Source organism: Platalea leucorodia, assembly GCF_965183815.1.
Source record: "Platalea leucorodia genome assembly, chromosome: 5".
Lineage (NCBI taxonomy): Eukaryota > Metazoa > Chordata > Aves > Pelecaniformes > Threskiornithidae > Platalea > Platalea leucorodia.
Window position 1 is genome coordinate 66,029,085 of NC_138827.1, and position 72,089 is coordinate 66,101,173.

General features: G+C 38.2%; 2 protein-coding genes across 2 annotated transcripts; one reads left to right on the forward strand and one right to left on the reverse strand.

Moving 5' to 3' along the window:
* Positions 1–262: 262 nt before the first annotated feature.
* On the forward strand, positions 263–33,309 carry FAM171B (family with sequence similarity 171 member B; the record flags this gene model as incomplete). Its single annotated transcript, XM_082311531.1, has 8 exons — positions 263–443; positions 23,339–23,572; positions 24,298–24,390; positions 24,688–24,846; positions 26,686–26,853; positions 30,641–30,757; positions 31,578–31,701; positions 31,977–33,309. 8 exons carry the CDS (start codon positions 263–265, stop codon positions 33,307–33,309), a joined length of 2,409 nt encoding a protein of 802 aa, XP_082167657.1.
* Positions 33,310–42,573: 9,264 nt separating this feature from the next.
* On the reverse strand, positions 42,574–48,867 carry ZSWIM2 (zinc finger SWIM-type containing 2; the record flags this gene model as incomplete). Its single annotated transcript, XM_082311441.1, is given in 9 exon segments — positions 42,574–42,630; positions 44,766–44,795; positions 44,797–44,916; positions 45,792–45,813; positions 45,815–45,874; positions 46,208–46,353; positions 46,357–46,459; positions 46,754–46,854; positions 48,862–48,867. Coding segments are annotated over 9 exon segments (645 nt in total).
* Between the last annotated feature and the right edge of the window lie 23,222 nt (positions 48,868–72,089).

The window sequence follows — 72,089 nt, forward strand, 5'->3', positions numbered from 1 at the left end:
AGCGCGGGCCGCCTCGCGCCGCCGCCCCCGGCCCAGCCCGCGCCTCACCGAGACCGTGGCCCCGCCCGGCGCTCGGGCCCCGCCCCCGTCACGTGCCGGGGGCGGGCGGGCGCACGGCTGCCGGGCCGGCCGCTGCCGCGCGTAGGGGCGGCCGCTCGCCGCCGCCGGCGCAGTCCCGCCGCCGCCGCCGGAGCCGCTGGTCCCGGCCTCCCGCCCGCGTCCTCGCCCGCAATATGCCTCCGCTGCCCTCGGGCTGCTCGCCATGCCGGGGACCTGCGGGCGCCTCTCCTCCCTGCTCCTGGGGCTGGCGGCCGCGATGCTCCTGCTGCTGCTGCTGATGGGGCGGCCGCCTCCCGTCGACGCCGCAGCCGCCGCCACCCGCCCGCAGCAGCAGCGGGCGGCGCTACCGGGGGGCGCCCCCCCCGCCGCGCCGGCGGCCTCAGGTACCGATCCCCCCCGCTCCCGCTCCCGCCGCCGGGCAGATACCCCTGTTTCCCGCTTGTCCTGTGGAGATCTCTCCTCCCCGGGGCCGCGCCGTCGGGGCCCCCCTCAGCCCCGCCGCGTCCCTCCCTCTCCTCCCGGGGCGGGGGGGTCGGCGTCCTCCTCCTCGGCGGCTCCCCGCCGGGCTGCTGAGAGGCGCGTCGGCTCGGCCCGGTGCCGCCTTGCCGCTGCCAGCCTGCGGGAGCAGGGGCCGCGGGAGGGCCGGGCGGCATGCCCCGCGCGGGGAAATGAGCCGCAGCGCTCTTAACGAAGCAGGTAGCGGAGCCGCGGCGGCTGCTACGCGGCGAGCGGGATCCATCTTTAATATCGCAAGATCTGTATGCAGCTGCTGTGGCGTGTCACTGGCGGGGTGAAAAATGCAGCCCGGTAATCGTGCAGCCTGCTTCTGCCCTAGCTGGAGATGCTCCCTCGAGTGCCAGGCAGATGGTCTCGGGGGAAGCACGCCTCTATGAATTCCTGTTTGCTAGCCGGAGTCACCCAAGCAAGATCCGTGTATATATAACGTATAAAAAAAATCTATATAACATGCATATATTTAATTCTATAGATATATTTATATCAATATAAAAATAAATAAAACCCAGCTGATGTACGTGCAAGTGACTTAAGCCTATCAAATGAGTGATGGGGCTGGTGAGCTCATTAGTTCTTGCATCTCCTCTGCAGAATGAGGAAATACATCGTTCGTCCAGCAGCCGAGAGTATGAAAATAACGTGCTTATTTCAGTATTAGGCCTTGGTGTTACGGTCAAATGAGTGAGGTTACCTCTTCTGGCAACTGGGGCAAGTGATAAGGTGTTTGTTCTATCATCTAGTTTAAAAAAAAACCGTGTATATTTTGAAGTCTTAGTGGCTTAAATTAGGACAAAACCAGTGTTTTTCTTGACATAATGCCTTTCACCAAAGAATTTCAAAATGGTTTCAAACATTAATTATTTAAGACCTTTTAGCACCAAGGCTCTGTTTGGGCATATCACCAGAGCATATGTTTAATTTTTAACATATACGCATGTTACTATTTCCAGTTGACTTCAAGAAGGTATAAGATGTTCTTAGTTTCAGGCATATGGTTAATATTTTGCTGAATTGAAGCCAATTTGCAAAGCTGCCAAAGCCTGTATGTTAATTAGGAAATACAAGCAAAGATCTTCAATTATGATCTTTACTTGTAACTTCTTAAAGATGTAGAACAAGAAACTAGATTTGGTAGAATACGAACACACTCTTAAAATCTCCTGATACACTCTTAAAATGCCTTGATTTGCTTTTTGGTTTCTGTCTTGTGTGGGTTTGGTTTTTTTGGTGTTTTGTTTGTTTTGTTTTTTCTTTTCCAAGTGTTTAAACTATAGGACTCTAAAGAAGGGTATTTGATGAACAGCTTGGTTCTTGTTTTTCCTTTTGAACCGATGATTTCATTAATTTGTTTTTTATCATGCTTTTAGAGGAATATACCATTAATCACCAGCAAACCCCACTTAAAAGGCATTGGCAGCATTTCTAACTTGTGTAGTGAACATTTTGCTCATTAAAAATTGAGTGGCAAAAAAAAAAAAGGGACAGTTTTTCTAATTCAATGATCCTCTTTGGTTTCAGGTATTGATTTCTTTTCAAGAAGCTCTATTACCTTATCGCCTTCAGCCCTGGCCAAAATCTGTGTTGGTACCAAACAATTTGATGCTGATGCTAATGGTTTGCTGTTGCAGACCCACATGCCTATGCTGTTGCTTTCTTTTATTTGCTTATTATGCTTCATAGGTTTTGAGGTATGAGAGTCCTGAAAGTGTCTTATAGTACACAGCTTTCATTATTAATCCCAGTTTATGAATGCTAAAAATTAGCATTTGAGCTGATCCTCAGCATTTGTTATGCTTAAATACAGTTAAAGCTTTGTTTCACTTGTTGGCTGGCTTTCTAAATGATCTGGATTAATTTTTTCTTTCATAAAAAATTGAAAAAAGCCAATAGTGATTAATCTTTTAAAAAGACAAGCTAGTCACTGCTACGAAACTTTCATTATACTGAAGAAGCTGCTAAGCACCTTTGGTTTTTGTTTGGTATTTCCTTTCATTAAAGCATGTAAGTAATTTTTGCCATATTGACATTTTTGAAATTTTAAAAAGGAAGAGCCTGACTCCAGATATATATTTATCAGATACTAAGTCTTTTTCCGTGAAATTATCTTTTGATGGCTTACAGCGGAAAGGTAGGCAGAATAAATCGCTGTTGCCTTTCCAGCAGAAGACTAGCAGCAGAGTAATCCCTGAGGGGAGTGCTCTGAAGAGGCCACTCCTGCAGCAGCTGCAGGTCCTGTGCTGGGAACTGCCAGGCAGGCCGTGGCTTCTGGAAGTAAGGAGGAGTCTGGCTCAATTTGGATTTATGCTGTGTGTTTGTGACCCCAGTGTTGCTAGAGCAAAGGAGCCTTACCCTTCTAAAATAGTGAAGGTGCAGAGCTAAGGTTGGAGTTGGCAACCTTTTCGCATTTGATGTTCCTGTATCGATGTCCCTGTTCTGTCGAAGCTAATTATACAGTTTTACAGATCAATTCCCTCCTGGATTAACAGACTTCTGCCAGTGTAATTATTATGCTGTCTGAGAAGAGATGCTAAAGTCAGCACAGCTGTGTACAAAGGTTTAGGGTGCAGACTCTACTGCCGACATGTAAATGTAGCAGTGAGAAAGTAGTTGCACATCATGACTGAATAGGTTTTTTTTGTTCATCCTTTCTTTTTTCTCCCTTAAAGCCAACAAAAAACTTACCAGTGCCAAAAGAAATAAGTAAATTTTAAAGATAAGGCAGAGAAGACACGCACAAGAGGGACTCAGTTCATGGAGTTACTCTGACTCACGTTATCTAATGGATAACGTGATTCTGCCAAATTTTAGAAAAAAAATATCCAGGGAGAGAGAGAGACAGGCCTCTCTGGTTAGGGTGGTGATTGATGAAGTGGAGAACCTGTCTTGGTTCCTTGTTACTCATAGTGAGTTTTTCAATTTTCTGCGTGGCAGTTTAGAAATCTGGACTCTGGCGTGCAGAAGCAATTGAAGAGAAGTCGCTGGGAGCTTCGAATAGTCAGCATTGAGGTCAGCGGGCTTGACTACAGAATTCAGTAAATTATAGTCCTGGCTTTGATCCAGGCAAATCTGTTTTTGTTTTCCTTGTTCCCTTTTGTTTATCTTTATTGAGATGCATTCTTTACAGGAAGTACAGGTTGTGTTCTTTAATGTTCACAATGCTTGGGATATTCTGGATGTGGTGCGTTGTTATTCTCTTTATAATGCAGATATTGGGCAAGAAACAGAGCAGAGACCACTAACTGAATAAGTGATACTTAACTGCATCAGTTCCATGGCAGATCTGACATATACTGAATGAACAAGATTCTTCGGGGGAAAAAAACAGCAGTTGTGTAAATAGAAGCTGTCACATTATGTATAGACAGCGCATGGGATGACATACACCATCTTAATGTTGGCATTTTTTTTCCACGTTGAGATCTTAAATTAGACTTGAAGTATGTTTTAAAATAGGTGTTATTTCTTCAAGTTTCTGTCATATAACTGCATGTTCTATGCCGTGGGTACTCTCCATACCTTTTGTAATCCCAGCATAAACAAGAAAAGACTTGCCATTGTATTTATTATAAGCCATTCCCAGTCTGCCTCACATTGCAGAATTTGGGGAAAAAGAAATTTCTTTTGCCTTTTTTTTTTTTTTTTTTTTTTTTTTAGGCAGGTGGCTTTGCGTACAATGGGAAGATTAGCTTGATTTTTGTAGGGTGAAATTAAAAAGCGGTAGCAGCTAATAGAGCATCCTGAACAAAGAAGAGAGAACTGGAATTGCTGTGCATATTTATGCAGTTAGTTCTCTTTGTTGAAACTGATGAGAGAAATACGTGATTGTTGTCAAACCCAGAAGAAAATAAGAGATTACTTCTGTACCTGTTGGAGACAAATACGCTGTCTGGATGCTGCCTGTGGAATTTGATTCTGTGCCCGTTTCTCAATACTGTCTGCTTGCACGTGATGATGAGTTGCTATCTAATGCGAAGCAGTGTTCTAGACAAGAGATACCTAGTTAAGATTTTTCTAAACTCTTTTGTATGTTGTCTTATTCTTCCTGACCATTCAAGGAGGAGATAACTTTCTCATGCTTCCTTTTTATTTGAGATACTGGAACAGAAATATTTCTCTGACACATCCTTGTGTGACTTACTGCTTTTCTAATCTTTGTTTTCAATGTTTCTAGTAGTGAAATATTTTTCCTAATGACTTGTATCTTGATGTGTAGATGGTACTTAGGTATTTAGAGGAGCATTTGGTTTTGATAGCTTGTTCTGTTAATCTGGGTTTGAATTTGAGCGATAATACATAATGATGCACTTTAAAAAAAAAAAAAAAAAAAAAAGCACTGCGTGACTGGCTTGTTTGTCGCTTGATGAAACAACCTTTATGGTTTACTGTCTCTATAGTCACTGGATAGGGGATTAGTATGGCAGCAGTAAATCCAGTTCTGTTTTGGAGCTCTGTCACAGTCAGATACAGACCCCAAGGAAATGAGTGAGGAGTTAAAAGCTGTGTAGGAGATCCTGTAGCATTCCTATAAAGAAGGAAATTCAGTAATTTTCATGACTGTGTGGTCACGTAGGATACAGTTCAAGATGTCAGGGCTGTCTAACTAGGGACTTCTGATCAGCACTGGGGTTAATTGTTTTACACAACCAGCAATACAACCTTCTTATGCAGTAGGTATTGGAATGTAATCAGTGTCAGGGAAAAGGTTTATTTTTCAGTTGTCAGATCTTGCGGGTTAAATTGTAGTAATTGTTTTCTATTTGGACATGGTTTGCAGTCTTTAAAATAAGACTTTTGATTTGTTTTAGATAGATGTAAACATTTGTTGGGAATCTATGTGTTACTTATATAAAGAACCTTAATGAAACTTTGGAAAGCTGACTTTCAATCTAGTGAAAAATGATTCTTTCATTATGAAATACAACTCCAAAAGTATTACATGCACACCCCAGCAAAATGGTTTAACACAAGCAACTAACTCCACCTCTGGAAATAAGCTCAGAAAACATCCGTTGATTTGCTGTTCAGTTTTCTCAGCATTCTCAGCCTCTGGGATTTGCAATAATGGTTTCTCAGCTAGGCGAGAAAGTAGAGAAAGAATCTAAGACTTAGACTTGTCCTGATTTATTGGAGCTGATGTTCTTAAGTGACTTAGCTTTCTGTGCTGATCTAAGGCTTAGTAGTGCAACAGAATATCAGGAAGGGCATTAGGACACCGAGAGGTGATAAAGCATCTGCAGTTTGAGACAGAAATGAATAATGAAAAAGAAATAGTCACAGATGATAATTTCATTTATATGTCCATGTGTTCCATGATTTAGGTCACTCAGTTGCTAATACAAGGGAAAAGAGGAGTTTGGGCTTTTCCATGGTAGAGCACAAATGAAAAGATAAGTACTTTTTTATTTTTCAGGAAGAGAATTGATATGAAAAAAAAGGTACTGAGGACTTCTGAAGAGGTAGGCAGCTCTCCTAAGTTGAAAGCTTGCTTTTGTTAAAGCTTGTAATATGTTATACAGCATCATGCTCTATACTTCAGAAAACTTGATTTCCAGAAACTTGCGTTGATAGTAGCTTTCTTTATAAAGAACAGAGAGAGACAAGGCCACAAATGTGTTTTAGCATTCACAGAAACGGGACCGACAGTTAGGCAGTGAGGAGAAGTGGCAGGAAGCAAGACTAATCAATGAGGGCAGGAGCTACCTATTGCAAGGTGGTAGTTTCTGCAGTTCTTATTTGTTTTGTTAAAGTTTCATTACTTCTTGTCACTCTGTTGGCAGACGATACATCATCAAAGGCCAATTGATATGTAAAAACATTCACAGAATTGCTATCAGGCTGAGAAAAAGGCACTTGCAGGATTTGGAATGCAACTGCTATCTGGGTCACTGGGGATCCGTAGCATGCTTTCTCTGTGAACTAGCTCAGTAGATGAAGTCTTTGACAGAGGCAAAGATCTGAGAGGAAAGCTTATTCAAAAAAAACTTAATTTTTGAGGTGTCAAACTTAGAAACATAGCACAGGTTACTTTGTTGTTTTGAAAGTTGCATATTTTTATATTCGCTACATCCTTCTGTAATGAATTTGAGGCACAATGTAACAGAGCAGATGAGTCCTCTGTAATACTCCTGATACTGTACTTAGTTACTAATTCATAGATCTAGCAATCTGGTGTGCTGTAGGAGCACCCAGATCCCGTGAACAAGAATTTCCATTGCACCGTAGGGGTTAGTGTACTCTTGAATAATGCTTCTGTGTTCAGTAGGATGAAACTACCAGGTATAGCTCCTCCTGCCTAATCCTAGCTTGCCAGAGGTGTCCCAGCACACCTCATCTGTGCTCCTAAACTGTCATCTTCCCCGCATGTCTACAAGAAGCTATATTCAGCAGGCTGCAAAGCAGCTATTGCATTTCTTGCTTTGCTCTTCTGGCACTAGTTGTAGAGAAAACATGAGGTTTGAAAGCAATTTTCATGCTAGCACATGCTTGAGGGAAGGGTGTGAGTGTGCACAGCTTTACAATCAGCAATATGAAAGTGTATTTGCTGAAACAACCTGTGCTAGGGAACTTAAGGTTAGAAAGCTCAAGAGAATGAATTAATCTTTAGGAGTGCCCTCTGTCCCTAAGCCAGGTGTTCAGTAGGGGAGATTTCACTCAAGCTGTACCTCATCTTTTCAGTTGGAATTGGCACTCCAGATCCATCCAGCAGAAGAGCTGGGTCCCTGGGAAAGGGCAGTCCTTCCAAACCACATCTGAGGCTGCAGCACAGATAGAGCGTATGCTCATGCAGCTGCCACATCCCCCTTTCACATCTACAGAAGAGACAGTCTGTACAGAGGGTCACCTTTGGCGAATGGATTGCCCTGTCATTTTGTGAGGGACGCAGATCAGGGAGGGGTGATGCTTAGACCTTCCATATGAGAGAGCACATGTATACTGTAGTGTGAGCAGGCTCCTGTGACTAGGAGATAAACATCAACAAGCATAGTCCAGTGTGTGTGGAGGACACTCCAAAAGCACCAGTTACCTTAAACGTGGCTCCTCAGGCAGAACCCAGGACTAACGTGTGGCACCAGCAGTCCTGTCAAGTAAAAAACTGTATTGTATGCTATGAATTTCACAAGCAGTTGTCAGCTGCCTGTAGATAACGTGAAGAAAATCTCCTTCTCCCATCTCAGCTGGACCAGCTGCTGTAACTTTCCAAATGATTCTGCTTGCCCTCTGAATGTAAGCATATTATGCATTCTTGTAAACAAAATATTGACAGGTCTGCAGTTTACAGTACAAGCATGGCACGACCCTGCTGATGTGTGTTCTTGTCTGATTGTAGCTCCTGGGAGCCATCCTATGTGGCCTGCTGGGATTGACAGGGCTAGGGAGTGATGCTCTTTCCTGTCTGTGCATGCATAAGCCCCTTAAGGCTCACCAAGTGCAGGCCTGAATCCTGTCAAGTTCCCGTGCTATCCTTATTCTTTCCCCCTCAATTTCTTGTCCTTCTTTCTCTTCCCTGAGGCTGTGATTATGCTTCATCATGTGAGCTCAAAGAGAGTCTCCACTGACTGAAAGACATAAATCAGACTTCAGGGCGCAATTGTTACCCTTTACAATGTGGAAATGAGACAGTTGAAGGAGATGGATTACAGGGTCAGATCCTCCTGCTGGACTTTCCACATGACCCTTCTCGCTTCAGCATTCTGCATCTACTGTTGATAGCACCAGGTACCTAAGACAGTGCAGTCCTACCAGTGGAAGAGGCAAGAGGTGGCCTCTCATTGAGAATTGCATGGAAATAAATTTTGGCTCTTGGTGGGTTAGAGAGCATAAAAAATCTTGGCCCTCGACCTTCTGATTTTCTTTGTCCCAGTTTGAAAAACTTGGGGTTTTTTGGTGTGGGTTATACCTGAACTACTGGCAGCTGTAGCAGGTTAACCTGCAAATGGTGGCCAAATAGCTGTGCTGGGGAGTGGTTTTTTTGTGTTGAATATGATGCAGTGGTTATAGGTGTGAGTGCGAGGCACATATTGAGCCATGTGCATTAGGAGGTCATGAAGCAGCAAAATACAGAGAATCTCAGAACCACTTCAACATGTCCCTGGCATACTCTCATTGAAATGCATTATTGACATGACCACTGTACCCCAAAAGCGCTCTAAGGTCTGTAGAGTGTCGTTCGATTAATGAGTACTTTAGTGTATACAACTGAGTGTTTGCTTGAGTGCTTTTACTAAACACAGTGTAGTTACAGCCAGATAAATTGGAGCACTGACCCATTATCATGCAGTTTATTCTGGAGGAAAGAGTTGAATTTAGTGAGGTTTTTCTTGTGTGCGTGTGTGTGGGTTGGTTTTTTTTTTGGTGTTTTGTTTTTTTTTTTTTTTTTTTTTTTAGTCTCTACATGGTCATTAATAGTTCATCTGCCTCTTCTGAAATGTTTTCTTCTGGTCGACATACTTTTATTTCTTTATTTCTCATCAATCTTTTACCTGTATTCAACGACTGAGCTTTCCCACTGGAGTGTGCACGTAGCTTTCAGGTTTCATGTTGTAGGTTATTTTAGTTGCAGGTCCGAGCAACTCTTTAATTAGTCAAACTGATTTTACTTTCAGAATCATCAGTGTTCCTGTTTTCATTGACTGCAAGTGTTATTGAGTAAGGCCATGCAAGATAAAGTATATCTTTTCATCCCATTTCCTTAATAAAGCAGAGAATTTGCATCAGGTGTGAGCCCTAAATTATCATAGGATGCTGTATTCCTACTAAAACATCCAGCCAGATTTGCTAAATGTACTAAAATTAGCAGCTGAAATAAACCGCAATCAAGTGAAGATGATGATTGTTCTTTGTGAGTTTTTCTTTCAGTGTTTTCTGTGATTTGAAAGTAACTATGAGGATCTGGAATTGTGGAGGTATTCAGGCTGGAGGGGATATCAGGAGCACTCTAGTCCAACCTGCTTAAAGCAGGGTTGACACTGAATTCAGACCTGGGAGCTCTTTCCTAGCGGGCCATGAAAGGCTCCACAAAGGGAGAACCTCTCTGGACAACCTATTCCAATTATTGTTTATCCTCAGAGAGAAAAAAAATTTCCTCATGTCCACTCAGATCCTTCCCTGCAATTTGTGACTGTTGCCTTTCGTTATCCTGCCATGCATCTTGACAGAGAACTTGGCCCTGTCTTCTGGGTAAGCTCATGGGTGTTGGAAGGGTGTTGTTTAGGTCCCCCAAAGCCTTTCCTTTGCAAGGTTAAACAAGGCTCATTTCTTTCTGTGGGTCCAAAACTGAAGGCAGTTTCCATGTACAGTCTAGCAAGTGCTAAGTGAGAGGGATTCATTACTTCTCTTGCTCTGTTTGCTATGCTTCTCTTGATGCAATGTGGTGTGCTGTTAGCCTTCATCACTTCCAGGTTGCGCTCCTGACACGTTTAGCTTATTGCTCACCAGGGCTCCCTGATGTTTTCGGCAGAGCTACTGCTTTGCCAGTCAATCACTTGCAGGTACTGCTGGAAGGGGTCAGATGCATCATTTTGTATTTGTCCCTGTTGAATTTCCTGAGGTTCTTGTTGGCCCATATCTCTGTCTAGGTCCCTTGGAGGATATTGACTGCATCCTCAGCTTGTTGCCACCTACAGACTTTGAGGGTGCATTTTGTCCCCTCCTCAAATCACTGACTTGGACTTGTACATGACTATGGGTTGTGTCAGCTGCTAATGTTTCTCTTGAAATTTCTGCATTTCATTTTGGGTAGACTATTTTCCTGTAATGCATGTAAATTAGAAGAAAATGGAGTTATATTGTCTGCTGCAAATTTGGGACTGTTTTATAAATATGATGTATCCAGTTGGCTCAGTATGTTGAAATAGATACTAGTGTGTAGCATGGACTTTTGGTTATGAAATTTGTCAAGAGACCAAATTTATTTATTATTAATTATTTATTATTAATGACTTTATATGGGCAAGGCTCCCAAATGAAACTGATTGATTGGAACATTCTCATATAAGTTTTTTTTCTATGAGGCAGCAAATTTGGTTGGTAATTTGTCTGCGCTAATGTGAGCTAAACTAGAAAAAAGGTCAATGGTGTCAAGATATTTGAAAATACAGGCCGTTCTGCTGGAATGAATACGGAGGTGCTTGCCCCCTCCAACTATTATAGACACTAATGGAATTATAAAAAGTTTTTCCAGGTCATTGTGGAAAATATTCTTCCTGTGTTCTGAAGCCTTTCATTAAGTGACTGAACAGGAGAAATGAGTAGTTTTATGTTGGGTAAATGCAGGACATCAGTAGAGCATGTGTTTGGAACAATAAAAGCTGTTAATAACATGAATTATGCCTTGTGATAAATATCACGGGAGCTTATTTCATTGTTTGTGAGAGCAAGGGAGAAGACTTACTCTCACTGGGCTGAAGGAGAGATTTTCTTTGGATTATGGACTACTGATGTTGAGAAAATCCTTTAATTAAGCTGACTGGAACAGAGACCCAGCAAAACATTTGTGAGATTTGAGAGAGTTTTGGTGCAGTGTCGGGCAAAAGAATTTGTCACGGCTGTTTGCCTCTTAATTAGTTGTCAGGTTCCTTTTCCTTTCCCCCCTTTTCTTCCCCCACCCCCCCTAAGCACAGTATAGAAAACCTGTCCCTTTACAATTCTGTCTCCCGGATTCTTCAACGTTTCATGGGACAGATTGTCTCAGAAATACTGAAGTGGATTTGTTTCCCCCCAGTCCATTTGGCACAGTACCAGAGGTGCTGAATGAATCTGAGTATTTTGGGGGAAAAAACAGTGTTTACTGTCCCATTTTTAGTCTTGGTGTCAATAAAAATATTTCCATCATCCTAGAAAGGTTTCCATGGTGCGCAGTTGTTTTCCAATTACTCCCTACAGGAATTTGGCCACTTGCTGCGAAGGGAAAACTTGTCTGGCTGTGTTGGTGGTGTTTGTGTTGGAGACACAGTTGGTGGGCAGCACGTTCATCTCTAACAACTGTCCATTATGGGTCCTGGAGCGCTTTATCCTGTGCTGAGCTGTAGAGAGGCAATAACAATTCCAGGTGCCAATGGCTGAACCATTAATATATTCAGTATTGCCATTTACCTCGATGGCATCCATGTATGCAGAAGAGTTACATTATTGTGTCGGGAGTCTTGATTCAATTGGTTTGCTTTACCCTGTGATCTGATTTGACAGATCCTTCTCTTTTTTAAACTCTTTTTATGGCTTCTGTGGACTTTTACTTAATTCAAATTAGTAGGAATCTGCAATCATTTTAATGTGCAATCATTTTTCTAAAAACTAATGTCATATCTATTGTTGTTCTGTGATTTTTTGATTGATTACTGTATGAAACTCAACTGTAATAAAAAAATTACGTATGAAAGAGATAGTAGCTTGTTGGGTGCTCTTGTTTTGTTGCTGCAATATGGATTTCCGAACTAGTGCATTTAAAAATTCCTGTCCTGCATGTACAGGACTACGGTTCGGAAATGTTGGCCTGCAAACTTTCAATTGTATTTTCTCCGTATATGTCTTTACGTACTGGCCTTCTTCCAAGGGGTTAGAGGATCTTTTCCTAAGTGAAAGATAAACATTGCTGGAACATTGCAAATATCTTTCTTTAAGCAGTAATATGAGATTTTACAGCTTTTGGGGAAGAAAAGTAATTTCAGCAAAGAATAGTGACCAGCATGTTATTGAATAATGTCACTGAATGTGTCAGTATTTCCTTTGTGATTAGCGAGTAACATGCACTTTCACTTGAATTACTAGTTTGTAGGTTATATTATGCCACTATGACTTTATACAGTCATATCTGTCTTGAGTTTAAAACCTTCAGGGCATTAAATGTCATGTTTGAAGAGGGTACTGCTTTGTTTTCCTGTAATTTTTTTTTTTTTTCTCCCCACTGTGCCAAATTAAGGCAATGCTTGAACTTGCACAGATTTTTTTCAGCTAATTCTGCTCACTAGCCACCACTATTACATGAGACAAATCCTGTACCTAACCCATGGGGTTAAAAAAAGATGATTCATGCTACAGGGTTACTGGAATATTCTTCCTCTGTCCAAATATATTGACTGTTAAAGGGTAGGTTTGATAAATCATTAGCAATTCTCTATAAGAAATGGTCTCATTTGGTCAAGGAGATGATGCTGAATGATTTATTTTTTTCTGTTTACATAATGAAGGTTTGATTGTAAAGTTCATGAGTGGGAAATGCATGGTTTTTGCTTATCACCTAATAGGCACTTGCCCATTTTTCTTGAGGGTATATAATGTGAGTATTTAAGATAGCATATTTAAAATAAAGTACTATGCAGATTTTGATGTTTCCCTTCTGTACTTTTTTCCCAGTATTCTATAACAAAGTGTCAATTTTTAGCATTCATTTTTTCATTCCCTCAACTCTGATGCAAGGCAGAATGATACAGGCAGTCATTTAAAAAAAATGAAAGAGCAGCATTACGGGTTTAGTATTAGCCAGTGAGTAAACTGAGATGAAAAGAATAATCTTACAATGGCCTCTGAAATGCCTGCGCAAAGGTGTTCTATTTTGTAGGCTTCAGGAGCTATATTACTAGTATTTACTTGCTCATTTAAATCTCGTTCACTTGCAAATTTATCTTTATTTCATATTTAAATTTTATTTAAGATTTTTGGTCTTGTCATATTGATCATTTATCTCACTTATCTAAGATTACAGAAGATGATATTTTAAATAAATGAATCCTAAATAAGTGAAGCTCTGCAGACGGCAGCATTTCGTCTTGTCTGCTGCATATTTCCCTTGCCCCAGGAAGGTGAATTTCTCAGCTTCCATCTTCCATGGTAACCAGAGTTCTGAGAACCAGGCTGGCTGATGCAACAAAATAGCAGCAAATAAAAATGCAAAGTTGCTATGGTAATTGTAATTGTCATAGCTTCACTAGCAGGTGTTGATTTTGAATTTTATTGAAATTCTTATTATTTACGCCAATATACCAGTACAGCAAGACATGTGAAATATAATTCTGTAATGAAAATTCTGGTTTATTGTATCCTGTGAGTTCTCATGTTCTGTCTTGGGTGGTGAAGCATTCTGATTTTAATATGTAAGTTGAATGAAGAAGGCATCTAATGGTGAAAAAACATTATGCAACTACTTACCAAATGAGTACCTTACAGCAGTACATGATATGCACTTAAAAATATTCCAGTGGATTTTTTAATGACATATGTATACCATGCAGTGTTAAAGGAATATAGGAAAAAAAATCCCATCTAAATTTCATAGCTGCTTTCATGTCTAAATTTCATAGCTCTTGCTTAGGTAGCCCATAAAAATATTTAAAGGGGAATGCTTGTTTTCTTTCTATTTTATATATCTTACTAGGTGCACTTGAAAGTGTTTGGGGGTATGTTCCCACTGGATAGGTGAGTTGTTAGCAGCTGTATGGATTAGCCTGATGACATTCTTGCATAGTTCTTACAAGCATGATCATTCCAGGAAGGTGTTTATTGATTATGCAGTAGTAATCATGAAGGATACAGCCTATAATGATCTGTTTTATTTCATTGATTTTGCAGGACCTTAATTTCATCAATAGTTGGTTCGTGTCAACATTTGTGGAATGAATATCATCCTTACTCAGTTTCTTTGTGCATTTTTCTTTGTGCATTTTTCTTTGTGCATTTTTCTTTGTGCATTTTTCTTTGTGCATTTTTCTTTGTGCATTTTTCTATCACCTTTTCTGAGATCTTGGTTGGAAGGGTAACTGCTTACAATGGTATTACTTAGCTGCTGGTTGTAGAAGAGGCTTGTTTTGTTTGTTGTTGTTATTTATTTATTTAAATAACTCATTAAATCAATCCACGCTTATATACAACAGATCTTAAAATTGAAAAAGCTGAAATGTTAATTTACGCATGCAATAGTACAGATTTCAAATGCTAAGGCTGTCCAGATCATAAAATAATCCAAATCCAATAAAATAATTACAAGCACTGAAAGTTTTCCTACTTGTGAAGCGTGGTGATTTTTTTTTTTTTTTTAAATATAAACTGAAGGTAGTGCTGCAGTCTGTATCTGTACAAGTGTGTCATGGAAGTAGGCAGCTGGAATGTTAAGTAATATTTATATGAAAAATACTAGGCTTTTCTAAACTCTTTGACTTCTCTGAAGAATTAGCTCACGCTAGGCAAGTACATCCTCTATCAAAATGTGGTAGCTGAAGTTTGCCGGTGCTGAATGTTGGCCATATTTAATCCTGATTAAATTTAACCTTTCTTTTAAGTTGCTTCTGAATTTGGAGGAACCGATTCCAAAAGCTGTGGGGACATCAGTTTATTGATTTATTGACCTAGTGACTGTTGAGTACTTTGGAAATTATTTCAGTGCCTAAGTACTAATGAGGCATAAATTTAAACTAATATCTGAGGGCAAGATTTCTATTAAGAATGTTTTGTAATTTTCTTTACCTCCCTCTTTAAAAAACAAACAAACCTCCCTTTCCTCTGGTTTGCTTAAGATTTGTGTTTATATGTGCACACAGGTACATACAAAGTATAAAACCCTGAAATATGTTGGTATAAAAGGAAAATAATTATTCTGTTTAAGTGAAAAAAAATTGTTGTAAGTAAATAAATTCAATTAACAACATTTTTTGTTTTTTGTAAAAGCATCAGTAAAAATTCAGTGTTAATTCTATGTAAAGAAATGGTGCTAAGTCTATAAATATTTTTGCTGGGAAAAAAACCCTAGAATGTACGACTGAGAAAAACAGTCTATTTCTAAAGTAGTGTGGTGGGTTTTTTTTTTGTTGTTTGTTTGTTTTTTATTTACTTCTAAAAGGGATTGTGGTAGCAAAGAAAAGGGAAAGAGGCCTTGGTCTTATCTGTAAAATAGATAACACTTTTTCCAGTATTTCAGTAGATGGTCAGCTTCTCCATACTGCCTAATATGGTTTTATTATAACATGAAACTGGGTTTTGGGTCTGTTTTGAACTAAATGAATAAGTAGTCTTTGACCTGCTAATTTACTTAGAACCTTGAAGTGTGCTCTGGATCATGTGCTAATTTGCCACAGGCAATCCCCTGTAGTTTTTCAGTCTGCTAAGTTTGAAGTCTCAATTTAAAGTGCACATTGTGATGGGTTTGATTCAATTCATTTAATTTTATGTAATGCATTTATCACTCTCTCTTTAGTTTATGAAGCTTGCAAAAAACCTCATCTTTAGAAAAGTATTCATCTTTCTCCATGATCAGCAATCTTACGGGCTGAAGTATTGCAGGGAGTCGTCATCACAGAGATTGCTCCGGGATGGGCTGAATGCTGGGAGGAAGGAGACTGAGCAGAGCTCCGCCAAGAAAAGAGGACAGTATGAAAGGCATGGAGAAATAGGAACTCGAAAGATAGTTTTCAGAAAGCAATGAATGAGCAGAAAGCAATGGGAGCAAGGATGAGATGTTTTTATTTGAGATTACAGTAGATTGTACAGTAGATTTACATCTTTCCTATATTGCTGTTTTGTTCAGCTCTTAAAAGCAAACGTATCCAGTTGTTTCAAGAGATGCAGAGCAGTCTTGATCTGAAACTGAGGAATCAGGATAGTGTGTGAAATGTTTTCTGAAGTACTATTTTTGTTTTTTCCCAGTAAGGTGGGAAGAAGGACCACCTGAAGGCTGTAGTATGTGCTGGAATAATGCATGTATCGACATGAATGAGCTTCTAGTAAATAATTTCAATTTTTTTCTTACCAGTGTACAGATGTGTAAGGATTCTGGCACTGTGGTCTGCATGTGCCTATCGCAGCATATGCTGTTGAAGTAAGGAAGTGTTTCTCTGTATCTGAAATAATGCTTTATTTGCAGCAAATGTAAAAGAAACTGTTTGAAAAGCTCTCAGAGTTAGAATATAACTTTTTTTTTTCCAAAGGAAACGCTCACTAGAGTAGCCTGATGGGTGACAAATCCCCCACTTAGGTAACAGTGTGTTCAAATTTTTTCTAATTTCTAATACGTTACGGTTTCTCTTGAATATGAAGCAAGTGCTTGCTGGAGACATCTATATTTGACTAGATTGGGCTAAACTGTCTCATGTACAATGACTGTAACAGCCTTTCTCTGTGTAAAAGGCACTGCTTGTCCCCCTCAGGACCTAGCCTTAGCTCCTTCGTAATTGGGATTCTGTTGATGGCTTCTGTGGAAATTGGTTGACCAGAAATAGGGCAATGGGAATACTGTGGTGTCCTACTTTCCCAGACCCTGTTTTGCTGCTTTGTCGCTGGAAGTCGGTAATGTAATCTGCGCCACTGCAGAAATTTTTGCCAATTTTGCATTAAGATATTTTAAGGGAGTGCTAAGCTACAGAACTGTACTGTATAGATTATATGGTGGTATTACATCCACAGGATTGGCTGTTCATATACAAATGGACCAAATGTTGATTAGCTCTGGGCTCCAATTTATTTAATATTTAAATTTTTACAATAGCTTTGCATTGCCTAAAAGCAGTTCTCTGTAAGTCTCTGTAGTTAAACACTATTGAACAGCACTCCTGACATACAGCAGTAAAACGTCAATATGTTCTTTTTCCAAAGTGCATTTCAAGGAGCAGCCCATACTTGCTTTAAGATGAGAGTAATCATGCTGCCATTTTGCTTACAGATCAACCTAAAGGAGGGCAAGTTTTAGCTATCGCCGTAACCCAGGTCTTTCCTTATGCACCCATGTTCTTTACCAGTCACTTCATGGTTATAGTTCCATGGCTGCTTGCTAACTAGATGAAAGATTTAACTCCCAGGGTGATTCTGGAGAGGGGTGGTACAATTTTTAACCCCATGCTAAGTGCAAGAATGAAACTGTGTCAGCTAGTTGTCAGCTTTCAAGTGTTTCCTCTTTTCAGCCAGGTAGAATGACTACATTTGTTATCCCGTGTGTGTGTTGTTCTTATCTAAATCTAATGCTCTCTTTTTCCAGAGAAATTGATTTTTACACTTGGTTAGGTATTTGTTTGCTGGACTTCCTCAGATCTTTTGTGAACTGTGTGAGGCTCTTTGCTTCTGAGTTCAGTTCTAATGCGTTGAAAATACGTGTAGATTGTACTTGTAGCTAATTAATAAAGACAAAGTTAAAATTGCACAGGGAAAAACATTTGCAGTATGTTTTGTATTTCAATAGTATTCCTGTGTCATTTTAGGGAGGAAGAATAATTTTTTGCATTTATTTTATGCTGTTATTTTAAATCGGAGGAGCAGCATATAAATATCTTTATAAAGAATCACATAATTTTGAAATGAGATATTCTGAACCAATTTGGAATATATAGAATTATTTGTGTAGAGTTAGAAATGTCTTTATACATGTACATGCCCATCTGCACATAGGGTCTATAAATGACTGTGGAGTAAGACAGCAAAAAAGAACACTGATAGCTAGCAAATGAAGACTACGTTAGGGTGCAGGGGTTATTAATGAGATTTGCAGGTTATTTGATAGCTACGAGAAGCATAATTGTAAACTGGTCAGAGAGCTTATCCTCGTATCTGACAATACCTGTCAGAATATAGCCATAAAATAGTTACTAGAGTTTAGGGGTCACCTATTATGTCATTTTAATGCACTATGCAAGGCAGAAAAATCTGTACTGTGTCAATGCATTGTACTTTAATAAAGAACAAAAGGTAACCGCAGACTGATGGTGCGCTGTGGTGAGGAGGGCTTACTTCAGCATTAGATCAGTCCCATGTCAGTTAATTGCTGCCACAACTCACCTTCACGTACATGGATTTTTAATGAGCTTTAAAGGTATAATAGGCTTTTACTTTTTATAGATATGCTTTTGTAGTTTGTCACTGACATTACTGTAGTTTTAAGGAAATTTTAAGATGTAATGATTGGTTTTTGTGGGCAGGAGGATTGCTTTTATATAACCTTTTTTACTGAAGCCACATGGATGTTGACTGTGTAGATTATATATTTCATCGATTACCCCCCCCCCCAATGGTGATATCCATTGCAAATACTGCATACGTAGCAAAACGTGATATTCTTAGAACATGTGATTTCTTCTTTACAGATCAGTGCACCTTTCATATCCCTAATTATATTAAGCCAAAAGATATGGTGTTCTATGAATGTAAAAGATGGAAAAATGATTGTTCAGTCAGCTAAGACCAAGCAAATTGCACAGCACACATTTTATCTGTCTGGTTAGCTGAGAGCGTGGTACTACAGTGCAGGCAGTTTCCATAAAACACATGTAAGCATGTGCCTTTTCTGGCATGGGTTTAAACATCTCTAGACAAGGATGAGAAAAATCTCCTTCGAAGGCAGGAACTAATGAAGAATTTAATTGTAGTTACTGTTCCCTCCACTCCATAAGATAATTGCTTAATTGGGTAGTTGTCTGTGTTTGAGAAGAGTGACTGCCTCATTTGAGGTGTAGAACCTCTTTTGCTATAGGACCTTGGTGATAAATGGGAAAAGGGACTTACGACTGGGTTGCAGAGTGTGTAGGAAAACTTCCCAGGCAGTGCCCTGTGTGTGTGTTCACTGCTGTATCTCACAGTTAATGACACGTGTGGTTTGGAATATATTGGTGCCTGTAAGGTCTCAGGCCTTGACGATGTTAATTAAATCTCAGATAAATATGGTAACCAGATGACCTGCTTATCTGCAGGTAAAGAATTAAGAACAAATTACATAGGGGTATTATAAAGAGAGTTTTTTTGCGCTGTTATGTTTTGTACCCAGCTTGCAATTCGAAGCAGTTCTTTGGCTTAATTCTGTGATATTATTTCTGAGTTAGGACAGTGATGTGAAGCTGAATTCCAGGCATTAGATGTTGTTGCTCGAAGAAATGAGGTGTCATTTTACTGGCTGTGACATTTCTGAAGTAGCTAAATGTGGTAGAAGGCCTTGTTTCCCTTTGTCTAAATAACTGCTGCATTTGCTATATTTATCAGCAAACATTTAAATGTTGTAGAAGCTGGCATTTCCAGTGGACTTGCCAAGAGACAAATCTCCCTTCCTCTGAGGCGGCACAAATCAAATTAGCTAAGACTGAGTTCTTTCTTCTAATTGTGGGAGTTCTGTCAAATCTGTTCAATATTAGAGATACAGTTGACCCACTTGTGTTTGGCAAGTGTTAGTGACCAGAAAAAACCCAGAAGTTTCATCTATTGTTTAATTTATCAGCTTTGGTTTTGTTAGACAGTTAACCAACAGTTTGTTTTGGCATCTGAAATGTTTTTCAGTACATTTTATTGTGATTAAAAAATCGTACCACAGTCTCCATCATATTTGAGACTTAAAAGTACCCTTAAGGACTTGTGCATTAAGATCTTTATAAAAAGAAAAAAAAAAAAAAAGGCAGGATTTCCTTTGCAAATTAGATGTCATGAGTGTTAATATGACATTGTTGATAACTCAGTGCCATTAAATATGTCTGATAAATTTACACATTAAATGCATGTGAGGGAGTTGGTTTGAGGAGGGAGTTGGTCAAGGGATATCAAGTTCAGAAAGATACAGATCATTTGTACATGTTGGACCGCCACTGCGCACACCGTCTGAGCTCTTAAGACCTTATGATTGTTTTGCTTTTAACGGGGCTGTTAAAGCTGGCCTACTGTAGGATGCTCTGGTACACTCCGTTTTATACAAAACAATAGTGAAACGTGGCTGTGGGCAAGGAAAATTGTTGTTACTGTTGGATTCTGTCTTTTTAACTGGGATTTTTTTACATGTTGTCATTTCACTAGCATTTGGATTCAGAGGCATAATATTGTGTGCTCCTGTCTTCTGCACTGTTACTGTTGAGAAATGGAAAGATTTTTTTTTTTTTTTTTAAATGTCTTTCGAAGATCATTGCATGCAAACTTCACGTGACTTGTTAGCCGCGTATACTCTGGTTGATATCAGAAAATCTAAATTGTTTGCTCGTATATATTACTTGCAGGGAGGGAACAACTCGTAGCTGAGTGGCATACTTTCTCTTGTCAGGAAGGCTCTTGTGTTAGCACAAAAGATATGGCCAAAAGCAATGAGAGCTCGGGATTGAGTCGTCTTTAATCTTTGTCTTAATATTAGCGGGTGTGAAGTGAGCATTTTTCACTTGAGTAACTGCGACTTACATATGACAGTAATAAGCAAGTAATGACTCTTCCAGAGCTTGCATTGTATAAGACTCTGTTTTCACATGGGAGACCTTTGACCACCACCAGGATTTCAGCCTGCATTTACAACTGCACTTCTGCATCTTCTCAACATGATTTCAGGCACGGTATCGGTTTTGAAAAATGCTGTGGCAATTTCTGAACCCATAGGAGAAAATAGTAATGGAAGTTGAGCGTGGCTAAAAGCAGCCAATGGTATTTGTCAGTTCACTATGAGAAAGAGTGAAAGTAGTATAGCTTTCTGCATTTTTGCAGTCTACTTTTTTTTTTCCCAACCAAAAGCTTCTGAAAAAGCGGGTTTTAATATGGCCGTAACTGAAGGAGATGGGAGGAAGAAATATTTTTCCACAAAATAAATAACCTTTGAATTTACTAACAGCTGGAGGAGGAATGTAGCGATTCTCCCACCCCTGTGTTTTCATTAGGCTTTTTATCAGCAGGAAAAGGAAAAATACATATTAAAAGTGTGAAAAGATTGAAAGAAAGTGTCTTTCTGAGTACATTCCAGGTTTTCCTTTTTTATGACTTATTTCAGCTGTTAATACTAGGCTCTTTTTCTCCTGACTTGATTCCAGCTGTTAAAATACTAGTTTATACCAGGCATTTCTGCTATTGGTTCCTAATGGCATGAGCTTGAATTTTGTACTACTGAATTTCTTTTTTTTTTTTTTTTTTTTTTTTTTTTTAAAATACCATTTCACAAGATGCTCCTGGCTTCCAGGTGATTACAGGATCAGAATATTATACACAGTCTATTTTCCCTATTTAGTAGCCTTTTAAATAGTCATTGGCCAAGAGCAAATGGCCTGTCTTCCAAGTTTTGGAAACCGCTGGAATCATGCTAGTACTATATACTATATATACACATATAGTACTATATACATATAGTACATACATACAGTACTATATACATACTATATATGTGTAACTGGATCAGTGCTTGAAAGATCTGTTTAGTAGCCATAATTTGCTTACATGACATAAATTTTTTTTTAATCATTACATGATTTAAAAACCCTCTAGCAACAGCAGTTTAAAAGCCATTTTATTCTTGAAATATCATGCATAAGGAAAAAAAGACAGATGACATTGTTCTAAGATTATTGTGCATTTTCTGTTTAATTCAGTAAAATATGTTTGAGTACCACTGGGATCTTTTATCTTTTTTTGAAAGTATATATTAACTTGCACAAGGGGATGTAGAGTTTTCTATAACACTGTAGAGAATCAAACTGGCACGGCTGGTAAGTTTTTGCTGTGTATGCGATAAATTGTAATAAATTGAAGCCAATGTAGCTTTTGTTGTGTGCAGGTTATTTTTTGCTTGAATATATGGTATGTTCCATGCATACAATAGATCTAAATAAATATTTAGAGAGGCCTAACTTGGATGTCTTCACTACATACTGTTTTTTTTGATGGATGGTGCTTGGCTTCTAAAGGCCTTTTCATTTAAATCAAGGTCAACAGTAGTAATCTCTTGGGGCAATGTCAATCTCAATTATAGAGGAGATAACATAATGAAATTGAACTACAATTTTATGTAGATAAATTTTAAACAAACTTAGCATATTTACAATTAATGTATTTGAAAATATTTGAGTATAAAGTAGTGCAGTGGTGTTGGGTAGTAGTATGTCTGTAACCAAAATACTGGAAAATTGATGTTATTTGAAATATTTTTAACAGTGGTCCATAGATATTTTAATTTATGATAATAACTTAATTTCACACTGGAAATAACATGGAATTCTGTCCATTTTCGTGTACCTGCTGTCTATGAAAAGACTCCCTAATAGTCTATTTGCAATCAAGGTGGGAGAGAAATTGAATGTAATTCAGAGCATCTTGAGGCTGTTCAGGCAGACTTGCTATTTTCAACATAGTGCTCAGTCGCTGTAATTATGATCTCTGCGAGACACTAGGTATTGTAAAGGAATGTCAGCCTGTCTAAGTAGCAGGAGGCAAATACTATTTAGAAGTTGCAATACAGAAAGGTGAAAACTAGATCAGAAGTGTAAACGTGGTGGGAGATGACAGATTAAAACAGTCAAAGTGTCTGGATGCATTTGGTTACTTTATAATGATTTGACACATGTAAAAATAAATGTGTTATCCCACAGTCTGTAGACATCATATTCTCTGTTTTTAGAAACTCAAGGTGCATCTTTAAATGTGTGACCCAAGCCAAGGGTTACACTTGGATAACAAGACTATCTATATTATCAATGTGATATTGCAGAGCACTTGCAAGGCACATTGAATCTCATGTTGTCACAGATGCATTGTTCAAGCTTAAATGAAAAGGGGAAGAACTGCTTTGTAACTTTTTTTTTTTTTTTAACTGGTTAGGTATTATATTTGCTGAGTTTGGTAAATGCTTTTTGGCATCTTTGTGCCCCATCTCAAGGTTTTTTGCTTCCTCCTTCTCTGTGGTAGATAATTGTATGATTACCCCTCCTTTTGGACAGAGCTTACCCTCTGTTGAGAGAGATCCACCATACAGTGAATGAATAGCTACGGCATAAACTCTAGGACTTCTTTACAAACAAGTTATGGTCTTTAGTTATGATGTATATTATGACCTCCTGTTTTTCCTTTCTGTTAATAGGATCTGTTTTTACACTGAAAGTTCAAGTAAATGACATCATCAGTCATCAGTACCTGCGACAAGCAGTTGTAGAAGTGTTTGTTAACTACACAAAGACAAATTCTACTCTTACTGGAAACAACGGAGCAGTATTAATAAAAGTTCCCTACAAATTAGGATTAAGCTTAACTATCGTATCGTACAAGGATGGCTACATGTTAACACCTTTGCCTTGGAAGACTGGGAGAATGCCAAGTACGTAAGCATCTTACAGTCCTATTATTAAACTGTATCTGTCGGTAATTAAATTTCTCTCTTCCTCAGCAGGCTGGGTAGTTACTGTCAACTGAAAATGACTGCATGAAGTCAGTCAAGGGAGGTGCTGCCTGTCAATGCAGATGTAAGGGTGAATGATCTGTTAGACTTGTCAAAATTCTTATTATTGTAAAACAGAAAATAGCCCTTTTTAACTCTAAGTAGGTTATATTGTGATACTGTGAGTGTATTCTGAGAAATTGTTTACCTAGACTTAGCAAAGGGCTAGTAATGTGTTTTGACAAAAATCATGTTGTCTTTAGTGATTCCTGGGGTGCCGATGCTTTGAGTCCTGTGTAACAGGTATAACCTGTTGTTATAGCTTCCTTTCAGCAGTGTTTCCTCACAAGTTCTCCTATTTAACTATTGCATGCTCTTAAAAAAGTTACATGATTTTTTTTTTTTTTTTGAAAAAGAGATGGTGGACTCTTTAGAATTCTAGCCACTTGTTTATCTGTAGAAGGGATAAGACAGTAGCAAACATACAATAGAGGTCTTCCTGCCTAACCACTAAAATTCCTGCTCTGGACAACAGGAGTAATTTGTTTATCCAGTCTTCATATGCTCTCTTTTTTTAACTGCTCTATTCACTATTGTTCAGAATTGGAGATCTTACAGGATTGTTTTTGGTTGCACAGTGTAACAGATATTATCACTTTCCACAGTATACTCGTCTGTGACGCTTTCATTATTCCCACAAAGTCAAGCTAATATATGGCTGTTTGAAGATACTGTCTTAATTACTGGAAAACTGTCTGGTAAGTTCAGTGTATGCAGACCATAATCTAAACACTTTGTGATAACCATCTGTACACATATAAAAAAATAATTAAGCATGTTCATATTCTCATAAAATACCTATCTACTCAAAGCCAGATTTTCAGTTAATTGTGTAGCTGTATGTGTGGCTGTGACAAGTGCTAAACTAGAAATACACAAACCGTGGAGAAAATGGGTGAAAACAGGTTGTTATGCTGAATGGATTTCTGAGCAGTAATAAAAAACACTGTTTGTGTGTTTTACCATTGCTAAGACAAAATATTACTCTTTTACAGATGCCAAATCTCAACCAAGTGTTCAGTTTCCAAAATTTTTAATAAAGCTTCCAACAAATCACCATATTACAAATGTTACAGCCTATCTGACAGTGCCAGAGCAATTTTTGAAAGTGGACAGCTTCCTCTATACAACAGGAATTCTTCTAAATAAATCAGGTATGTAAATAGGTTGTTTAAGAATTTTTTTAAAAGAAGAAATCTTCAAATTATAATGCATATAAGTGCACAGTGTTTCAGAAAAACATACGCTTAAATTAAAAGGGCCTGAGCCTGCTTCCATTGTATTAAATGACAAAGCTTTGTTCTATATAAACACATCGGGTAAGTAACTGATGTCACTCCTTATCTTGTTCCATCTAGTATGAGAACATAACATATCTTACTACACTGAAATACTCCTTCAGAGTCTGCTTTTTACATACGTGTGTGTGTGTGTGTGTGTGTGTATGTATATGTTCAGTATTTCATGAGACTGTGGAACTGGTTTAGTAAACACCTTAAAAATATGGTTATGGCCAGAGTGTAAACTAGGTGAACCTAAAGAAATCAGTGAAACTGCATCAGTTGACTTCAGCTGTAGGGTTTTCTGCATTTTCACTAGAATGATTGGCTTTAGAAGCTTTACACCTAGCAAAAAGATTGTATGGAATCTCTAGTTTGGCTCACAGACAGTTAATCTGCGTAAGCCTGTTTGAAACCAAGTAGTCACTATGTATACAGAGCACAATTGTAATAATGTTTTCTGTGCATCTGTTTCACTGGAGAAGCAGTAAGTGGTTTCATGAGTCATTATAAATCTGCTCGTATGCAGTTGGATCTTTTAGTATTTGTCATTCAATCAGATTTTTTTTTTTTATTTGCATAAATACAGTGATCTCTGGTAGATTGTACTGTATGCAGTTCCATCTTTCTTTTGTTCTTTTCTTTCTATTCCCAGTGGACCTGAAGCCATGAGGCTCTTAAATTCATTGCAGCGCATGAGGAGGCCACTACATGGCTTACTTGAACTTGTCGTGCTTTCTTCTTTAATTTTCATTGAATTAAAATCATCATATATATTGTTATCTTGACTTACATATTTTAAAACCTTTCTTATCTATATTTCACCCCTTTAAATGTAAAGCATAAGAGAATAAGCAGTGTTTCTCCCCTTCAAGTTTTCCTTTCAATCTGTCTGGCATATGTTTTAAATTATTCATATACTCCTAGAGGAACAGGCTTCCTTTTAGGGCAGGTGGAAGCTAATTGATATCTGATGCACCAGGAGTTTTCTCACAACCAGCTTCTAACAGCTTGCATAGATTTAACTTTATTCTGGTACTTATTAATTCTGTTTCAGCTTTTTTCACCATCCTGTCATATCTTGCATTCTGAAGTATTTGCAAATTAATGTAGGGAAAAGAAAGGAAATAAATAAACTTTCAGGCTGCATTGTAAAGCATTGTATCTGTGACTTTTCCTTTGAGTGCTTTGACAAGCCTCATGATTAACTATTCAGTTAATTATAACTGCCAAATTAGAAAGTTAATCCTTACAGGAAAGTTTAAGAGAACTGTTCAACTAAGGAGAAATGCAGCAGTCATATACTTGCATATGTCTTCAGTTTGATTCAATGTTATGTATATTGCAATTATACAAAAATTCTTATTATCTATATTTCACATAGTAATCAAATTTTCTGAGGGGAAAAAAGCCAAGTTTTGTCTAATTATTGGTTCTACAGTCAGCATTGAACCTATATGTTAAAAGTCTGTTTCTCTTTTACGGATTTGGTATTAAAATGACTGGTTTTTATTTTAATCACAAGATTTTAAAAGTCCAGAAGAGAAGAAATGTTGATTTTTATTTACCAAGTTGGTGACAGCTGACTGTGTAGCTGGATGTGAATGAAGGCTCGCCTTTAGTTATAATGAGGATAGATTCTTAATTCTAAATATTTTTTTAAAAAATACACTATGAATGGAGAATTACAGACAAGATATTTCTCATATTCAGGTTTCAAAAGCATGGAATTAGCTCCTCTTGCTGCAATATGCATAAACGTTCTTTTGACTGGGAAAGAACTGAAAGTAAATGGTCCCATTCAGATTACGCTTCCTCTTCCCACGAGTACTGTAAAATCGGGAGATGCTATACCTGCATGGACATTCGATATGAAAACTGGTAAGTGGGCTAAGTTATTTGTTATTCTACCTTTTAGCACATGTATATAGTTTTGAGCACGTGACATTGTATGTCATGGAACAGTGATGGCACTAATACATGAGGTGGTGGTAAATAGTCACAGATTTTATTAGGGGTTCTGTATTGTTTTTTGATTGACTAGCTTGAATTGTTCAAAGGAATTTCCCTGCTTTCGTTAGTTCAGAAAGCTTTGGTAAAATTCATTAGCCTTTCTGTTGAACAAATTTTTAATGTAATGGATTTTTATTTTTATGGGAGGCTAAGTATTCAGGGAACATACATTTTAGGTGTTGTTAAATTATAAGCCTGGTAATGTTATGAATGCCTTCTTAAAAGAAAACAAATCAGAATTGAAGATTTGGATGTTTTGTTTCCTAGAGTATAGATCTAAAGATCCTTTGACATTAAAACTGGAATAGATATTACTTCAGTTAACAAAAGCAATTCAGAAAGTGAAATGAACGGGAAATAAGAGTTATCAAAGGGAACAACATAGTTCTTACCGTATGCATGGGAAGAGGAGGCTGGGGATTAGACATTCTAAACCTTTTGTCATCCCTTCATGTCTAATTTTAGTCAAGAGTGAGTAATGAGCTACATACACTTATCCCATTTAGATGTCCTGTATTGGGTGTGTGTGCATTAGTGTACTGATTGTCTTACGTTGTACCTTATACTTTCCATCACGCTTTGTCTTGAAATATGCAAGTGAGTGAAAAGGTAACTGTCTTACTCCTTATTAAGGCAAAAAGCTGTTATTCAACTGTTGGAAGTACAGGAGAGGACACCAACTCTAACAAAGTGTTGTTTACATGTTCAAGAAAGAAACTGATCATCTTAATGAAGAACAACCAAAGAACATTAATTTGAATTAAGAACATGCTAATGAAAAATTGGCTAGGTTGTCTCTTGGGGAAAGAGTGATTAGAATAAGTTTTGGCATAGAAGATTAAGTCTGTCTGTATACCTGGAAGACTTCAGAGGGGTAACCGGTGATAAGAGAGAGCATTCTTCATCAAAGAAAGGGTTTTAGTCTGACATGGTAAAACAGCACAAGGGGTTTTAATTTCTTGCTGCCACAGCCACTTTTGCCAGCTTCTGTGCTCATCTGTACCTATCCTGAGCTGTTTTAACTCACTAAACAGAAAACTAGGTCAACAATGTTATTAAAACAAAAAGTTGACAGAGCTAGAGCATCTCGGCGCAGGGTCAGGTTAGAGTATAAACCAGTGTAAGGTGTGTATGTGGGTGCTGAGGGGCTTACTCAGCATGCCTACTGAGGCATGTTGGCCTTGGGGATAGAGCAAGAGCAGGAGCATGGCATGCTGACCCAATAAAAGCAATTAAAACAGTTGGTTTTGTCGTCGCAGATGGGGTGTACTCTGATAGAGGTTCCGTAAAGGTCAATTGTTTGTGATGGGTGCTCACTGAGGTGTAGTGTTCGCATGGAGCCTTCACTGCTGCTTGCTGAGGAGAGGACAAGGAGGTCTGTGGACAAGGAGAGAGACTCTTTGGGCATAACTCTAACTTCCACCTTTTCTTCCACTTCCTCAGCTCTTCTCTACAGTGAAAATTTGCAACTGTATTCACTGTTCTGGATGTCTGTTCTTAAATATGTTTCTTTTATTTTTACCTTTGATCTGACCTGTGCAAAACAACTTTTTTTCTAAGGTAACTGAGTAATAGCAGGGCATTCCTTAGTCTGGGTTCTGGTGACTGAGGACAGCTGAACACCTCAGCTCTCCAGCAAGCATTTGAGAGTGTCCATAAGTAGCAGTGGGCTCCCATCTGAGCTGAATGGAGAGCTACCACTGCACTGAATAATGAGGCTCTGGCATCCCAGATGTTGCATGCAGAATGTTCCCGGCAAGATGTTGACACACACTTTTAAACTGAAGTCATAATGGTAATCAGAGCTTCCAAGTCGGAACTGATAGTGGTAAGGGAACAGGTCTGTGTTTGATGTTGTGTAGGCTGATCCACATGCACCAGAAGAAAGGACAGAAACTGCTTTCACATGGCTGCTTGTGCAGTGTTCCCTGGGGTTACTCCAAGCGTAATAGTACTGACACCGTTCCTGGAAAATGAGCTTTTGTAATTATATTCCAGCTGCTGTAAATGTGGAATTTGTTGATGTATATTGAATGTGGCTTCCTTCTTACTAAATATTTTGCCTCATTAGTACCAAAAGCACTTCGTGGATTTTAATAGAATTAAAAAAAAAAAAAAAAGCTTGCATTGCAACATTAACTTGAGAATGATATCCTTCTGTTTGGCAGTAAATCATAGAGAATATGTGCTTACTCATAAATCAGATTTTAATGTTTTTCTTAATACTTACTATTTTCTATCGAGTATATTGGGGGTGGAGATAAAATTTACTGAAGAGGACAGCAAAGATTTTATAGCTTCTTATAGATTTGTTCAGTCAAGATAGAGCTTCTGGAGACCTGAATTTTTTTTGCCTTTTATATGTGGTGTTTTGTGTTGTGTTTTATCTGCCTGCAAGTAGCCCACCCTCTACACTTGTAAAACAATAGTTTTGCAGTATAGTGACATCTTGCCTTAGGGTTGACAGGACAAAGAATTTGAGGATCTGTTGTTGTTGCCTCCATATGAGATTTAAGGATGGAAGACTCTTCCGGCTGGTCTTGCTCCTCAGTCTGGACAAGAAGTTTTCCAGGCAACTGAGAAACCACCTCTTTCAGGGCTCTAGGTGGCTGCTGCTGCTATTCCCCTCTGCCACCCATCACAAGTACCAGGAGAAGGCTGCAAGTTTTACTGCCGAATGATATTTTGTTTGTGTGTGTCTGTGCGTGTGTGCGTATGTGGCATGTGTCAGTTCTCATCTTTACCTCCTGTCTGGTAGATATTTCCTTTTGCTTTGCTGGAAGAAGGGTCCTGGAGGAAAATTGAAATTATAGGGCTTATATGAATTATACTTTTTGCATGCTTTGGTTATTAAAAAAGCTGGTGGTTCTCTCTCCTCAGTATTTGCAGTTTGAAAATGTAAGGTTGTTTGTATGAGGTTGTTTTCTGTCCTTAGAATTTCACAGATGGCCCACAATAAACGTGTTCAAGTGCGTTAAGTATAATTATGTCTCTTCTACTGCATGCTTTATTAATTGTAGAAGCTGGCATACCATAATACCTGTTCTTTGCATTGCCAAACAGATGGTGTGGAATCTGTGTCCTAACAATAGACCTTCCTTGGGCTAACTGAACTGTTACTGCCTTGGGGCAGGGAGAAGGCGAGAAACATTAAAGACAAACCTTGTTTATCCTATTATGGCTTATTAGATTAAAATGCTTTCCCACTAAGTGCTACTAGCTAATGTTAAACTTGTATTCATATACTTAAATTACATGCTCCTTGATTTTTTTTTTTTAGTCTTGGCCTTCATGCATGCTTAAGCTCATATAACAGGATTTTTCACATTATTTGTGTGCATATTTATGGAAGACGTTTGTTAATAGAAAATGAATTACATTAATTCCAGTAAGTAGTGTTGATGCTTTGTTTCAAAGTAAATGTCTACACAGGGATATTTGCAATGAAATTGTCAAGAGAGAAAGTTTGCATGTTTAGCTAAAGCTGTGTAATAAATAGTGCATAGGTCAGAAGCTTCAGTTTTTTCTTGTGACCTTGTGTATTTTTTGGTAGTAGCTTAATTGCTAATGGTTGAGGTATAGAAGAATCCTGCATGGCATGTGCGATATTTTGTGTGGGTTTTTTTGTGGTGTTTTTTTTTTTTTTTTCTCTCAGGTGCTTGGGTAAGCCGTGGGCTAGGAATGGTAAAGGAAGCAGATGGTCAGTTAGTATGGACGTATACTGCTCAACACTTAGGCTACTGGATAGCAGCTCCACTGCCTGGAACAAGAGGTACTGCAACAACAGGAAAAGAAATTACTGAGTAACCGAAGTAAGAATGTATCATAAGGCTGTCAGTTTGATCGCTTTATTTAACAACAGGAAGGAAAAAACAAGATGCAGTTTCAACAGTTGGATAACGTTTGTTTGAATCCTGATAGCGTGCCTTTGTGCATATAACCATTTCCTAGAACTTCAAATGCTATAGGGGGAAAAGTCCAGACTGCATTTGAGCTTATATGTTTATACTAACGCCATCTTTTGGAAGAAGCTGGCAAGGGAACTGTGACTATGGAGATGTAAAAATCGGCTGGACTGTATCCCTTACTGTTGAGGGCCATGCATGACAGGAGGAAATACAACAAGAAAATTAGTCTTGGGTAAAACGGTCCCAGTGGATTCTGTTTTATATAGATCTATTGCATGTTTTGCAAATTCATATGAAGGGATTCTTATGGGAGAAATATAATGTCAAAATCTAAAAACAGATAGCACTTTCTGACAGAAGCACTAAATAGAAAATGTAGACCATGTTTCTAAGTCAGTTTGGACAACTAATACAAATGTAATTTGACTGGAATTGAGTAGATGTCATGGTAAGGCTTTAGTACTTGAGATGAACCTTTGAAGGTCCATTGTATTGTAATCACTGTTTGTATATTTTCTAGTTTGTTGAAATAGCAAGGTGAAAAGGGAAGGATGAACATAGTGCTATAGGACCACAAAATCACTGGAAAAGTACAGTTTAATTTATTAGTTACAACTCTGCATATCAAGAGGAATTATTTGTTTTTGAGAACTAATTCTTGTCTGGTTTTGTTTGACAATCTAGAATCCATTATTAGTGCGGTTTCCAAGGACATAACAGCCTATCACACAGTGTTCCTTACAGCCATACTGGGAGGTACTGTTGTCATTATCATTGGATTTTTTGCTGTTCTTCTTTGTTACTGCAGGTAAGCAAAAAGAGAGGTTCTAATAAGCTCAGCATGAATGGAATTTAAGGTTGATAAAATAGTATTCTGAAGTTGAGACTTGTTTCCTTAGCTGAACTATAATGTGTAGCCTAATATTTCTTTAAAAATTACAGTTATTACAGAACTTCATTTTAAGTTTGTGACGTCACATTACACTGTAACTTCTTAACCAAAATCTCATCTTCAGCTCTGGTAGTCAACAGTCTAGTATTTCCTAGTATGCTCTACAGTCACCTTGCATCTCTTTTGCATAGGGATAAATGTGGTCGGACACAAAAGAAGGAAAAAAATACAACTAAGCTGGAGGTCATAAAAAAAGACCAGACAACATCAACAACTCACATAAATCACATCAATGCTGTTAAAGGGTCTTTAAAGATGGAGGATAAGTCACAATTATATACACCGAAGATTTCTTCATACAGCCCTCAAAGGAGGATGTCCATAGACACGGAAGATGGAAAATCACGAGACAATTTTAAAATCTACACAGAGGATGCTTCTTATCAGTCATCCTGTCAGACTGGTCAGTCAAGAAATTCAGCCCATTCATTGGAGCCTAGCGCTGGAGTCAGGAACTTACAACAGCCAAAGCATGGTAACAGTACTATTTCCCAGGCTCCTAGGGATGTTCAAGACCAAAACAGATACCTTTCACTGAAAGAGGAGATGTATGGGCTTTCCCATATCCCAGAACATCTGATGCATATTTACAATCAACCTATTGCTATTCTTCAAACCTCTGACCTTTTCCACTCCCCAGAACAATTGCATCCTGCTAAATCAGCAACTTTGCCAAGAAAAGGGCAGTTAGTATATAGTCCCATGATGGAACCCATGAATCGCGACAGTTATATGCAGACATTACCGAAAATGCCAGTGCACTCTCATCCACAGCCTTCTGCCTGCAGGGATGAAAACAGTACATTAGATAGTGAAGAGGGCATACCTTCTCAAACGTCAAACTGGGGCCGGTACACTAATAGCTTACTGGAATCTGTCTCTGTTCCTGGGACATTGAATGAAGCAGTTGTAATGACTCCATTTTCATCTGAACTTCAAGGTATTTCAGAACAAACATTATTGGAACTCTCTAAGGGAAAACCGTCTCCGCACCCTCGAGCATGGTTTGTGTCCCTGGATGGAAAGCCGATCGCTCAAGTGAGGCATTCTTTCATAGATCTGAAAAAGGGCAGAAAAACAGAGAGTAATGATACCAGCCTGGACTCTGGTGTGGACATGAATGAGCATCATCCTAGCAGGAAACTGGAGAGAGAGAAAACTTTCATAAAAAATATGCCACATTCTAAGATCCTTTACTTGGAAGATCTGGATCTGAGTAGCAGTGAAAGTGGGACCACTGTTTGTACTCCGGAGGACCAGGCTGTGAGGCACATTCTGGATGGAGGGAATGGGCCAGTCATAGAACAAGATGAAGAAGGTCTAAAACGAAAAACTGTATCAGGAAGTCATGAATCTGGTATCCCTTCTGCTAAAAAAAGGGATAGACCGTCTATCATGAAAAGAGATAGCAAAACCAATATCTGGAAGAAAAGAGAGGAGAGGCCGCTTATTCCTATAAATTAAAACACAATGTGCTTTGTGTTGTTGCTCTCCCTGCTGGTTACTGACCTCTTGGCTGCTTCTGTAATTCTGCAGTGTTGGGTTTACAAGGGAAATGTTGTTTTCTAGTATCAAGAAAAGTTACATTTTTTTAAATATACAGATTGAGTTACTAAACTTCAACTGGGCAATTGATATTCAATGTGAATTGAAAACAGGGAAATGCTACTATTAAAACTTTCCGGTTCCTAATTTTGCTGGCAGTATAGGGAAGGCCCACATTTTAATTAGCCTGTCATTCTTGGACGCACCTCTGGGAATGCATGGTGAGAAATGTAGGCACGTTTTAATTTTTTTGTACTTGTTGCTAATGCGTTGGTAGACTAGTTAAAGCCATCCCTCAGCCTTGTTCCTAATCAATGTGACCATCTGTACAGTATTTTATATGTGAACTTTTCTAGGGATCTGTTACTACTTCTTTGTATAATGTAAAATGTTTCATCAGTTAGTCCCACGACACCAGCAGATGAGCTCTGTTGCATTCATCAGCGGAGCTCTATAGCATTACTGCCCTCCCTGTGTGCCCACCTATGTGCAAAAGGTTGCCATTCCATATAGCAGCGGCAGAAGGGGGAAGTGTACAAGCTCTGTGGCCGCTGCAGTTCACGGTCCCTGCTGTCTTAAAATGTTGCCCATCTGCTTTGTTTTTAATCTGCTTTGTTATGAACTGTGGACGTTGAAGATTGGCATCTGCTATGAAGTGTCCACATCCAGCAGAAAAGGACTGGTTCCAGTAGCATCGGAAGCTGCTGCTACTACTGATCCCAGTGTCTTGTTTTGGCATCGTCGTCAGTTAAAATCTCTTCTGCATGCTGTTGGGCTGGTTGAGCTTGACAACAGTCTTGAATCCCTGCGGATTTGTAAGTTAGAGTTTGGCCCATAATGAAAAAGTATGCAAGTTTAGACAAATTATGCCTTTGAAATAGTTTCCTTTAGCAGGAGAGTTCGGCACTGTTGCTTTTTATTTTATGTTTAAAAAAATGGAAGATCATCGGAGGTTTATGTGCCTACATTTTGCCAGCCTGAGCTACTTTTGTCTAGGTTGTGCATCGCAGAGGGGTTAAACAGGCTTTAAAAGTTGGGGTTTTTTATGAGCATGAGAGCAGATCGCAAAATTTGGTCTATAATGCAATATAAATACTACTTATGACTCATCTTAGAGTTAAATTTACCAAAAGTCATGAATGCATGAAATGTAACTAAGATATGTATAGAGGAAGGAAAAGGCCATCAGAATATTCTTTATTTTTAATGTTCATCTTGTCAAAGTGATCGTTTCAACTTTGGCTAACAGAAAAGTAGATGCATCCCTTAATGTGCTTCATATAGTATATAGAATGTCTTTCTGTGGCTTTGAAGCTGTTTCCCTGGTAAAATAAGTTCCAGCATTTTGGCTTTGGCAGTTTGATTATAAATCATCCTAAAAAAGCTTTATAAATATTTCCCTTAGAGCTTGGTTAAGGTTTTATACCAAGACTCAAACATACAATGCCTATATCCGAACTGTGGGGTGAGGCGCACTAGCTGTCTGCCCTGTAATACACTCAAGAGTTGGGAAATATCCTATGCAGCTGGGCTTCTGGGAATATTTACTCAGGAAACATTACTGTGAAATGTCTGTTATGTTGGGATTGTCAGTTGTCTGGTCCTGTTTCTAGAAGAATATGCAAGGTAACCAGAATGGTACTAGCAATACATCAATCCAGCTTCCGGTGTGCAGTTGCTTCATGAACAAAATATGATGTTCCTGTTGAGTTCACAAGTATGAAAGTGCAAAATAAGTTTGAGATAGGTGTGCAAATAAGTCTATAATTATGATTGGCCAAAACAATCTGGTTTAATTATATGATTCATCTACTTCAGAGCTGAAGATGGATTGTCATATTAGCATGCCTTTGGTACTCTTTTTAGGTAACTGTAATTCAGTTTTCCTATACTGAATACATTTTCACAGTACTTTTTTTTTTTTTTCCTATATGCAAGTTCCACTGGATTTTGTGTATGACTAAATTCCTACCCCAAATACTGTTATTTTCATCCTTTGCATTGTTATATACGTTAGTAGGAATCAATTTATATATTTTGAGTGTAGATGCACGTTCCTTCTGACAGCTGCTTTGACTTTTGAGGTTTAATATTGCCCTGCTCTTAGAGTTGCATCAGTTCTGATGGCTTCCTTTTCAAAAAGAGAATATTCTATATTCTGTTGGACATAACAGAAAATCCCTGACAAGCTAATGGTTTTGAGGTGTTAATATTAAATTGGTAAGTCTCTACTTGAAATTTTGTTCACCTACAGTAACTTAAATGTATTGCAGATTTTTTTCAATGCATTTTTTCATTGTATATACCAAAAAGACCTAATTCCTCAAACTTACTTGTATCATTAAAAAATACAGACTACTGTAAGTGGCTTTATTCATGTGAGTTCAAAGGAACAAAGTTTTGCACTCCAGAGTTCTTGTTCTGCGTCTGAGTAGTATCTGGTCGCCAAAGAAAAAGGATTAGAAATGTTGAAAAGATCAGTTATAACTTTGGGACTTCAAAGTAGGTGCCAAAAGATATACTGATGTAGTGCAGATTCTTGTCTGCTCTGCTAGGGGATCAAGAGCAAGGAGCAGAGTTCAGTTCTCTAGCATCATTCTGAAGGAGCTTTTGGCTGTCTGGATTAGTCACAATTTTACCCTGCACGTATGGTAGTGCAAAATGGCCCCTTTAAAGGCTATGCATCAGTGATCCACTTCAGCTTTTAGCCAACAAAGCAACTCAGAGTGGAACAGATCTTCTTGCAAGAGTTTCTTGCTGCTAGGCTTCTCGGTAGTAGGAAGAAAGATGAATAAAGTTTTCTGAAAAATAGGCATCTCATCATATATAGGATTGGTGTATCTACTAGATAGTAGCTCCTCCCTTGCCAAATCAGGGTGTGGGCATTTCTTTTAGTGGAATATTTAAATTCTGTTCTGAAGAGCGCACACTCCAGTTCTGGGAATACCATTTCCAGGGCTGTCTTTAGTTGTTGCTTCTACCCATGCCAGTCAAGCAACAGCTATCTTTGCTTGCTTTGTAGATCCCGTACGCCAACTTTTCTGTGTGTAACTTGCTAGCATTTATCGCATGATGTCTTATGCTGCTGGTAACACCTGAAAAGGCTTTTCTAAAGTTGAGTTTTATATTAAAAATAAATACATAACTTGTTTTCTGTGTCAGAATATGAGAAAACTATTCTGTAGAGAGAAATTATTGCTGCAGTTGTATCTGCAAAGATAAATGCTACATGAAAACAGGTGATGCCCCTAAGCACACAATGACAGGGAATTCTTCCTTGGCCCTATCATGAGCACTAAATCTTGGATTTTAAAAACTATGTAACTCTAAAATAATTAGAATTATACTTCATATTTATATTCGGTATTTACAGAATATATTATCTGAGTCTTCATGTTCCAGCTGTAGTTGGAATTTATGCACTGGAAACCTGTATTACCTATTAGCAACTGGAATTCTTTTTGGGTTTAGATCATTAAAAAAGAGTTTGACTATGCTGAGTTCTAAAAATTTTAATTCCAGAGATAACCATACTTGTTGTGTAACGTATGTGGAAAAGACAAAATGTTATCATGAAATTCGTCTTTGTGGTCAAACTAATGCTTTTCTATATTTATATATATGATTTCAACATATGAATTTATAGGAATCACTGAACTTATTTTTGAAGATTTTTTTCTGTTGGCTAAGTATTGCAGCACTAACAGTGCTAAAATGCTAGTACTAAAATTAGGTCTGTACAAAAAGTGGCAAGGATTCATGGCACACTGCTCTTGGAAAGGCCAGGGAAACATTCAGAGGTTTTGACTTCTTTGAATCTGGAGGCTGATTACCTTGAGAATAAGAAGTGGGCCATGCCTGAAGCACCTTTAAAGTAAGCCCCCTCTAAGGAGAGGGGCATGACTGGGAAAATTGGAAAGGATATAGCTTCTTTCTGATGCTTGTTTCCAAACTGATATGTATTTGTGCTTCGGTGGAATCGATTCTTTTTGAAGAACACAAATGTTTGCAAGAATTATGTCTGTTCTTCACAAGACGCTCCTTGAGCTGTCAGCTTTTGCAAAAAAAACACATACACGTATGTACAGTTTTAAGTGAAAGGTGTTAGGTAGATATCGAACATTCAAGACCAAATTTTGTCATATTTAAGGTGAAAGGCGGTTTATAAACTTCAGGACGGTATCCCTGCCATGGCCGCAATACATGATGTTGATATTCTTCTTGCAGAAGGGTATGCCAGTTCCAGGTCTTACCTGGTTTTGATATGGTGGTTAATGGAGTTAGCCAAGGCTCGTTTCTGCAGATTAATTCATGTTGCTTAGGTCAGTACTTCGATATATCATAAATTAAGGGAAGTGATCAGGATAAATAGTATGCAGCTGTATGCACATTAATCTGGATATGTTACCCGGAATAAGCTAATTGACAGTAATTTTCAGATTGTTACCAAATGCCACTTATTACAGAAATTTAAAAAAAAAAAAAAAAAGGGAGAATCACTTAAAAATTGCATTTGATTAACAGGACAAATCTTTATAGTACTGTCAGAAAACAAAAGGACTCTGGTATTGTACAAACCTGAAAGCAAAACTGATTTGATGATTAGGGACTTTATTTACCAATGTAGAGCTAGAGATGATGCACAAAAAAAAATCCAGGATGTAGGAATGTTTAGTTGTCTGCTTTGTTTTTATGCAGTGATTTGTACCAAAGAGGATGAAATGAATGGGCACCAGTCTAAACTCTTCTCATTAGTTAAAAAGTGAAACAGGTTAACAATATTACTGGAATATTTATTATTACTAAATAACTAATATATAACAATATATTAATATACTTAATAATATATTAGTTATTACTAAATAACACTGTGCAAATTAAAAGGCAGTACACTACATCCGTTGTCTAGTACTGCATGTTAGGAAAATCTGAAGATAAATTAGCCTGCTGAAGTGCCTTTCTCTTTCATCAGACTTATTTTATCAGTGGGACACCTGACTATCTGCAAAGCACATTATAGGTTCTTTTCTGTTAGCCAAAAAAACCTCAGTTCATACTTACAATTATGTAGCTTTTATAATATTTTAAAAGGCAGATCTAGTGTTTTTTATGTTGGAATACTGACTCCTGCATGTTGATGATGATGGTAATTGTTGTAAACCCTGTTCTTTTGTATTTTATGTTTGAAAAGAAATTTAAAAAAATATATCTTTAGCAATCTGAACAGTAGTATCTTTTAAAAATGCACATATGGGATCTGATTCAACTTCATAAATGAAGATCCAGTGTCTTGAAGTCACTGGATTTACAGGTATGAAACTGACTGGGATTTTAACTTCAAAAATGAAATTAATATATGTTTATATATAAAAACTATTATAATGATAAAAATCCTTTTTTCAGCTGCTAACCTTCCTTGCCAGTAGGAGCAGAAAGTGTATGGAGATAGGTACTTAATTCTTATTTTCTAGAACCCATTTTTATCTCAATTTGGAGCCTAACCTGCATTGTTTATATAACCCGAGCTTCTGCTTTTTAAATTATTTTTTTTAATTCAGTGGAATTATGCAAAACACAGTGCTATGCCTACAGAGTTAAAAATGAGACTTCTTTTATAGTAGTTTGCACTAATTTGTGCCACACTTCTAACAGTAGGCAGCTACATTTGTGTTAAAGAATTTATATGAAAAGTGGTTTAAATGACTTTAACCTGAGCTTCATTTTCTTTTAAAAGCAGTATTCAGTGTGTTCTGATTACCAAAATAAATGGCTTCAGGTTTTTTTTGTTTTTTAAGACTGGCAGGGGAAAACTGTGTTGTTATTTTTAGTGTTAGCACTCTCAGCTTGAAAATTAGTTTACCAAACGATTTTTTTTTTTTCGGTCAGTTTAAGACTTATTGAACATTCCTATATTGCCCCTCCTCAAAATGTACTGGTACTTTATTTCCCAGTTTACTGATTCAATTCCTTTGAAGCACTTGTTGCACTTCAGTCCATGTTAGAACAGTAATATTTTTACAACATCTTGTTATTGTGTAGAAAGGCACTTTTTAGTGCTCATTAGAGCATGGAGTTCATAAAAAGCCCGGCTCAGAGATGCTGAAACATAGGTGAACTGATGGCACTGACTGTGCTCACCAGCTTGCACGTTGGAGCCTTATATTCAACAACCACTTCATTACCTTGGCAATCACTTTCAAAAACACTCTAGTATGGATATTGTTCATGTAAAACATTCTTGATATTCAGCATCCTGGTTTTAAGTATTTCTACCTTTTTATATTTTGTCAGAGGTGTCTTTTCATCTCTATATTTACTACAGTATCAATGTATCTGTGGCTGAAAATGTAACTAAGATTTGTAAAATGTTATAGCTTATGCAATATAATAAAAGTTTTAAAATGTTATCAGTGCCTTAACTTTTATTTGAATGTCTTTTAAGCCTTACATTGTTTAGGAACATACCTCTCTCACTTAAGAGTTTTTTTCTAAATATCACTAAAAATGTGTATTTCTGTCATCACCGTAATTCCAATGACAGAAGAATGTTATTGTCCTTAAGTAACCAATTCTAATTCAGTCACATTCTCTGTTCCATTTCTACTGAAGACAGACACCTATATCCACATTAAATCTGGTTCCTGTTTCTTGGTTAGTGCAGGTAAGGCTATTCCTCGTGTAAATTTATTTTGTTGCAATTGGAAAGGGGTACCCAGAGAAGACTATTATTTCAGGTTTTGTTCTTATGCCTAATCTCACTTTCTCCATTCTTTTATTTAGAGACTTTCTGTGGCTGCAAGAACAAATAAAAGATTATTTCTGTATGTCTGCACAGTGTATAAGACACAGGCATCGATTCCAGCTACGAATAAACTCAAAGTACTTAAATCCAGGTAGAAGAACAAGATAATATTGTGATAGACCTTAAGCTAAACTTCAGGGTATAATTTCCTATTCTTAATTATATCTAACAGTAGTATTTCTCAAGCCTTTTTAATTTCTAAGTTTCACAAAAGCCACATTTCAGTATTTTCACCATTGTTCAGAAACCCTGCGGGACTGCAGGCAGGCACATGGCAAAGGTTTTCCTACCATGGGGGGCACTTGAATGTGTTGTATGATCACTCCTTTAATGCTCTGAGAAGCTACAGTCTTTTAGTAAACTACTGGTTTTCTTCTTACTCTCACATAATAACTTTTTTATTTTCAACCTTCCTGAGAATTTTTTTTTTAGCTATTGCAAATCTATCAGATACTTCAAAATAGAGTGAACTTTCTCTCTACAGGAAGCTAAAGAAATCTGAGGAATTTTATTTCTAATTCAACAAGAGAACGGTATTTTCTGTCATATTTCACTTCCTTGTAAAAATTAGATATCTGGGTCATCAGCTGATCTGTAAATGCAAATAATTATATCAAAATTGACTGAAGTTCAACTTGTTCTGTGTTGTCGTAGAAAACACAAAATCGAAACTATACAGATTACTCATTTAAATAAGAGTTAAAGTATATGTGAGTAGATTATATTGTTTTGTTTGTTCTAAATAAGTTGCTAGACATGCTATTTCTATTAAAACATATGGAAAGATAATTGGAAAAAGTCAAGTTGCAAATCTGGCTAAGCTTCCACAAAATGTTCCCATTTTTCTTGGATTCTCAGAATAAAACTTCAAAAATAGCAGGTTCTTATTGCACGTCTGTCTTCTGTTTAACCAACAGCTCAGGCTCTCATTCAGTCAGGCTTTATATTTACATTTATTGCATGTATTCGGGTTTAAATCTTCATTACACTTACTGGGAATCTAGACCTTAAAGAAAACTAGAATTACTAAAATTTAAATTTATTTATTATATTACCATTTGGGAAATAATTGTTAGACTCAGGAATTCTTTGGCTTAGCCATCTGTACATGATTGAAAATGGCTAAGTGGGTGGTTCCTGTATACTATTTGGAGGCTTAGCTCCTCTTTTGAGCATTAACTATCAGGAAACCATAGCAGATCTTACAGAACTTACCTGATACTATAAATAGGTTCTTTTCCATCTTGCTTTTACTATTGCGCATTTGAAAATAGCACATTTGATATCGTTTCTTTCAGCAATAATGTTAAAATGAGTCTGGCTTCATTACATCTCTGAATAAGAACTGTTACTTAACTGGTCTTTCAAGAATATAAAAGCTTTCTGCATTTTACGTTTAGTTGAGTAATTTACTTGATTAAAGGTTAAAAACTTGCAAATAAGAAATAGTGACAATTCTACAAGTCTATGGCTATTTTCTGAAATACATCTACACCAGCCAAACCAGTTCCTCTGTTTATTTGAGAAGATTTAATAGAAACGTTGCTCACAGCATTGAGTTAATTTTTGTAGTACCTACAGTTCATACCATCTGATTATTCACTTATTAATTTGTTTCTTGGTCTCTAAGAAATCCTGTGTATGGAGTATAAAAATAAGGATATAGCTATCTTGTCTAAAACAAGACAATCATAAGCTGCTATGCAGTGGAATTCCTTCCAATAATAAATCTATTTTTGTTGTTTTAAAGTTCAGATGATTATGTTTAGGTGCTGGTCTTGTTAGGAGCCTCTGTTGATGGCTGGCGTTTCCCACATCCTCATTGTCCTTTTCTGAGGAATGGTTTGCTGTGCACGATGGATCTCCAAATTCAACCCTCTGAGATATCTTAGAATTGTGGAATTATTACAGCAATCTTTTTTAAAAGTAACTATTTGTTTATATTGCCCCAGTCAAGCTGATGCTGGCTTCTCAAAACATTATGAATGTCATCCTTTCTAATGGTAGTGGACTTCCCAGAAAATGCTGTTTCAGAAGAGCTTAGAGAGTCATCCTTGCTATGCCTGGAAAAATCACTTAGATTTCTACTGCTGTTCTGATCAGATTTTCCTAAATGGAGGTTGCTAAAAAAAAAAAAAAAAAAATCTTAAATCCTTTTGGGACTTTGGCACATCTTTGTTAATTTTCTGAAGCTACTTTGAGAACTTTCTGATGCATGTTCAGATGATATTTGCTTGACATATAATCCATTTCCAGATACAGAAATTACTGGTTCCACTTGCTTTGCAAGTTTGCTAACATTTGCATGAGAACCTGTTGGGTAGTTTCCATGTTTGGCTCACGTATCCTTCCAAGTTAGAGAATTGTATGCAACATATTCATCAATAGGACGTGTTTCTTTGCTGCAGTAGCCAACTGTCAATACATTGCCTATGAAACTTAAAAGATTGAAAAGTCAGCTGTTGCATAATATTTCTTAGCTAATTATGGACTAATCAATTGTTCTTGCATATAACTAATTCAAAGAAGCCTCTTCTCCAATGTTACGAGTGCAAACCCACAGGAACTTCACTGATCGCTAGGGGGCTATGTTGTTTATGCATAGGATGAATAGAGTTAAGTTTTGGGCATTGTCAAGCTAAAGAAAGTTAGTTAAAATTTTACTGACTGCTGTAAACTGGGTATTTAAATCTCACTTTTAAAGGTGCTGCAAATATCAAGTTACTTAACTGTAACAGATAATGTAATTACATATATATTCGCTACTGTAAGGAATCAGTGATGATTCTGTTAGCCTTCCCTTTCAGTTTAATTCCCCTTTTGATTCAGTTCCATATCAGTTCTGGACTTAAAGGGCAGTAACTACTGAGATTGTAACCAGGATCCTACAAGTGAGCAAGGAGTTTGAATTTATATTACTGCTGTCATGTCATCAGTGAAGAAACACTGCTGGTCAGGTAAGCTAGTTTGAGTTAAATAAATCTGAAAAGGGCTATCTTTTGTGAACTTGCGTAAAGGTGCTGGTACAAACTAGTAAACGTGAATGTCACAGGTTGGCTGGGTAATACGTATTTCCAAATCATGAAACTTGCTGCAGGATTGCAAAAGGCTCCCCAACTTTCAAGTAAACTTGGCTCCTTTTTGCAAAAAGTATACTGAGACAGATCAAAACTCCACTGCTAAGTGTTTGAAATTATAAACTGCTCAGAGGATGAAAATGTGCCTCTCAAATACTGGGAAGGTGCTAACTGACATTCATTAAGAAGCACAGAAGGAATATGGTTATTTTGGCTTCAGCTGATAAACTAGTAAACAGGCAATATTTCAGCATTTCAATATCCCAGAGGGTCTGAATCTTTGCAAAATAATCTGGTTTAAATTTTTTAAAAATCTAAGTTTGTTCAAGGTGGTCTACTCGGAGGGATGCTACTGAGTTCTTGCAGAATGTATCAGAATTAGAAGAATATGAATAGTGAACCAGGCTCCTAACGAAAAGTACCACATTATTCAGAATTTGTTCTATAGAGAAGTAAACATCAGTAACAGTAGATAACAGTGAAGAGTATGTGAGTTGTCACTAATGGCCATAAAACATACATATCCCTGATGCAACTTTTGTTTCTAATGTTATTTACCTTGTCTAAGCTTCAAGAATAAGAATGCAGACTGTAGGAACAACCTGATTCATTACTAGTAGAGAACTATGTATCAGACCATTTCATTATGCTGCTCCTTGCCATTGGTTTGCAAAAAATTATTTTAGCGGCCATTTCTAACCATTATGCTTCCTGTGCCTTAAAGCAGATGTTAAAACTGAGGCATACAGTTGTGGCTTAACCCCAGGCGGCAACTAAGCACCACACAGCTGCTTGCTCACCCTCCCCCCCACAGCGGGATGTGGGAGAGAATTGGAAAAAAAAGAAATAAAACCCATGGGTTGAGATAAAGACAGTTTAATAAGACGGTGGAGGAAGAGAAAATAATAATAATGATAATAATGATAATAATGATAAAAGAACACACAGAACAAGTGATGCACAATGCAGTTGCTCAGCACCCGCTGACCGATGCCCAGCCCGTCCCCAAGCAGTGATCACTGCCCCCCCGGCCAACTCCCCCAGTTTATATACTGAGCCAGATGTCATACGGTATGGCATAGCCCTTTGGCCAATCTGGGTCAGCTGTCCTGGCTGTGCTCCCTCCCAGCTTCTTGTGCACCCGGCAGAGCATGGGAAGCTGAAAAGTCCTTGACTTAGTGTAAGCACTACTTCGCAATAACTGAAACATCAGTGTGTTATCAACATTATTCTCATACTAAATCCAAAACACAGCACTATTACCAGTTACTAGGAAGAAAGTTAACTCTATCTCAGTCGAAACCAGGACAACAGTTAAGCAAGGGTGCAAACTTTCAGACTAGTCACATGAAGACTTTTGTCAGTGGTGCCGTAAGGGTTCCAATACACTATGTGCTGCAGGATGTCAACATCAGAAGGTCTGACGTGCTACAGGTTAACAGGCTATGTGAAGATTTGGCTCTTCAATGTTTAGAACACTTTTTTTTCCCTCTTACCTTGTGATTACATGGTAGGAGTCTTACATGGTAGGAGTCTTACATGCTGACCAAGTTGAAAGCTCTTTAAACAAAGTCTACGCTGAATACCTGAGGCCAGTAAATTACTATGTTTACTAATTAAAATGATGGGTAAAGATTTTACAATGTTCTTTGGAGTACAATGAGTCCTAAAAGAAAACAAACAAACCCCAGTAAATTTGAAGAAACAGCAACTAAAGCTGAATGCTTCAGAATAAGTTGTCTTTTGACAGAAGGTTCTCTTCAGCAGTACCTTAAATTATTGGATGGGCTAACCAGTCTGTCAAACCACAGCTGCTGTGAAAGTCATTCCAGTGATGCTGATCTTGCTGTGACAGTCATAAACAGACACACACCCCTCCCAGAAAAATAAACTAGTATGTTCATTTAGCCTGAACAGTTGCATAATGTAAGCCATTGAATTTTACGCAATAATTTCTACATCAGTTTTTTTGAACAAAAGCTACAAAAGTTTTCATGACCTTTTGAAACCCAAGCTCAGAATTCATAACCCAAATATTGTGATCTCTTGCAAAGCTACCTTAGTTTTGAAGTTATGTGGGATCATATCTTGCCCTATCTTGGATTATAGACTCTAAACCTCTAAACTTCTAAGACATAAGTATATCCACTTACGGTTGTTATGGTAATCTGAATTCACTGATTCCCCCCCTGCTTTGATTCTATGGAGTGAATTAATGGTATAAAAGAACCAACTATCTGTATCTCAGTTGGTGAGGCATGCAGCTGTGGCAACGGTAAGCTAGAATGTATTTCCATCTGCTGTCCCTATAAGTGTGCCATGGTGCAACGTATACAGAGGACAATTAATCTCTCTTAGTTTATTGTGTTATTTTTGCTTATCTCAATATCTTTCTGTAGCTACTTAGCTTGTAGCTAAGTAAGTCTAATTCAATGCAAGGTCTGCATGATTTGTATAAGGGTAATTGAGATCAATATTATATAGGTCAGGGTACGATACAAAAAACAAATCCTGTTTGGTACCTGTCTGAAAACAAAAACGTGGAGAATGGCAAAAGCCAGTGAAACAGTCATGACATAGGTGATACTCAACACACTCAGTACACCTAAAAGGAAAACCAAACCCACATCAACAGAATAAGGAGCTAGGTTAACAAGCAGTTAACACTTTATCATAAAGTAGTAGCTACATTTATTATTTGGGAAAGGACAATCCCAAATACATCCTACAGAGTTGTTTGGAGATGTACTGCACTAAAAGCAAGTTTGAAAATAAAAACCGTTGCTTTGTTTACTACGGATGTTTGTTTGTTTACAAAGCACATATTGTCTACTCTGTAGGTGAAATCAGTGACTTATAATAAAGGCAGAGAAATAAGCGACAAGCTGTGAGATATACTCAAAGACATAGCACTGTCAAAATCTTGGTTTAAAAATACTTGTAGCACTTTCCTACAATTGGAAATACTCTGCAGTTATTACAAGGGATTCTAGGGTGCCTATCCAGTCTTGCTTTCTCTGTTGCAGTCACAAGTTGTTTAAAGTTTCTAAATTCTTCTAGAATGAGCCTTACAGGTGCAAATTTTCATCTGCGAAGTGGACACTTCACTACAGAGTCATTCTCCAGCTCATCTTGGTGGTCAGCCCAAATTTTCACACATTTTATGTGAACGTTGTTACCACAGCTGTATCTACAGAAAACAGATACCAAAATAAAATTTTGGTATCAAATATCTGTGATCTCTCCAGAAGCACATAAGAAAAATCACATAGCAATACTAAGTGGTCTTCCCTTTTCTTTTGCTCCTTCCCCTCCACCCACATTTTAACTTGTAGGATTGCCGTATTTTCCAGGTTGGAAAAGGGCTATAACAACTGTCAGGTATTTTTTCTTGTGTATTGAAGCTAGCTATACTAGCAGATCTTGTAACATTTATTCTATAATTAGACATGTAGCAAGACAAAGAACAAATTGTATACTTAACCTGCAGTAAGCGATGGGAAGCATTTTCTTTAGTAACTCCTGACAAATGGGACAAACGTCCTCTTCATAAATTTCTTTCTGATCAATGCATCTATCATTCCTCTGATGTAAGGTTTGTGAGAAGAGAATTTCCTCTGGATTTTGTGTTCATTCTTAATGCAATCACTGAAGCACATCATCGGTTTCTCTTTCCAGAAGACCCAACTTAAAAGCATCTAGCAAAAGTAAACACGAAAATTAAAAGTGGTGTGGTAGAACTCTGCACTTACCTCACTTGTAATAGTTCTCCATCTATGAAATGCAATAGGTACTCTCTCTGTCAAATATATGCAATACGTTTCAGCCTCAAAAAAGTTGTAAATTGTTTTTTATAACTTGCAAAGAAACTGTTAATATTGCTTATGCAAGTTCTTATCTAAAATGGTGTCCAAGGCAAAAATGAATAAAAATGTTTCTGAACTGTGAAGTTTTCAATAATTTTTCAGTAAGTTCAATTTGGTTCACTGAATGTATTGATCGAAACAGTGTTTCATCCCAAAAGGCCTTTATATATAAGTTTAAGTCAGAGTAAAAAAGTTTTTGCTTCTAAGTGCTGGAAATGAACAACTATGGAGGATTTTCTAGAAATATTATTTCTTGGAAAAATAAACAGCATAGTGTTTTTCTGTCTAGTGACCTCTATTTAAAAAAAAAAAACTAAAAATGTTTTCCAAACCCCAAATTAAGCCTTGCGCCATCTTTTGAAACATGGAATAGTAAAGAAGTAAATATTATTTCCTTAGTATAATTCATGATGCTTGTGAATGGAATTTATTTTTCTTCTCACTCAAGAGGCTAATCTTATAACCAAATGCTGACACTGCAGTAAAACACTGAAGGGTGTTCCTTGAAGTTTCCTTATTTTCATGAGGAGAAAATGACGCAAGGTAGGAAATTCCTCTGCTAACAGCCAGCTTTGGCAAATGAATTTGTTCTCTGAAATTCAGTCTGGGTTCTGATACCACACATCAATATATTCCATAGCCAGAAACCAGTTACAAATTCTAGTGATGAGTTAAGATGAAAACCGGCTCACTTTCTGCTGAAGTTATTTTGCCTATACAAAATTTAAGAAAGTAAAATGTTCTAAAATCTAGTTCAGATAGAAAAATACAAACTAGATTCTGACTATGTACAAGATGTTTGGTTTTGTATGTAAATATTTTTTTTAAAAGTAACTTTTTGAATGGTGGCTATTCTTTAAGGTTGGTTTGTATTTAGCTACTTTGTTACTACTTGGAAAAAGATCTTTAGACTAATTATTTTGTGGGATATTTATGCTATTTGTGTTATTTTGAGTTCCTAACCCTCTAGGAAAGGAAATCTAACAAACCAGTTGAGAATCTGGCTCATAATAGCCTAAAATCCTGACTCATGTCAGAAAGCTAACCTGGCTATACAGATTATACCCTCTGGATTAGAAAGCTTTGTGGTTTTGGTGACAGCCACAAATGTCAAAATCAGTCAAGGATTACATTTTGCACAGCTTGCTTTCTTCACATACCCCTATGTTTGAGGGGGAATCTCCACGATATAGGCAGCATTCATTAAATACTACCGTTTAGATGATGTGAAAGTAGAATGTTGCCCTAAAGTAGAAAAGTCATTGAAGTTATGTTAGTGTGTGCTGAAGGACTCACTACACAAAAGTGATAAAAGAAGAACTGTAGTTCTATAGCTAACTTACTATTAAATGAAGAAGCAAATTTGTCAGTGTCTACCTGCTAAGAATATCTTGAGAGCACTGGAATAACTTCAGTACAAGGTGTTTTTATAAATGCATAGCTTTTACTGTATGTATTTGAAATTGTTGCTTTTTCTGCGTTTTCATTTTTCTTGAAACTGCAGTTGTAATCAATGATATAACACAAAATGTTCTGTATCAGAAAAAATGAAACAAATGGGAAAATGCCTGAGAGCACTAATCTTTTTTTTTTAAGTGGAGGAGGGAGAGGAGGAACAAGACAGTGATCTATAAAAAATTTTATCAAAACGCTGGAGGATGTTGCTTCATGCATTTAAAGTTCATAAGCTGTACATGCAAGCCATAAAAGAGAGGCTAATGCTTACCTTCATGATCTCTTGGTAACCGATACTTTTTCAGCAGTATCCTACAATTTATAATCAAAATATCCGATATGTAAAAACATCAATGTAAAGTTAGTTAGTTGTTAGTTTGACTTCACAATTTAAATGGAGCAGCCTTGTAAGAGTCTTACACAGTCTTACAGAGAAAGTATTAATTGTGTGATTAGATGAGAGAAAATGAATGATCTTACTGTAGTTTAATACATTTAAATGAATTTAAAAAATGAATTTAAATCAAGGGTGTAGGGCCATTCCTAGCTTATATTCCTGTCACTTCTCGGGCTTGTTTGATTTCTTCAGTGACCTGGTTCCACCCACTAGGCTGCCAAAAAACTAGCCTAGCCAGAAAATAGTGATTTTCTGTTGATGTAGTGGGTTTTGATTCAGCCTATAGAATCCTGAGACAAGTAATAGGAAGAGAGAACGGGACAACTCCTGTGGCAGCAGGAAACGATTGCTCTGATGTCTGCGTGACACGTCATGTTGCGGCAGTGGTTTGTGGCTCCATTTGGAGTGCATCAGGGGCTGTGGTGGCAGCTCCATGGGTTTCTTTTGAAGTCTGAAATGGATCTTGTGTCACTGTTTTTGACACCAGGTTTACCTTTGCTCCGCCATAAAGACCCGTGGCCGCCCCAGCGGCAGAGGCGCACCCCGAGGCCCGTCCGCGCCGGGAAGAGGGCGCAGGCCTGGGGCGCTGCCAGCGGCACCGGCCACAGGCGGCGGGAGTCGCCGCGTGGCTGCCGGCGGCCGCAACCCCCTCGCTGCCGGTCCCCACGGCAACGGCGTGGCCGCCGTTACCGGAGAGGCCTCTCGGCGGACGCGCCTCGCCGCGGCGTCCCGCCCCGCAGGCCGAGCTCGGCGGGCTCCCGCCCGCTCCGGGGGCCCAGCCGGCGGGGTGCCGGGCTCAGCCGACCGGGGGCAGGCGCGGCCCCTTCCCGAGGCGATCTCTGCCGCGGTCGCTGTGCCCCGCCCGGGCTCCGGCGGGCCTCGCCGTTGTTCCCGCCGACTGCCTGCAGCGTCCGGCAGCGCTGCCCTCGAACGGGCACGGATCTGCTCGGTGCGTGGCTGGTGTTCGTACTTTCCAGTATCAGTAGGATCTTTTCAGAGAATGAAGGGTCGCCGCCTCACCCATTTTTGTTCTCTTCCGTCGGCACCCCGCGGTTCTTCTTTAACGCACTTGAAATGCACGTGTTTTATTACGTGCTTTTTGTGAGGCAAAGCAGTTTTGAAATCATTTACCAGGAAGGTGGGTGGGTTTCCGTTTTGCGTCGCGGTCGCTAGGGGGAACTGTTGCACTCCCTATAGTCTGTAAAACCGCGTTCATTTTCACCTGACGTTAAGTATTTGTATCAATTCTTCAAACGGTTGGTAGTCACGAGTCTTGATAATATCAAAGTAATTTGCGTAATTTTTACTGGAATATAAGCAGGTACAATGCGGTAATGGGCGTCTAACTCCCCTCTGTTTTTTAAAGGTATAAGAAAGTCTTTTTGTCCTGCGCTAGGCTTCTCTGAAATGCCTTTTTATTTGAGAAGTGACTAAGCCGTGCTGGGAAGTGACAGAGATGGGCCCGAGCTCCCAGAAAGGCAGGAAGAGTCCGCAGCGGGCCCCCCGGGATGCCGGAGGAGCTGAGGTGAGGTTATGGGAAGGCAGCAGGAGTCCGGGGCCTGGCGCTGCGCCACGTCAGGATGGACGCTCCCCCCTGCCAGATGGTGGAGGGAAAGTGTTGATGAAGAAACGCAGATCTAGCTGCAGGGCCCTGATCCAGATCAGTGCAGAGGTGAGAACAAGGTTAGACAGAAGGGGTTTTTTTTGAAAGCTAGGTTCATGAAAGAAGCAGCTGGGGATCGTGGTGCCTGGGACAGCACTACTGTAGAGTAGTGCGGGGAAGGCACTAACTACATAAGGACTTGATGTAGTGACATGATACAGCGCCTCAGGTGAGCTGGTCACAAGTGTGATTTGAGTCAACTCAAATGGACAAGTCAAACTGGAAGGATTGAAGGGGTAATAAGAAATGGGGTCTGGAAGTGATCGTAGTCAGTATCAGAATATGTAGAGGCCACTGTTTTTAACTAAAAGTGGTGTGTCAGGTAATCCTCAGAGTTTATTCTTTCAACCAATTTGTAAGGCCCCTGCCAGCAGACCAAGGTTAATGGGTAGGGAGCTGGAAGAGGATCAATAGACAAAGTCGCTTGGTGCAACAGTCTTAAGCAAAGTCCTCAGGGTATAATTTTTAGCTAGATATTACAAACTTTTTGTAAAATCTCCTGGACCAGCTTGTTCATGTCCTTTTCCTTGTCATCACCACTGTGTCATCTCTCCTGAATGACGTTTTAGGAAATAAAAAAATTATATTTCACTTTTTTTGTTTGTTTCGCCGCCCCCCCAGACATAAGATGTCATAGCATTAACAGCCATACAGAAATATACAGTATCTGCTCTGAGGGAAAAGGAATTTTAAGAACAGCTAAGACCAGTCCATTGTCTTGTGATTTCCACAATTCTCAGTGCTAGGTTTGAGAAAGGTACATGTACCTTGCTAAACTTTTGAAGGATAGGATTACAGACATATATAAAGGACTAAGTTTCAGATTTTGTTGAATTCTTCAGAGAAAGACCTTCAGAAAAGAAACTGTTGCAATAACTGTTACAGATTAACAGCTACCTTGTGCATATTTTGGATGAACAGTTTTCCCAGGTCAGGTATAGGGAGTCATTCTAGTGAGCAAATGGAGATTACTCTTATATTTGATTATTATATATAGCACATGACAGACTGTTCCCATTTGCAGGTACAAACTGTTCCATGACATGACACAAGATGTGTCATTTTGCTCTTAAACATTGATAATTGCCTTTTGAACTATTCCTGTTCTAGAGCTGCTCTGGTATTTATTCAGCTACCGTTCTGTCTGGCTTACTAGCCTAAGAGTACAAGCGTTCTTAATCCTCATCCTCTTGAAATGTTACAGAATGCAAAATGACACTGTTTTCTTCACCTTCAAAGCAGATCAGACAGTACAGATCTTTGCAAGCATGCCTAGTAGCTTGAACAGCATATTACTAGTGTGAAAACCCTCACGCTATCTGGCAGGAACCAGCTGTATTAATTGTCTTTAGAAATAACTGTTGTGCAACAGTGCATTTTTTTTCTAATGTTCTTCGAGATGGCGTATGCCTCTTGATTTGTTTTATTGTATTTTAAGGCAATGAGAGCTTCATCTTTCATGTCAGTGCAGAAAAGCTTCTTGAACTCCTAAGTTTCTTTGACTTTGTAAGAGATACAGATAGGTGGCATCATCCGTCTGTCTTCATCTCTCTAAAGTGTTACCATGAAGTGTCCAGACAACGGTGGATTATTTCGCCTTTATGGGATGCAATTTTGAATACTGCTGCAACCCAGTTCTGAATTTAATTTTGAAGTGGAAAGTTGAAGACAATTTCAATTCCCACCTCTGTGGAAGGTCAAAGCTCCATTTTCTGTCTACTTGGAAAGTCTCTGATTTCCAGAGTTTAAGCTCCATGAAATCATACAGGAAAGGGAACTCTGCCCCTCTCTTGTTGAAATTATGCTGTTGTAAGTCAAGATTTATTGGGCCAGAGAGCAGGAAGGTGACTTTTTATCTTGCTAGTTTATATACCGGTCTGTGCACCTGTTTTTTGAATGATCTCTCTGTATTAAACGTCACTGAACAAAATATGAGCAAGTAGAAGACAGATATGTAATCTTAAATATTTCCTTTTCCAGGTAAGCATCCTAATTATACATTTTATGCTTTATTCATGGTGTTCTCCAAGCAGATTTTGTTGTCTTTTCCATGTGCTGGCAGCTGTGGATACGGAGGGTGGAGAATGCCTCTACCACTACTCCCTTTCCTCCTTCATCCCCCTGAAACTCACTGTGAAGTACTGACCTTCCAGTTTCTGGGCAGACGGTGTCTGTGCCCACCTCGGGGTCAGATATTCTCTTTTCCATGCCTTGGCCCTGTTCTATACATACATACCTACATTGTGCTTAAACCCACAAGATTTGCAGGATGTTTCTTTTCCTGTGGGGTTAAGTCTGACAGATGCTCCCTGCCTTGGTTGAGAATTAATTATATCTATTTCCAAAGTGTATTTCACAACTGCTTTATCCCAGGAACCTCTAAATACTGTGGAGCAGGACAGTAAGAAATTTTTTTCCAAAGAAGCTCTTTAATAAAAAAAAAAAAAAGACTGAAAAATAGGATCAAAGATTTTGGGAATCGGAAAGAATTATTAGATTTCTGAAATCTCCTGCAAATCATGAATACAGAAGATATATCTCCTGTCAGAGATACTAACTTAGTGTTAAAAAAACTAAGTATTGTAAGACTTAAAACGTAGGATGACCTTGGGCTTAATGGTAGACCAGGACTGAGGAGAATCTAATCATCCTGGTTCTTTTATAGACTTCCTGAGTGACCTTGAGCAAAATCGCTCAGTGCCTCCATTTTCTATCAGGAATGTTTCCTTTCTCCTCTTCCCTGCCTTGTCTGTTTAGACTGATCCCCCGCTCTTAAGGAGCGGGAGTTCAGGGCTCTCTATATATTGAGTGAGTTCTGTCAGTATGTATTGACAGTGACACAGTGGAGTCCTGATCAGCTGGTTTCTGCTTTACTAATAATCATTAAGCAATGATCATAAGTTTGGGATTTGAATTTGTTCAATAGAACACTGACTTTTGTGAGCTCCTGGAACTGAACAGTAGTTTCTGAGAAAAGCCACACAGGTACCTATCTCTGGCAGACATCAGCTAGCTGCATTCTTTCCACATAATTTCAGAAGCTATAAATATAAGAAAAAACAACAAAGACCCCAAATCAGAAAAACCTACTTCCCTTCTCCCTCTCCACCAGAAGTATGAAGCTCGGGTTCTGACAGATACCTGGAACAGAGCACAGCATTGATAAATTGGGGCAGACCTGCAGTGGAATATTGCGTGTTCAGTCTTGCCAATAATCTTGCCTGGATGTTTTTTAAAAATATATTTATAAATAGTATGGGAATAATATTTACTCGTGCTTACATTCTTACATTGAATCATCACCATCAGCATGATCTCTAGTGTGATTTCCTGACTCCTAAATGATTTAACCATTGTTAATATACCGTTGCTTAAGGGGACTAGGGTTCTGAGTGTGAAACAAAACTTTATTATATACCACTGTGTATTAGTGCTGGTGTAGGGGCAACAAAAACCCCCAACAAATTAAAATCTTTTCCATGAAAAGATCTTGAAGAGCTACAGTTGCTGATGCCTCACCCAACAACTGCAGATTTGGGTTTTTTTCTTTCAGTTACCTAATGTGAGGATGATGGATTGGTTTTTTTGTTTTTTTTTTTTCCTTGCATCCATCTGCAGTTGAAATGACTAGAACTGTTCACTGTTATGTCAGTGGAGATATTTTTTAACTGGTGTTGTAATATCCACAAAGTGAGCACATTGAAAGGAAGAATTTGGCTTCCTGAATCTCTGCTCATAATCTTTTCAACCTTGTGTTTGTTGTCACTGTTTTGTTTGGGGTTTGTTTTTTTTTTTTTTCAACAATCATATAAAAAAAGTCCGAGTGAATTTTTTTTTAGCTCTTGTGTTGGTGCTGTTTAACTGGTTTTGTAACTATATAGTGCAAGGTAAATTAGGTAGGTGTTTTACCAATTTAAAACAGTGTGGTTCTTGTTAAAAGCTTAATATACTAATGCTGCCTACAATATCTGGCAGGGCAGTAAGGACATTATCCTAGCACTAACCTGCAAATATATTTTTTATTAGATATGGTTTTTTTTGTGGGGGTCAGTCCATCATCTTACTTTACCACAGTTGGTCTAGAAGGCCTTGCAGATAAACAAAGCCCCCAAATGAACTATTTAGTGGGAAAAGTTTTGTGTAGTGTTTTATACAGTACATGACCTTTAAAGGTCTACTTCAGAAGTGGAGCAGAGAAATAATCACTAAGAAAAATTTGTTTTGGCTCCATAAAGTTGAAGCAGTCTTGATACTACTGACTACTGAGTCATTTCAAGTGGTATGAATCTAAGTTTAATGTGTGGTATATAATTCTTCCTCTCCACTTTTACTTCAGTTCAGTTTGCACAAATGACATTGTCTAGCAGGGACTCAGATTTGCAAAAGTACATTTTTAATGACATTACAAAAAGATTAGTACTGACAGTTTTTTATATATATTTCCTATGTGGGGCCAACTCTTCCAGCCCATTTCCTTCAGTGATATCTGGAGAGGATCTGATAAGCTTTATACTGCTTTTCACAGGTCAAAGGGCATTGTCTTCCCCTTCTCTCCAGCTGCCAACAACAAAGTCAGACATATGTTATCACCATCACACAGGAAGCTGTGAGCCTGCTTGTGTTCAACAAAGTACAAATACAGGAAGAGCGTCAGGTTAGTTAAAAGCTGATGGAACTCTGCTAAGGTAGTATATAGCTAATAATACTATAACCCAATAATACTATGCTGTATGCTGTGTGTGTATGTTTCAGTATCAGGGAAGGGTGGTTATCTGTTGTTGATTGGTTTAATATTACTATAGCCTAAGTACAGGTATCCATTTAAACCCTTTTGCAGGTGGCATCATCTCCTGAGGTGGGGCTGCATAATGTTAAAAGAATAATTACTTTTTCAGTAAAGAGCAAAGCTGCAGTGGGATTAAGTGATAATGAATTGAACATGAAGTTCATCTGAACAGATACAATTTCACACTGCCAGTGAACAAACAGGATGTGAGTTGCCGTAATTTTTTTCTAGATTCCCTCATTTTAACATACAGTATGTTGTATATCAAGATTAAAATGATGTACAGTATATTAGCAAGCTCATATCATGAAGTGCTGCTGGTCATGACATCTTAGTGTTGGTAAAAGTGCGTTTTCCACTCCTCTGTAATTCTGGAATGTGAAATCGGCTTAATAGGAACTTTAAGTTTTCAGCACTTTATGTTTTCAGACAGTATTTTGGAATCACGTTCATTAGTGCTAAATTTGGATCTATTTGCAGCTTGTCTTCTGCTTCCGGTACATTGTTTACTGCTTCAGGAAAGTCTTCCCAATACATTATACTAGTTCCTATCCTCTGGCTTTTTGCTCAGCACAGAACAAATCAGGTCAGGCACACTGAGTTCCAACTCCTGTCTCTAAGGACCAGTTGAAGCTGTACTGCGATGTACTGCTACTGCCTGGAAGTTCTAGGCCACACCATAAATAACACATACAGATATCTGTGGGAATAGAGGACTACAAAAGCAGAGTTAAGCCCACTACTTGCCCATGCCTTCAGGGAAGTGAGGAATGGGGTCTTTGCTCTAGTGCCAGTGCCAGTGAGTGCAACACTGCATCAGTGAACTGTCTTACTACAATTTGTTCCATCTCTCTGATGGTTACATCTTTTTTTCACACCTTCAGTGGCTATGCCAAGAGCTTAATATACTTTCAGAAGGTCCTTAAAATGGTTTGCTTCCTCTATTGAGATTGCTAGATTACTTTAAATGTGAAACCAGCACTTGAGCTTTAGCCATCAGAAGTATAGATCCAGCATCCAGTGCCAGTGTCTCGCCACTTTGGAGTGCTGTGTGGACGGGAACAGTAAGCAGATAGGAAAGTCTTGTGAACAGATATGATAGATGAGTAAATACAATCGTGTCACGACTCAAACCCAAACTTCTGAGTTCCTAGTCTGCCTGTATGTCTAGCAGGGAACACCAAGAGCAAGAAGTGGTGTGTTCACAGCAACTGAAGCTCAGAGACCATGGTAAAGCTTTTCATCTAACCCAAGGGATGGCACCAGTTGGGGTAAGAGGTTGTCCCTAAAGACTACTGGCATTGAGTAGTACTTTAGGTCATTGCCCTGAGGTGGAGAGTAAGGGTAGCAGTAATACTTACTTGAGCTTTCAATCATGACCTGTGAGAAACAGTCCATCATGGCAAGTAACTGTTGCTGTTCCACTATGAACAGCTGTCCTCTACGCACCATCCTGCTATGACCCTGTCAGTCTCTTCTGTTTCACTCATGAATGAAAGTGCTTGAACAATTTCACATGATTTTATATTATGGGCTGTATCATTACTGCAGACTTTATTTGTGCATGTGTAAATGTCTGTTTTTACAATACCTCAGAAAAGTTTGTCAGGATTTTGCTGGGGGGATAGCAGAGGGAGAGAAAGTGGATTGTTAACAGTAAAATATTAGCTACCAGCTGGAAAAGAGATGTGTGACCACATGACAGAGCTCATGCCTGTGTAGACAGAATGAGTGGATATGTACCTGTGATAGTGACAAGCAGGGCTAAAGGTAGGGACGAGCAGGCAACAGAATGGAAGATACGATATTGAATGAAAAATGAAGTGAGAGGTATGGTTTTAGCCAAGAGTATGGCCATATCATTATACATCTGCTTTAAGGTTGGCTAAAAACATACCTTTCCATGATTTCAAACTGAGATATTCATCACTACGACAATCCCTAAGTCATACTTGCCATCCCTTCTTGTTAGCTAAAATCCAAATGCAGAAAAAGTTACGCTTAGTGGTAGATTAAAAGATAAAATGTGTCAGTGAGGAAATGCCCAGAACTAGACAAATGATGAAACTAGAGAAAGAAGAGATGAGGCTGAGGGAGGCCTTTTGTTCAGTTGGTATTTAAACTGCTCATTCAGAGCAGATGACCCACTCAGAGAAGACATACTTGGAGTATGCTTGTGGTTCTACAGGAAATATGACTGGTATTATTTTTCTTCTGCAATCTTTGAATTTTTTTGAGTGCTCAGTCTTTTGAGCAAAGGCAGTCAATGGACTAATTTGTGTTGAACTGCTGAAATCCAGTAATTTGGTTTAGATAAGGTCTGAGTAGGTGGGCTTTTTGAATATACAATTGATCATCTTCATTACTCTGAACCTTTTGATCTTTGTCTATCTGCAGTTCATTGAAATGGCATTAAACACTTCTAGTTTTGATATTCTAGAAGACTGATTCTTAACAATACTATTCAAAGCTTTGTATTGCTTAATACAGATGTCTATACCTTCCAGTGAAACTCTGAACTGTATGTACATGCAAGCTGGAGGTACTGGAGATGCTCTGAAGAAAAAAGGGTTTTCAAACACATCTGATGACTCTGCCCTTTCCTAACTATCCATTTTGGGAAATGAATAAGAGGGCTTTTCTGTCTTCATGGACTTATCTTTATGAAGGTTTATGTAGATAACTTTGGAATACCAGCAATGCATAAGGGGGTAGTTCAGAGCATTTGTAGCTTAAAATTTTTCAGAAAGTGGTTTGCACAGGCACTTTAAATGTTGCTCTGCATGTTGGAAGCAATAGGCTCTTTCCCAGTTATGCTCAGTAGAAGGCTTGTTAGCTTGGACCAGTATGTCTGTACAAAGTTGTCAGCCTGTCAGAGCTCTGAACTCTGATCATGTTTGGGACCTCAAATGCTTCTTCAGTCTGCACAGCAGAAACAAACCACTTCCAGGATTTATTCTAAAATCATGACATTTGCTGAGACAAGGGTGAGTCTGCCACTAGGATTATCAACTGAAGAAGGGACACGATACCGAGAGATAAAGTCAGACTGCTAAGGAGCTGAGAGAAGATGCTACCAGACAACAGCTCACCTCAACTAAGAGCTAAATGACAAGGGGTGAGAAGCAGGCTGTGTCAGTAATTTGGGCTGACAATTGTGTCCTACTGTGCTGGTTTTCAAAACCAAGCAACAAGAGGGAAGGAATGAATGATAGGCGAGATGATTACCTGTGGGTAAAATCCTGGATTAGAAATCATATTATATAGGAAGGGTCAATCTAATCCTTTTGAACCATGATAATTTACCTTCTGCTTGGGATCCTGCCTTAGTTCTGAAACTCATTAGCTTTCTCATAGGCTAAATAGGTCTCTGAAAAATTTCCATTAACAGCTGTCAAAATTGGTGCTGGTGGTTTCCCAATACACCAGTAGTGCATAGGCACTGAATTTATTCATTTGTAGAGTCAGTAAGTCAGTGTAGTATAAGCTGGTATTCTGTTCACTGTTGAAATGTAATTTCTGAGACACAAAGTCTGTGAGTAGTTTCATATATGTATCTAGATAGATGCAGATACAGAGATGTGTCAGGCCAGGTCAGATTTTAATAGGCATTTTGCCACATCTGTTCCTCCATTTTTAGTCCCTTGCCCTTCTGCAGATCATATTTATGAAGAATTTATGCTAAAAGTGCTCTGATTAAAGAGAAGTTGCTAATATTATGGTGGTCCTGAGAGCTATGTTTATTGTAGGGTACATTCAGACTAGATACAAGGAAGAAATTTTTTATGATGAGGGTGATGAAACATTGGAACAGGTTGCCCAGAGAGATGGTAGATGCCCCATTGCTGGAAACATTCAAGGTCAGGTTGGACGGGGCTCTGAGCAAGCTGATCTAGTTGAAGATGTCCCTGCTTATTGCAGGGGGGGGTTGGACTAGATGACCTTTAAAAGTCCCTTTCAACCCAAACCATTCTATGACTCTCTGATTCTATGCACCACTGGAACAACAAGAAGTTATACCAAAATTGCTTTTTATATCCATGAGTCATTTGGATTATACCTGAGGATTTCCACGGCATGAAAAAATCCCTAGATGGCATAAAGCCAGTGGAGCTTTTTTTTGTATCCTGTACTTGAGGTATAGTAGGCATACAAACAGTCCTTAAGTGACAGAGGAGGAATTAATTCATACTGACTGGTAAACACTTCTTATTCTTATCATGTGCAATTTTATCTGATGGCTACCTTCAGATAAGTTAAGTAAGTTAAGACAGAGAGAATCATGACTAGAGGAAGCCAAATAACTTACTACCCAGAGAGCAAGCAGGAACAGAATACTGTCACTGTACTATGATGCTTTTCTTCATGTGACATCTGTTCTGATGTTGGGAAGAAATCAGTGAAAGATAATTCAGTCTAAGTTATTTCGTTCCAGTCTCATGATCTTTCTAAAGGAATTTTATTTGGATGGAAGCTGCTTCAAACTGCACAGTATCACATTGTGAAACTGTGCTTGTTTTCTGATCGTTTGTCACAAGAGGGGGTTGGAGTTCTTTGCAATTTATAAAAGCTGATGTTCCATGCTAACTAGGAGAGGGTGGTTTCGTTGTGGGTTTTTTTGTTGTGTTTTGGTTTTTTTTTTGAGGATAAAAGAAGTCCTTCTCATTATGGGCTTATTATTGGATTGTACTGTTTTTAAATAATAGAATATAAAATTGTTGAAAAGCTTAGGTAAAACAATGAACAGTTGGTAAGAAAATAATTGTTCCATACTGGTTTTTATTTAGTACTTCAATGACAAATATATAATTGTAAAAATTATGACATAAAAAGCATTCTTGGGCATGGTCATACTCTTAAGCAGTGAAATTCATAGAATAGGAGTTGGGAGGAAATCTCTGTGAGAAACTTCATTTCTTTAGGGAACCATCACAAGGTGAATCCAACTCATCAGCTAGCCAGGCTAAAGTAAATGAAATAACGATGCCTAGTCCACCTGAGACACTATCCCTGTTTATGCTGGTATTTGTAGGATGCCAGCATCCTGTGTAAAGGCTCTCCTCTTGTTTTGAGGTAGAGTGACAGCTATCATTGCCCTATTTCAGAATCCTCACTGTGAACAGGCTTTAGAAAAAGTAATAATAGAACTCTAGGTCCATTTTTTTTTTTCTGGATAATCTCTGGAGAATCTGACAGGTTAGGGAATTCTGTACATCCCTGGATCTTTCATTCACTTCTAAGCGTGCAGATCCAGGAAGAGGACTGTATTCTTGGAAATGCTTGGAAAAAAGCATAGGCAATGTTATGAAAATGGCTAAGCCTCCACTTTTCATAATGGAATAGGAGGATGTGACTGAGGAGATGGTGTCTTTCACGTTTGGTGAAGAAAAGGTTTGGAAAGGTTTCTTCTCTGGATTTAGAGAAGAGAAGAGATGTCTCAAATGATACATGATTGCAAAGGCTTTCTTTTGATGAGTAGTGAATTATGATGCAAGAAAGATAATGCAGAAATCCTGTTTCTGTCTGTAGGGAAATCTAAACCTCCCTGTTCTTTCTAATTCTGGGAAGAACTTAGTCATTTCTCTTTGAAGTATTGTTTATATGCCCTTAATTCTTAGAAAAACTTTTTCACTCATATCTAAATTAGCCACATTCTGTGTTTCTGTTGTCTTGTACAGTCTGTATTAACTGCCTGTACGCATCATGAGGGTTGGACCTTTCACCATGCAGCAATAACCTGATTTCATATCTTGCATGTCTGGCAGCAATTAAAAATTTTTAAGACATCAGCGATGCTCCTGGAAGATCTCTGTACACAGCTGAGTGGCTTTGCAGGGCTGTGGCAGTGGCTTTTTCAGTTTTTGCCTTTACATTTCCAGTTTCTGAGAGTATTTATTATGTGAATTTTCTTAGAATTAAAGTAATAGAATACAAAAAAATGCAGTATTTTTAGGAAAGAAATGGTTTTCAAGGTAACAGCACATATACTTTGAGAAATACTACTTTAATGAATGCAAAGTCAGGAAGAATGATTTTTAAACATTGTCAACACATATAAAAGCATATAATCAGAAGACTATATGCATCCCTTGTGAAGAACAGCATTATGGAGGTCCACTTTTTGTTCCTGAAAAGGAACACAGCTTTTTTCCTTTCAGCTTTGTTTAGTTTACCTCGATATTCTGTTGAAAATCCCAACCAAAAAAGGAAAAAAGAGGGGGAAAAAAAAGAATAAAAGAAAAAATCTCTTGGGCATTGCACTGGTGAAAAAAATAAGTTACACTTAAGTGGGTTTTGTCTTAGAATTACTGAAGAATTAAAGAGGGATTATATCCTCACTGTTTTCTACTGTTGTCATTGACTAAAGCCAAGTTCACAAATCAAACGTAGGGCATCATAAAAACTTGCCACAATGTGAGCTACAATTTGCTTTGTATTTACTCTTGGGAACTTTGAACAAAGGTCAGCACAAGTTTCTTTGCCCCTCCCATTCGCATTTTCCCACACTTTTCTTTTTCCCACACTTGAATGAATCTATATAGTGCTTGCTTATGATCATCATAGTGATGTATATTTAAAATGTGACACATACTTTTGAACCCAAATATGATGCAGATTCATGACTGGACTATTTATGAGATACTGTCATTAATTCTGTCCTGTTTCTGTCAGTAGAGTGAGGATTCTTTCTCTCTTTCCTCCTCTTGTTTTCAAGTCAGAAATACTTTTCCTTACATTTGCAACGGATTCTCCACTGAAGAATTTTTCAAATTTTTTTCTTTTTTTTTTTTTTTTCAACAGTGGATTTTCTTTAGAACGCAGCTTGAACATGCACATTTTCTTTAGAACTGCTTTCTTGTGACCGAAAATTCAAAATGCAAGGGTAGGCACTGCCTGTCCACCATAAATTGTAGACTGCACCCCATTTACTTCCTCGTAGCTTATTATTTGTTCTGACCTGTGTCCCCAGCTGAAAGATGTGAAGACGACTAACAAAACCTTATTATTTTGGCAGGGATTACTGTCTATAGGAACAAGACACATAGAGACAAAAGAAAAAAAAATACATTTTTTATTTTTTTAATTTCTGTTTGAAACATCAGGTAGAGACTTTGTATCTTTCACTTCACTGAGTAAGAAATTCCCAGTTCTTTCTTATTTGTGATAGAGTTTCAAATTTTATACAGGCTGTAAAAACAGCTGGTAATAAAGAGGGTTCTTGTGGGTCACAGTCTTCCCATCATAAACTCTTTGCACTGTTCTTCAGCTGTTCAAATAAACATACCTCTGCTTCTTGTCTTCCTGCTGAGAAATTAGTACATAAGCCCAAAGAAACAGGTGTCATACTACACTACCAAGCATAATAGCATTTTGTTTGGAAGACCTTTCTACTGACACTGTTACAAAGTTTTAAAGAACTTACAAGGATGAAAGTTAACAGGGAAACTTACTATATTTGTATATCTTTTAAGGTAAATGTGTATTTGACCAGTATAATTATTGCTCCATTGGCCCTGCTTTGAGCAGGAGGTTGGCCTACACAACAACCATAAGTTCCTTCCAGCCTGAATGACTTTATTATTCTGTGCTGGCGACAGTTCCTCTATGATATGAGTAATCCATTTATGCTAGACAAGTAAGCCTGATAAAAGACCAGAAGTGCCCATCAGCTGTTGCTTCTATTATGTAGTTATTGTTTTCATGTTGCCTTTTGGTAGTCTGCATACAGGCAGAGCTCCTCTTGCGTCATGGAATCCTGTAAATCTGAGGTGAAATTTGTGTACAATCTGAGCAATGAACCAAATAGAGTGATAGTGGCACAATGACGTCTTCAGCTGCAGAATACCAAAATCCAATTAATTTATATTGACACCAAAGCAATGTTATCCCGTGATCTTGAATATCCTGTGGTAAGAACAATCTATCTAAACTGTTTTGGAATATAATATGAATAGCACAAACTATACCGTGTATTTGAGAAAGCCCATTTAAAGACTGCACAGACAAAGGCTTAGTTTTCTGAGATGTGCAGAGCTAGCAGCTAACTCAATTTATAGCTGAACTCATTGTTGACCCATTGTCAATAATGGGTATTTTCTCATACACAAGACATCAGACAAAACAAAACAAGTTTTATTGTACCCTGTTCTGTTAAATAAACATCTTTCCTCATTTTCAGCACAGGTAAGATGCCATTATAATAGCTATAATACTTTTCCTAAGTAAAAATACATTCAGGAGGAAGAGTGAAAATAATCTCTGTATATGTTTTAGTTCTAAAATGAATAAAGAAAAATCAGCAAGCAAAGCTCACTATTGTTAGCCTAAAGCTTTTTATATTACTATTCTTCTGACATCAAAAAATAATGAAAAAAATGGTTAATTTTATCTGAAAAATGTCATAGAAATTGGACACTTTAGGAAAATTTTTTTGGGTAAAAAAATCAACCAAGCCTTCTCTGCCAAAAATTCAATATCAATGGTGATAAAAATTAGTATTTTCTGAAGAAGAGCACTTGATAAAAATTTCCTGGCCAGCTTTACTTCCAATTATTTTATTTGATAATGCCTGTATTACTGCCAAATGATTCTCTAGGTAAAGAACAGGACATTCAAGAGCAGTTTGTCTGCTGGTATTTATTAGCTGTGGGAAAGTCACCTTTTCACAACTCTATTTTGCAAATATCATTCCAGTAGCATAAAGGTTGTAAGCACTATGGTTTCTATAATTAAGTGTACCTTCACTTGCTCTTTTTTGAATTAGTTATATTTTTCTATTATACGGGTGTTATTTCCAGTATTCTGTTCCCATGGGAAGTTTTATTTATCAGCCTCATCAGATGCCTTGTTATGAAAATGTATACCCAACTCTTTGCTAAGTTAGCTGATTATTTAGTATCAAATATCACCATCTGTTCTTATTATCTGACAAAAATACAGATGATCAAGCTAGAGGTGCCTTAACGTCGGTGTGAGTTTAAAGTTCAGATGTTAGATACACTGGCATAAGCCATATCTTCCTTCCTACCATAGAATTTGAGTGAGAAAAGGATTAGAGGTGCTGCTTCTGTAGTTTGTTCCTGTTTCATTGTGAAGGCACACCCTCAGAATGTGGGAAGCAAATGTCTTTCTCCTGAATGCATGCTTGAGTGCTGTGATTGTCTTTATTTGATCTATAGACCAGTTTGCTTTCTGCAAACATTTGCTATATGGACGCTGTGGGGCATAGTGAGAATGGAGTTAAAATCTGGCAGAGGAGCCTCTGGTGCTGCTGAGATTTACTTTTAGTTAGCTGCTGAGCTTTGTATGGTGCCATAAATCAGGTATCCATAAAAAGAAAAATCGTTACACAATTCAGAAGGAAGTGGAATATGATAAACTCCTGTTTACAGCCTGAGTGACTTCCTTTCGAGCCCTCCTCCTTCTTCAGGAAACAGAAAAATCACCCTACGTTTTTGACGAATTGAAGTCTATGGAATATATTCCACACATATTCATTCCTGTGGTGATGCAGCATAGACGCTGTAATTGGGGACTCTGGGGCTCGTTGTGCTGGGCCCTGTCCAAATGCATATTGAAAAGGCTGGGCTGGCTCTAAAGGCTTTACATTTTAATTACCAGGCAGAGAAAGGAAAGGGCTTTCTCCTTCCTGCCTACTCCTCCAACTGTAGGATGTTTGATGCAAGTCTGTATTTGTGGCTCAGGAAGCTTCTGAAAGATGCTTTTCTTGATGGGGAACCACACAATTATAATATGGCCACTCAGTCTGTGAATGGATTTTCAGTAAGAGCAAAGCTGCTAAAACTTGTATATAGTTGCTCTGCTTCATTAAAACACTGGAACCCAGCACAGCTTTTAAATCAAGGCCCAAAGCACTACACTGAAGGTGGGCTGTAATCTTGTTTGACTGTGTTCTGTCATTCATTATAAGCTAAATTGATACCGTGTGTTCATCAATGAGGTACAGCTTAACTGATGACTGTCAGTGGTATTTTATGGTGTTATTGTAGTGTTTAGGAACTCACTTCTTGGGCCCCACATCCATTGTGCCATGCGGCGGAGCACACATTACAAGTGATTCGCCCTGCATTAGGAAGTTTGTATCTACATGTAAGAGAAGAGACAACAGACAGATACAGACAGATGAGGAGTGAATTAAATGGTCAAGGTGACAGATGAAAAAATCCCGTAGAAGTACATATAAAGAAACTTGCTCTTGAACTCTAGAGCGCCTTTTATCCCATTTTTCCAGGAACACAAAACAGAAAACTCTTACGCTTCAGCTTTTCACTGAAACAAATAACTTCTTTTAAAATCCAATCACTTAAACAGTTTCTCATGGCCAGCCATCAGTAAGCTAGATGACCTAATGTGATTTCTTACCAGTTTAGTGTTCTCTGTTTAACTACAGCATGAGGGAATATGAAGGAATGAGCGTCGTTTTTATTGAGTTTGCTGCCTAGTATTCAAATCATGAAGTCAAACCTCTGCCTAATACTATGAAAAGATGTGAGAAGTGTTCAGTGTTTTAATCTATGTACTTTCTACAGAGAATACAGTTTTTCAGTCCACCCGAACTGCTATGCCTGCCTCTGTAAATTATGTGATTCTGACTAATATAATCACATCAAATTTTCCTTTATTAATAGTACCCAGTGTTAGATGTGATCATAAAATACACGTCTTCATTTGTAGCTTGGATTTTAGAAATCCCCATAGACCAATTGAGGAAGTGTAAAGAGACCAACCCGAAATGTCCTGGGAGAATTTCCAAAAAAAGCAAAGCAGCAAGAAATAGAAATCAAAATAACATCTTCAATCTCCTCTGCCCTAAATTCTTAGAACACAACTACTGTTTCGACTTTCTTGCAAAATCACACTATTATCATTTTGATATTTTGCAGCTACTGCAGACTGAGAAATGTTTCAGGCTGTAGTTAGGGACTCTCTCTGTTCCTGCCTCTTCAGCCCCTGTCCGCCAACTCTTTTTAATACTGAGTGCCTATTCGAGCTTACCTAGACAACAGGCCTCACGACTGAGAAGGGAAAGACATGCAGCCAGCTGTGGTCTCCACTCTCCTTACTTTCCTTCCCAATTCTAAAGAGGACTGTGACCTATGCAGACTGGAGTGGATAGGGCTTGGTGGTTTTCTCTCTGTTGCTACCATAACGTTTGCTCTTGCCTATTCATGGCCTACTTTGTCTTCGGATCAGTTCATGATGCTGGCCCTGCTTAGAACAAGACACTGTTCCAAAAATTAACTCACAAGAGAGAATCTAAACTGAAAAAGTATTCTCAAGGGACTGGGCGGAAAGCTTGCTTATAAATTTTGGGAATGGGTTCCTTAATTCTTATCTTAGTATTTTGAATAAGTCTTCTATGGTTATGAGACGTCTGAGACATCAAAGTATACCATCACAGATCATGGTAGCATGAGATAGCCAGGATAATAAAATTAATAGGTCCTATAGCTGCTTTCTCTACTGCATAGAGTTAATAAGTTTTTACTGATGGAAACGTGGGTCCCTGATGGAATTTTGCTATGTCACTGTTATGATTCTGTGGTCCTAGTGAATTTTTTTCTGATTATTCAAAACATTAAAAAGTTAGAATTTAAGATCTGACATCAAAACTTCCTGTGATAAGCAAATCTTCCTAATGCTGCACCTGTTAAAATAAGTCATTCTGTTGTATTTAGTGAGACTAGTCATGTTATTTACAGCTTGATATGCACTGAAGTGATTTACTGAAGGCTAGCCAATGTGTTCTATAATCTCGCCTAATACATCTTTATTATAATGCTGTTGCAGGTGAATATATGTGGATAGAGAATAGGGAATTACAGATTCCTGTAATGAGTATTTAGAAGATTAACCTTACTACAATAATTCATCAAAAGCACACTTCTTGATAATGATTAATTTTACACTTTATTAATCATACAAAATTGTTGGTTTATAACACTTATATTAGTGCTGAGCATACAAGAGTAGAGAGCTGATGCCATATAGTTCGGACTGATGATGAAATCCTTGGTGGTTCTTAGTCTCTGAGATCAAGGTGGTCACTTCTTTCTTCTCTAATTTTCCTTGACTGTATCTGATGTTCTTATGCTGTTGCCCAGTCCCTCCCAAAAGAAGTGCCTCAGTGCTGCTTATCTTGTTTTCGACTTTGCTGATCATCCTTCTTACGTAGTAAGGAGGTTGTTCTGCTTATCTTGTCTGACAGCTTTGGTCACTTGAATGCCTGCTACATGTACTCACTCACCTGTCTTTGCCTGTTTGGTAGTCACATTGATCATGTATTTGTATAAAATTTTTATACGTTATGTCCAGTTATGCCATCATAGTATTCGGAAATACTTAGATACTGTGGTTAGTTACACTATTTTAGTCCAGTGATATTTGGGTCCAAGACAAGCGAATATTAATTATATCCCGATTAGTACAGTTCCGATTTATGGGTGTTAGAAGGCCTCTATTTTGCCTACAATGCAAACTTAAGCAAGGATCAATAACAGTTTAAGATAGAAAACTTGCTGTAAATTTTCAATAAAATTATATAACAGATGAGAGCCATATGAAAAAATTATTAATAGATTCAGTTTAATCTCTCTCCTGGAAACATGGAATAAAGAGTATCATGGAATATTTTTTTTAGGTTTGTCCCCTCACTAGTGTTGTTCACTTTTCTATAAGAAGACTGTGATGCTTGGCACAATACATGATGCAAAACTGGAATCTGGGATACAGTCATGAGGGACACTTCGGAAGTTCTTTTCAGACTAAACATTCATATGACCAAGCCCTGCAACCATTTAGACGAAGGTGCTTGAATCTCACACAGTGAAAGGCAAATTTAGGTGTTGCTCCCATCTCCCCGGGCACATTTTGCTTCCTTCCACATATTTTTCTGAAGCAGGACTTGACATCACGCTCTCATACCAGCACCTGCTTCTTTCAGCGACTGTCTTCTCCCCCCAGCAACTACAGCTGGCAGCAACTGTTTGTGTTACGCTATAGCAGACAGAAGAGGAGGCTTTTGACTGTTGGAAGAGCTTTCATTGCTCAAGCAGCTGTTCCTGATGTTCCCTGGGGAAAAGTCAGAAATCTGGATGGAAGCCAGTTGGAGCACATGAATTTGGGTGTCTTTCACATAAAGTTATTGCATTGTACTTTCTAAGAGGTTCAAGCAACTTTTAAAGCTCATTTAAGAATAGGCTATTGATTGTCAACATATGAACATAAAGTAATTTCTAAACTGCTATTTTTTCATCAATTCTACATGTGCGTCTTTTTTTAAAATTAATTTTTAGACACAGCTGCAAAACATTAAGTTCTAAACAGATTTTTTTCATTAAGCCTTTTCTTCATAATACCACATTTGAATTACAATACTAGATCTAGAAATCTGTAATATGCTGATTGCTAGCAACTCTTCATTCTAATGTTTTTTCATTAGAGCACTAACAGAAGGAGCAGTCCACAAAGGGAATGCAAGTGTCATAAGAATACATTAATATCCCTTAATAAGGGAAAAAAAAAAAAAGAAAATGCAAACATCCACTCATTATTCTTGTTCAAGAGCTACTACAGAAGCTTAAAAGCTGCCTCACAATCAGCCAACCAATGGTTCAGCTACCTGATTTGTGATGTGTGTAATGGAATTCTTTTCCACTGGCTTGTATGACTTTTCCTCAAAGCTAGCTAATTCTACAAGGCAGGCAAATAATTTCAGATTTTTTTTTTATTGGGTAAATAATATACTTCCATAAATTAGGACTGTTGTATATAGTGGGTATTAGATATCACACACAATTAGGGTTTCTAGCTAGCATGTTGTCTTCAGTGGATACAAGCAAATGTAGTATCCCTGCTGCTGGAAAGCCACTTATGCCTGTCAGCACATCTGTCCAGGCAGAACAGAGATGTCGATACCACACTTGCCTGCTCTTGTGGTCTCCCTAGACTAGCACCTTTTTCTGTATTGGTCCTCAACGTATTGAAGAAGAAACGTTGAAGATGGCTGAACAGGTATTATAAGGTTTTTCAATGCACATCCTGCATAGTCTAAAACATTTTCTATTTCAAAGTAATGAGTGATTTATCTTGGCTGGTGATTCAAAATGATAGAAAAAACCCACCTAACTTACTAAAGTATGCTTTTGCATGAAAAGAGCATGTAAGACAGAGGAAACAACAGTATCAGCAGACCGGCTTGTGTTGAGTTGTACTATTAATTTTGGGATAAAAGGTGCTTGTTATACATGGGCTTGTGCAGTGACCTGTACACATACTGAGCTGACTCTCTGTCCCCTTCCCCCAAACCTGTTTGCTGTTGCTGGCTTAGGACTGTACTCAGGGTTTACCTTGAAGGCTGTCCAGAGTCTTGAGCAGCTTGTTTGTGCCTTGTGTGGGATTCTGGTAGCCCCTTGGAGCATAAATGCTCCGGGGTACTCACCTTTTGCTTTTAACTGTGGCTAGATGTGCCAGGAGCCAGTAATGGTCTGAGAAAGTGCTGGCTTCTGAAAATAATTATTTTGCTTTAGAAAAGTGCAGAAAGTGTCTATCCTGTCTTTTGAATGTTGTATTTATCAGCACCAATGGAGACCTTCTGCCCCTGAATCAAATACAGTGCAATGTGATTTTGGTGAATATAGCTCAATGCAAGCTCTATTCATAAGGCATTACTTCTGGTATTGTTTTCCTTCTTGACAATATAGCTGCTAGTATTTCAAGTTCTTTGATTAATGAACCATGCCTATAAATAATTATATCAGCTATGTGTAATAATTATATAATTGTATTGGCTAATTTATTTCAGTTTTTCTCTACCGATGTAAAGTTCACACATTACTACCACGAAGTACCCCAAAGTGTCCCTTTAATTCCCTAATGTGTCCTATAAAAATGCATCTCTGTAATAACTTAAAGGAGACTATATCTGTAACAGTTAATTAACTTAACATTGTATCTGTTTTCTCTTCAGCCCCCATAGTACCTTCTCTTAAACTAGAGAGCAAATATAAACTTTGTGGCATTTCCAGGAAGCTAATAACAATTTCTGTTAAAATAATGCTTACTCAAGTAATGCTTAATCAAGTTTACAGTAAGTAACAACTATAGTTTCTCTAAACCAATACATAAGGAATAATTTATTCCTCTATTCTAATTTATGAGATTGATGAGCTTTATGAATGGAACAAAAATGTTGTTCTCATTAGTTGTTGGTTGTTTTTAACAGTATCTGCTAAAGCCTTTGGTTTATTTTTCAAAGGGATTTGAAAATATACCCCCATGAGATTCAAGTTTGGTTAATTACATTTTGAAATAATCCAGGCACATGCACTGTTTTCTTAATGTTAATTTTTATTTTGATATTCCAGGATCAAAAAAAGGGCATAGATTGTGTTTGCGCCTCTTTTCTTCCCTGCAGACATATGCACATCTGGAGTGTTTAAAAAAATCTGTTACAAGTTGAAGTTAAGAGATTGTGTCTAATGTTAATACTGGAAATGTTTGTAGTGGTTTTTGGCCTGCAGTTTATTAAGCAACCTTATGATATTTGTACCAAATACACAATAACATGTAGCAAAACCACGTTCCGGATCATTGTGCTTACCTTTGGATTCTGTTTCCTGGAGATATTTTTTTTTCTTAATTAGAGATTGAAAATGGCACCATTGATCCTCCATGGTTTGGAACCATTGTTCAGTAAAATGCGATTTGCAAAGTAAGTTAGAACCAAAATAAAGGGACTTTCCAGGTCTGTTTTTTTGTGAGAATTCTGAAAGAAGTGGTGCATTTGGAGTGCAGTTCTGTAAGCTGTGAATGCCACTCTTTGAAGTGTTGGAGTCTTGGTAGCCTCTGGGTACATACCATGTTTTATAGTTCCAAGAATTTGGTCCTGCATGGGTGACTGGTTCAGAATGGGGCTCTTCGTCAGTCTCTTCTTAAGGAACCACCCCGCTTTAGCCATGTATCCAGAATGCTAGTTTCTATGAGAACGTTGTGTGTATGTTCTCATTATTGTGTAGGGCTGGCATTTTGCTTTCATTCTCACCGAGGCATTAATAAGGACTGACAGCAAGTATATGATTTATTATTGTGTCTGAGACAAGAATATAGACCTTTTCTTTGCACTCTCCTGGGAGAAAGAAAAATCATATGAGCGCTTCTGAAATGGCTCAGGGGCAGAGACAGGAGTACGCTGAGAACTGACTCTCAGCTGGTCTAAGAAAATACCTGCAGCTGTATGTGAAATAATTGCAGATAGAAAGGGTTACGGTCTTGCTCAAGTACTGCTTTCTGCTTGCTCTATGGCCATAATTATTTCAGTGTATTTGTGTTGGTCATTGAAATGATTTGTTCTGGTAGCACTAATGCCAGGTAGTTCCCCCCCTCAACCCCCCCGGCTTTTTTGAGGCACAGTTGTGTCTTAAAATCAAAACTGGACATGCAAAGCCATCACCAAGGATACCAGGATTATTTATTTAACTCACAACAGCCAATTTCAAATGTCACTCATACTGAACTATATAGTATTATTTAGCTATATAGGTTTATACTGCTTATGAAAGCCAATCAATGAAGAATTATCTTTGACCTAAATGACAGCCATCTGTATTTTGCTTTTTCACCAGTAGGTTCTCC